Raw genomic sequence first — 72,089 nt, 5'->3', positions numbered from 1 at the left:
TTCACCTGCCTGTCACGCGACGTCACAAAACGGGAAAAACTCACCACGTCAAAGTGACGTGAAAGCGTTGAAGATGCATTAGTATGCCGAACAAAACTGAATCTTTGTCTGAATAGCCGCAGGATTTCCGGTTCCGATAGGAATAAAAGATGGCTGCCGCCGATCGCTCAGGCACTGGCGACTCGCATCTGCCGGAATGCATGGGTTTATTTGTGTAATAAAACTTTTTGCGTGGCCGTGTAACGTTTTCGAGCACTTTCAACACGTTTACGACCTCATTCTGTCAACTCTTCTTTGCTGTGGATCCGTTTCAGTGTCATTCTTAAGATTCCGTTGCATGCCACCGCGATGTTCGACCAGGCACCGCAAGCTAAGTGAGGGAAAGCGGACCAATCCCAGACGCCAGCACTACCTCTTGATCCGGTTATCGATTCTCAATGCAGTGGCTCGGCCCCATAGAATTCCTCTCCACATGAGCGTGCTCCTCGCCTCTTGTCAGCCAATTAGATAAGACAAGTGGCTCAGTTTAGGCAATGTTATTCGTTTTTAAAGCAAACAAAAGTGACCTCCTATGAACGAGGACAGCGTTTGATTGGTCTGTTCAGACAACCCTGCGCGTGATTGCCCGATGCTTGCGTCGGCGGTTGCGCAAATTTGACGTCAGGAGATTGGAATAAAAACATATTGGAATAGTTTTAAGTTTTAGGGCCCCACCTTCAGCTATAAATGCACACAAATGTCAACGAATTTCATTCATCCTTCTCCATCTCAGCAGCTGGCGTAACTCGGCTACGAAATCATACAATCCTAAAGTGTCAATACATAGGCCAACGCGATGGCTATGACGTTTTGCCCCTGAAAACGATCGAGGTGGCGGGCTCGATTCGCGGGCGCAACATCCGCGGGGAGCGGAACGCAACACGGAGCGGTTTGTCTATGTGCCGAGACGCCTAACACTGAATGCTGAATTGGCGCACTGATTGCCAGATTCCATAACGAACGCCTCAAAACGAAAGCGCTTCAGAAGACTCGACCAAACTGCAGTTGTCATCGAATGTCATTGTCTTCTAGTTTCTCATATAAACATATATTATTGCGAAATCAGGAAAGTTTATTCACATTTGATACTTTCATGTAATGCCGTTCGGAACTGGGAGTCGCATCAACTGAAAGGTTTGTAAATGACAAGCAACTGCTTTCAGCTATCTGGTGCATCATCGCACTGCAGTGGTAGGAAAGAACAGCAAGTCATCGGATAGAGTGTGCGCTCGTTCAAGGGGATTAGAGTTGGTGCTTGCTGAACGATATGGCATTGTAGCGCAAAAAAGAAAAAAAAAACGGAAAAGAAAGAATCTAAGTGACAGACAGAAAGAGAAAGAAAGACGGCGCTACACTCACAACTGTTTACTAGGCACAAAGTTTCCTGCATATATACCGCGCATACTCTCGACATCAGGGGGCAGCAAAGAGCAAGCGACAGGTCATCTTGTTTGCGTCAAAGCTAACGATTTCATTTTCGCATAATATAATGAAACAGATGTTCGACTAACACACGCTTGACCATTGATATGAATGTGATATGACTCACGCATTTTCCTCGCGGTCTTATCTCTACTCCTACTTTGCGCCACAATACCATGTCGTTCAGCGTCATAATCATGTTGCAGAAATGATGCCCATACGTAGCGCCCGGATATTGCAAACGTACTACAGATATCTCGCGTAGAGCAGACACGTCAGATTTACATTGCATAGGTGCGTGGCAAGCTGCTTCTGTCGCGGACATGCATGACTGCTCAGAATATCCGGGGCTTTTACAGAGCGTTTGCTGTAATGAATATTACGTTCGCAGCAGACACGGTGCGACAGATGGAACGGGCAGGACGTCCACACAACAAGAACTGATACATTGCGTGCACACCTATGCGCGCATGCGCGCGTACGCGTAAGTTCTGCGTACTCCTTCTAGACCTCCCCCAGGCACAAGTTGCATGTTGAATTAACCAATTTTTAAATGTAAACTATATCACAAGATACGCAGTCATGTGAGCTGAAGACATTATTGTTTCGAATTATAATTTGAACAAATCAGAAAACATAATTCTGTCATAGGAAAATAAGAAAATAAAGCCACTGGAAGGACAAGTATTCATGCGTGAACTGAAAAATGTATATATATATACCCAGTTGTTACAAGATACATTAGAGGTCATGCGATAAAATCTTTAGGCCGTCTCTTTCTTAAACCAAAACAACGCTCTCTAGACGTCCTGGATTACTTCGGCACAAACGTAGTTGCCTGTGACGTCTAGCAGGTGTCTGTCTCGGACGCAGACATTATATAGACATAATTTGTACACAGCACAGACATTTGTGGTTTTCTCGGAGGTCGCGAAAAATAAATCGAGGCCGAAGTAGAACGTCATTTCTTCTGATATATCTATCCTCTCCACGCACCACGCTCAAACAGGGTCGCAATCGGCTCCGATCTATGAATTAACGCATATTGAGGGCGCCGGTTGGCACAACCACGAAGCAATTGCGTCGCCGTGCACGGGGCAAGCGGCGAATTTCAGAGTCGTCATATTTTACCAGTTGTATAAGGTCACCCTCAACCTTCGATCGATATGCACCATATGATGACGATGATTTATTGACATACCTCCTTTGAAAAGGGGCGGTGACGAATAGTCGCCACCCTACTTGCCTGAATCGGGTATACTGAACACGTTTTTAATTCTAGCATTGCGATAGCAAATACATGAACACTCCAGGCGCATTTTGCCTTCGGTGTCGCCGTCTCCGTGATGTTCCATATAAAGTCCAGGGGCGATAACACCATCGTCGCGTGCTTTTTGCGCTAGTGAAAGCACGCGAGGGGAGCCGATGATCGCGGCTCAGTCTGGCGCATGCGAGGGAGGAAAGCGCAGAGCAAACGCGCCGTCTTCCGTCGCGTGGAAGGCAGTAGAGGAATTGGAGGGAGAGAGGCAGGGAGCGGGTGAGGTAGCGTCGGACTCGGGCAGCAACTGCGTATTTCGCGACCGGGGCGCAAGGGGAACTGGCGTTCGCGGCTCAATCTCGCGCGCGCGAAAGAGAGGGAAGTGAGAGGTGGCGCGGGAAGGAGGGAGGAGCGGCACCTACTCCACTAGCAACTGCGTACTTTGCGCGGCGGCGCGCGCCGTATCTTGACGCCCTGCAGACCGCTCATACCTTTGTGCGTGCTGGTTACTCGCCGCTGTTTGCGCTGAACAGATAGACAGCCCGAAGGTCACTTCGCTTGCCGCTGCTGCCGCGTTTGCTCGTGCGAGCGTTTTGATAGCGAGTGTCCGCGGTCATCGAGTGTGAACATGTTTGCCTGTGAGTGCTAACACCATGCTTGTTAATTCAATTAGTAATCGAGTCTTTCCAAGTTTATACGGCCGATAAAACTACTATCCTTACTTCGTATTGCTGTTTACTAATTTGCTACCGCAATCGATGCTTCGCCTTTCGGCCGAAACTGCGACTTTTTTGTATACACCTCCATCATAATTTTTTTATACTTCAAAAATTGTCTGTCTACCTTGTACCGCTACCTGGGTCTGTAATGGATCCAGTCTTATCAATCTCTTCCCTGCTTTTTTTTTCACCAACATTCTAAACGTCTCTTGCTTGTCTCGACGGCTGACCGGTTGATGCTTCAGTTCACTTTAAATCTAAGCGCTTTTGGAAGGTTTATGTTGCCTACGGGTCTCACTGGGCGAATGCCTTTGCATTCTCCTGATTAGGACGTGTTGAGTGGTCCCCGGATTTTAGCTCAAGCATACACATGCCGCATCGTCCATCTTAACGAAAATACTGCGCGAAAAGGACGTAGACGAAAAAGAAAGGAACATAGATGATTTAGACGGATATACTGATTACAATGGTTCTCTAGTGCTGGATCTCTGCGAACAGAACCTTACAGCAGTTAACAGGGAGAAAAAGTGTCATGGACAGGTAACGTGGCAATTCGGAAACAGGCAGTCATGTATAGACTACGTCTAATTCTCAGGAATGGTCTACGAACAACTAGACCAATTGATGATCTACGAACATGGATAAAATAGCCTTGGTAGTGATCATAGACGTTCTATATTGAAGTTTGAGAGAGGTACTAACGCAAAACACGAACCAATAGCAACAGAATTTCTAAAAATGAAAAAAAGAGAGCAAATAACAGAGATCGCAAAAAACATAGTGAAGAAAATGGAGGCTTTTCCTACAGCAGTTTGGGAATATAAGAAACTGCTAGACGTTATGCAGCAGAAAATAAGACAGAGACGGCGGAAAAATTGTTGGGCTTGAAAGTGGAAACCATGTAAGTTGTGGAACAAGGAAATAAAGCAAGCTACCAAAGAGTGTAAGCAGGCGTATATAGGGACCATCGAGAAGCCAATAAGTTCCGCAAAATTCCCGAAGAAGAGGTGCTCCTTAGATGGGACGTACACGGAGAAAAGAAAAGGGTAGCGAGTGAGCCCGTGCAAAAAAATATATATATATTATATGCTCAAGTGAACGTTGGGCACATAACATTCGCAAAATAGACACAGGTGCCCCAAAAAGAATGTGGAACCATATAAGAGCACCAGGAGCTCCAACTAAAAATTCACAAACGGCTATAAGGGATGAAGACGGTAACATCTACGAAGGAGACGATGCGCTGCGGTACATTACAGACGTTATTACGGATAATTTCGGCATGAAAGAAAGAAAGCGTAGTTCAGACTCAAACAGGTCCAACAACAACAAAGAAGCCTGAGAGATCAAAATGTTGCATAGGAAGGTTTTATTGGGAAAAAGAAGAAGAAAATATCCGTAATAACACGGCTGCAAGACCCGTTAAGATCCCTATACAATTAATCAGAAACCTCGGTCCAAAGAGCAAGGCACTGCAGACTAATGCCATAGAGCGAATGATTAGAACGAAGAAAATTCCGGTTGGATGGCGTGAAAGCAAGATGAATATCATATACAAAGGCAAAGGCGATAAAGATAAGACGAGCTCGTACAGGCCAGTTACAGTAACGTCGGTGATATATAGAATGGCAATGCAAGCCATAAAATTGGAACTATCGAAGTGGGTGGGGAAAAATTATGTACTGGGGGAACTTCAGAATGGGTTCAGGCCAGGCAGACGCTTAGAGGATAATATGTTTGTACTAACTCAGTGCATAGAGATTTCAGTAGCTCAGAATGGACCTTTATGGACAGAATTTCTAGATATTACAGGAGCCTACGACAACGTATACACAGGGAATCGTTATGGGATATTCTCAAGCACGAAGGCATAAATGACGATTTCGTAGAGCTGTTGAGGGAAGTTTATAGAAACAACCGAGTAAACATACTATGGGAAGGCCGAAATTGTAATGAACTGGTGGAAATTCCCCAAGCACTGAAGCAAGGATGCCCTCTGTCTCCATTGTTGTTCACGCTTTATGTTAAGGGCACAGAAAGACAACTGGAAAACAGTCAATTAGGATTTGATTCATCCTACATGCGTAATGGACAAATGGTGCAACAGAAGCTCCTTGGATTGATGATGTATGCGGACGACATAGTGCTACTAGCGGACAATAAAAGATACAAACACTGGCCAAGGTGTGTGGCAAGGCAACGAAAAATCTAGGCCTCTAGTTTAGCACAGATAAATCGAGAACTATGATCTTTAATGAAGAGACGAGTAATTACGTGTTGTCAATTCAACAGCAAGTCATACCCATAGCCAAGCATTATAAATACTTCGGCGAATACGTAAACGAAGGAAACACTCGAACACCCACCAAGAGAATCTGAAAATAAAGGGGAAGCGGAATGCTGCAACAATGAAACACAGAGCACTGTGGGGCCACAATGAGTATGAGGAGGTGCGTGGAATCTGGAAAGGAGTAATGGTGCTAGCGCTAACATTCGCAAATGCCATTCTATGCTTAAAATTGGACATCTTGTCGGGGTTGCAAGTTAACTAAAAATCGGTAGGCCGGTTGGCTTTGGGAGCCCACGATAGAACCACAAATGAGGCGGTCAGGGTGAAATGGGTTGGGCCTCTTTTGAAGTCAGAGAAGAACAAAGCAAAATTAGTTTTGAAGAAAGATTCAGGAACATGGATGAAAATAAATGGGCAGCAAAAGTTCACAAGTATCTGTACTTGGAAAGTGTGCACACTGAATGGAGGAAGTCAAGAAAGTTGGCAACCAAGTACAGGGCAACTGAAACTTTAAATGAAACAAATTATGGGGTTTTACGTGCCAAAACCACTTTCTGATTATGAAGCACGCCGTAGTGGAGGACTCCGGCAATTTTGACCATCTGGGGTTCTTTAAAGTGCACCTAAATCTAAGTGCGCAGATGTTTTGGCATTTCGCCCCCGTCGAAAAAACTTTAAATAGAGAACCAGGAATCATCAGAAAGAAAGTGAGAGGAACAGAGACAGTTAATTGGATGCAAAGAATGGAAACAAAAAGGAACATGGAGATTTACAAAAATGAAGAGAAATAAATTAGAAGGGAAAACCTGTACGATAACACGAAGGGAAGTGCCTTGCTATTTGAAGCTCGAGACGGTTACCTAAGGACCAAATCATACAGGAGCAAATAACTAGATGAGACATTTGTATGCTGCAGCGAAAATCCGGAGGCCACTGAGCACATTCTAATGGAATACGAAGGGATTCACCCAGTGCGATCCGTAGGTAAGGTACACCTTCCAGAAGCGCTCGGGTTTAAAGTGGACGGAAGCGTCAACCGGTCAGCAGTCAAGGCAAGCAAGAGACGTTTCACGTATTGTGTAGAAATGTCAGGGAAGTGATTGATACGAACGGGGGGATCTCTCAAGTCATAGCTAGCGGTACAAGGTAGATATTGAAGGGGAAAAAGTTATTAAGGAGATGTATACAAAAATGATAGACAAAAATATGCATAGCATACCTGGTTAAATCAAGCAGGCTAGGTGACTATTTGTCACCGCCCCGCTTCAAACAGGATGACACTAAATAATAATCATCATCATTACCATCGTCTGGGAAGTCTGTCATTCAGTCTACGCAGTGAATGACCGTTCCAATTCGACTACTTTTTATCTCATCTCTAGAGTATCAGCTGCACTTGCTTTCCGACCCGTCTTTCTATTTTTCAACGTTACGCCTTTTTTTTTTAGTTAGGGACATTAAGCTCCCACTGTTAATAATATATCAAGCAATGCCACACTTAATTAATCACTGCCCCGTATTTCTGGTTCACGCTCTACGTGTATGGTTTCCAGTACCGCACGTGCCACTGGTTACATCGTCATTTGTTCCGCAGGACAAGGTATGTGAGGATAGAAACGCGGTTACAAAGCTGTGGCAGATCCGCCCGATTAGTATTGTGATCGCGTTTTGTTGAGGCCCGATACGAAGTATAGCGCTCCTTCGACTTGGCTTCGCGTAACATGAAACGGTTCACCAACCTCGAGTTTCATCTGCCACAGTGGTGCAACAGCTGTCGTGTTCGCCTGCACAACACGAGGTTACGCTAAGGGTGTGCGAATATTCGAAATGTCAAAGTCGAATCGGATAGCCAAGGCTATTCGATTCGAGCATTCACATTTCGAAATTGTCCAATATTCGTTTCTGTCCGAATATAGGCGATAACGCAAGTTAGAAGCCTCAGGGGAGGAAGGCTGGTGCAAGTTGCGACTGCTACGGATGATTCTGTTGCAGGAGAGGCCACGGCTGCTGCGCAGAGGTGCGAGTTGCTGAGCGAACGCATGAGGCAGAAAACTCCCGGTGAATAATTTCCAGTCGTTCAGTAAGAATGTTTGACTTTTAGGCTGCTTGCGAATTTGTTGCGTCTATCTATGCAATGCAAATTATTCTCTTACAGTTTCGACATGCTTGCATCCATTTAAAACAATATACGGTGCTGAATTATTACACTAACCTTCCTGAACGAACGCACACGCTATCCGATGAGGTGCTGTTCTTTCCTTTTTCTATCACTGTAATGCGATGATGCACCAGATAGCTGAAAGCAGTTGCTTGTCATTTACAAACTCTTCAGTTGACGCGACTCCCAGATCAGAAATACGCTATACGAAAGTATCAAATGTGAATAAACGTTCCTAATTTCGCAATAATATGTGCTTATATGAGAAACTAGAAGACAATGGCATTCGAAGACAACTCCATTTTGGTCAATTCTTCTGAAGCGCTTTTGTTTTGAGGTGTTCGTTATGGAATCTGGCACTCAGTGCGCCAGTTCAGCATTCAGAGCCAGGCGTCTCCGCAAAAACACAAACCCCTCCGTTTTGCGCTCTGCTCCCCGTTGTAATCCGACCGTGGCGCCTGCGAATTGGTTGCCCGCCACCTCGGTCATGCTCAGGGGCAAAACGTCACAGCCATCACGACGGCTGATACATATTGACACTTTAGGGATCACGTGATTTCGTAGCCAGGTTATGTCAGCCGCAGAGATGGAGAAGGAGGAATGAGATCCGTTGACATTTATATATGCATTTATAGCGAAAGCTGCTTTCGAAACCGTGGTTGGACCGAGTTCCAGTGCCACGCACCTGATGAAATGCCAACAGCAAGATCCACATCTAAGCAATCAAAGCCGTTGTCCTTCGTGCTTTCGACAAAAACAGTCAAAGGCGCGTGTCGAAACACGTGTCACTGAAAGATATATAATGTTATAAATGTCAAAGGCACAGTCACACAACTTTCGCGACCAATACGTACTGTCGCTTGTCGTGCTCTCTAGCAGTATTTGTTCAAAAAAAAAAAAAAAACCTGTGAACGTTTTCGTTCTTTTTTTCCATGCCGAGAGTGAATTTACTTATAAATCGGGAACATGCTAATACCGTGTTTCTCACGGTATGAATGGAGGCTTTCTCAGTCTATTGCTATTTCATTTGAAATTTTTGAATACTTGTTGATGTTAGCACTCTAAAGAAAGGAAAAAAGAACTGTACAGTTACTTGTATTGTCACGGAATGGTGACGGATACTGGTAGGCCCGCAGACAGGCAGGCAGGCAGGCAGGCAGGCAAATCAAGGAAACAGTTTTTTGGGCAAACTTTTGTTTGCAAATGTGGCTATATAAGTGTCCATATAATTGGTATCGCAATAAAAAAAAATATGCTACACAGTTGGAGCAGGTTGAACTTACAAATTAAACTGGTATCTTCAGTTTCACAAACACTATGTGGTGTTACAAATTTCACTGTACCTTTTCAATGTTTGCAGGAACAAACCTTGGCTGCAATATGTTCTCCAATAAATCTCACATCTAATTAAGCAAAAAAAAAAAAGAAACAACGAATCGACTCGGTGTCACACCTTAAGCCCAAATCACAAAAAACCTAGATGCTAAATGTACTCCTCTCCCTTTTTTCAGGGTGTCTGCCAAGTTGATATTTCCAAATTCCCCGAGTTTTCCCTGAGCACCATTGCAAAATTCCCCGAATGAGCCAGAACTTTGTTTTATGACGAGACAGGCTGACACCATGTTGCCCTATGCTGTCACTCTCTACAGGTTTTCCCGCTCAATTTAATCTAAGCGCCAGTCAATTTAATCCAAGTGCCAGTGATTTTAATCCGAGCGCCACTCAATTTAACCCAAACGCCATTCAATTTAATCCAAACGCCAGCCGAAATAATCCAAGCGCCAGTGAATTTAATCCAGACACAACGGAATTCAAGAACCTTTGGATTTCAAGACTTCTGAAAATTTGTGAACATATTATGAGTTTACAGCTTGAAAATGAAAGAGCGGGGTGGTAGACCAGTAGCTATCCTGCCACGGGACTAAGGACCACTTTTGGAGGTTTTGAAGCGAAAAGCTTCACTACGCTAGCCGGCGTATGTCGGAATTGGCTCCGTGAGCGTGTTCGGAGTCCGATTGGCTCCATGAGCGTGTGAGGAGTCGAATTGGCTCCATTAGCGTTTCGGAGTCGGCGCAGGTGGCCACTGCCGCGCGCTATGCGTTATCGTTTGACGTTGCCCGCAAGCGCGTGTTTATCGCGGAGGCCGACTATATAACCGCTTGCCAGAGTATAGGCGTGCGCATTGAACATGGAAGCAGAAGAGAGATACTACCGATAGAAAGAGCTGTGTTTATGGCTGTACAGAGATCGCAGGACACTGTGCCCAACAATGATGAATAAAGAAGTGTAATAATCCTGCATTACTTATGGTATATATCATTGATAAGCAATTTGCATAACTACACAAGGCACACGTATAGCATTAGGACAATTATAAAATGAGAAGTTTGAGTTAGTAGTAAATATCAATAATTTTTACCATTACAGCGTCTACTTGTACGCGCTGCAATTGAGTAAAGTTTCAATAAACCAGCAACAATTTGAAGAATATAAAGAACATCAGCGAGTCATTAGCAATAAGTAGTGATTTTGCACAGTTGTGTTTGCCGGGTATATACAATTCTTCACCGTAAGGGTATCTCATGAAAAGTCGTTAGCAGCGTAATTAGATTATGCTGTGTGGGATCTCATATAGTTTGGTCCCTGTAGATGACAGATCACATCACATTTCCCGTACGTCGCACATATGTAAACTGCGGTAATACGCTATGAAGTGAGCAGGACGTTCACGGTGCTTTACAATGCATATGGTGGCTGTGATGCGTACAAAACGTTCTCGCAGGTCTGATACGTTCAGAGAAAGGCGGCCCATTTGACGGTTTGCTGTTCTAACAAATTTTTTGAAAAGGCGAATGATGTGAATGAGTAAAAAGGGCGGCGACAAACGACGAAACGCCCAAAAGGACTGGAATGGACACATAATTGCTCAAGATGCAATCGGCAAGAAGGGCTTTACAATAATTTAAAAAAAGCATCACGCCTCTTGAGAAGGAAGCATACCTGCGTGCACTACAATTTGTGTTTTGTTTTCCTTCACTTAAAGAGGGCCGTACTAATAACAGGGTAAATGATAAATGCCGAGAACGGTTGCATTTGTTTTGCTTTGACGTGTTTCTGCGTACATTATTCCTATCAGGGAGAGCTTAATTTGTATATATGGCCTTGCTTATCGTCATCTCTCTGTCATTGCTTGTGGACATTAGTCAGGTCCATTGTATGGGATGCTCTCTTGTCGATATTCCTGTATAATTCTGTTCACTGTGTGCGTCCGCTGGATGCGCGCTTGTGAAGCAAAGGCCAGGCGTTCCTTAGCTTTATCAATGGCTGACAGAAGTGGCGAATCTTGAACTGCGGGAAAGCCTACTCTCGCGACCGCAATGAGCCTGCCACTTTCGTGTTTCGACTTTAAGAAGCCCTTCGAACAGCCACAATGAATTTTCCCGTTTGAGTATCACTGTTTAGCTTCCGGTCTTTGCCATATGCTACTGGCTAGGCAAAAGTAAGACCATCCCTATATAGTATGGGCTCGCAAGAAGCTAGATGGGTTTTGGAATAGCTAGACTACCGAGCATCAAAGTGCTTTGATGTCGTAGAGAAAAAGTTCAAAGTAATTTTTATTCATCAGCCTAATAATTTGTGCTAACGCGTCAACTTACACCAGTGAAGGCAAGGAGGCGAACCGAAGCTTGCCTGATATTTATCGAATGTTTCTCGCTCAAATTTCGCAGAAGGTTCAAGATAGTGAAAGCCATTTCTTGCAGGGCGCGAGCAGACGATCAATGAAATTGCATTGGTCTGTGGGGTGTTACCACGATTGTCTGGATATTGTAAATGAGGCATTTCATTATATCGGGTAATAAAGACCGTAAGAGCTTGTGTCTGTGAATTATGGCAGCGTTTTACAAAACATAAATTCTTTAACTAATGTTCGAGAGGAAAGACTACCATTCTAACTAAAGCAGACGACATGCGGCTGATTCTATCAGGGGTGCCGCACTTCCGTGCAGACGACAGGCAGATGACCAGCGTCAGTCGTTGTGCGATCATCGTGAGAGGCCTGCCGCAGCTTTAATGTAGAGTGAATATTTTGAAAATTTGTGCCATGGAAGCGGGCAAGATGCGAGCTGCTGGACGACCAAGAAAGATGCCTGATGAAGAAAAGACCAAGTACGCTCGCGTTTCTGCCGTGGATCGTTCCCACATCATCGATGCGTACCGACGAGGTGGGGACTTGAAGCAATTGGCCCAAACACTGGGAATAAATATAAAGACTGTGCGCTCAATCACGCAACAGATCGTGAAACAGCCAAGAAACGTGGTGGTTCGTCAAAAAAGTTTGGCCAAGATGTGGTCAATACCCTGCGTGAAATCCTAGAAAAGAACCCATCCTTCACGCTTATGCAAATCCGGATGTCGTTGACAGAGAAGTTTCCTGGTACCGAAATCAGCAAGTCTACCATCGATCGGCTTCTGGATGGCCATGGTTATACACTTAAGTTAATTACTCAGAGGCCGGTTGACCGTAACCGGGCTGATGTCAAGGAAGAGCGCCGCAAGTTCGCTCAATGGCTCCAAAACGAGGGTACCACAGTCACGCGGTACTACATCGACGAAACGAATTTCAACGTGTGGTGCGCAAGAAGTTTTGGCAGAGCGAAACGAGGCGCCCCAGCTATTCGTCTTACAACCAGCACAAAGGGCGCGAATATAAATGTTTTGGCTTGCATGTCGGCAAATGGCCTTCTGCATTGGACTTTAGTGGACAAGATCCACTGGGTTGTATTCAACGAATTTCTCGATGATCTGTCCAAGAAGGTTCATCATCAGGAACCTGGCACTGAAGCTGTGTTCTTGTTTGACAACGCTCCAGCGCACCGCCGTGCTGAGGGGGTTGTCTTGGCCTCTAGTGAACACTCAGTGAAGCGGCTTCCACCCTACAGCCCATTCTTCAATCCAATCGAAGAAGTTTTTTCAAAGTTCAAGGCTGGTGTAAAGGCTTTTCTTGCTGAACGGCGCGACCGTCTTTTCATGACACCACCAGGTATATCCAAGAAACAGCATCGCCGGGCACTGTTGGTTGAGGCCGCGGGAGAGTCAATGAAGCACATCCTGCGGTTTGAATGCGCTGCCTACGACAGGCACAACTACACTTTTGTGCAAGCTGCCCTAGCGTGCCACGACATGTGAAAACTGCTCAGTGCTGCATTCAAAGAAAAGTCGACAATCTTGCAACAAAGTGCTTTTGGTTGGTATTAATAAAGTTTCCTCTCGCAGATCTACACGTAACTGTTATGGTCATTGTTTACATAAACGATTCACAGGCGTCGCCTTTGCAACGCAATCAATTGCTTCATAAGAGTTTAAAGGGATTTAACATTCTAACCTTTCCTGCTAAATTTCGAATTAGCGCTTTTGCACATCAGTTTACTATAAGCCATTTGATGAAGCGTTGCTGCTGCTACGTTAACATTTCTGTTTCCATTTATTTCTTCAAGTCAATTGGTGCCTGTCGCGCCGTTCTAGTGAAACAAGCCTTAAGAATTCAGAGAGTTAGCAACTATAACCTCACCTCAGCTTCTTTGCGTCAATTGGCTCACACATGTCTGTTCCTAGTGGTCATAATCGTATCACCTTTTGAGCGACCATTCATTTTATGTCCATGAAGCTGTGATTTGTGAGTAGTCAAGAAAATTGAAGTGAACATAGTCACCATTGACCACCAGTATTTCGACCACATCTGCAATCTCAGAGGAAAAATATTCACCAATAGCAAAATGAACGAATGATAGCTACCATTGTCAAAGTGACTCGTGATTACTAAGTGACTAATTTTTAGCAACCCAAGGTTATAAAATTTGAATCATCCATCGAATTATCATTTGACATCCATGACACTATAAACTCTCATTGTAACAGAACGCTGAACTGAGTTTATCACTAGTGATCACTAATAACTCATTACTATCAGGTAGCAACGGTAGTAGAGAAAATACTAATTCAATAACATTTTGATATATATCCATGACTATTAGATATCAGTTGGCAGTGGTAACGCAAAAGTGCTCATCGTGCTACAGCTTCATTGATACTACTGACGGCACTCACGAGGGAAAGCTGCCTCAGGGATAGTAAAATAGGTAAATAATATTCATCAGTGACATAACTATACGAGTATACGAGTATTTGATACCGACCGAAGCCTCCCGGCGAGAGCCTAGTGATTATCATCGAATCAACCTTTATTGTTTCGTATGATAGCCATGTGTACCATTAACTCGACGTACTCATGCTGACGTTTCCTCTCAATTAATTTCGACAATTGTCATCTGCTGTGTCGCTCTCATAACTAAGTAGAAAATACACAAAAAATTGGCTGGGGCTTAGCTAAGGTTAAGCCTGGATAACTCGAAGGGAAAAGGTTCGCTGATGCTTACGGTTCAGCTTATGGTTATGCTTTATGATTTAGCCTACGGTTATGCTTACGGTTTCACTTACGGATATGCTTTGGTTAGATTATGTTTATGCTATACGTGTGCCTTGTGTAGTTATGCAAATTGCTTATCAATGATATATACCATAAGTAATGCAGGATTATTACACTTCTTTATTCATCATTGTTGGGCACAGTGTCCTGCGATCTCTGTACAGCCATAAACACAGCTCTTTCTATCGGTAGTATCTCTCTTCTGCTTCCATGTTCAATGCGCACGCCTATACTCTGGCAAGCGGTTATATAGTCGGCCTCCGCGATAAACACGCGCTTGCGGGCAACGTCAAACGATAACGCATAGCGCGCGGCAGTGGCCACCTGCGCCGACTCCGAAACGCTTATGGAGCCAATTCGACTCCTCACACGCTCATGGAGCCAATCGGACTCCGAACACGCTCACGGAGCCAATTCCGACATACGCCGGCTAGCGTAGTGAAGCTTTTCGCTTCAAAACCTCCAAAAGTGGTCCTTAGTCCCGTGGCAGGATAGCTACTGGTCTACCACCCCGCTCTTTAATTTTCAAGCTGTTAACTCATAATATGTTCACAAATTTTCAGAAGTCTTGAAATCCAAAGGTTCTTGAATTCCGTTGTGTCTGGATTAAATTCACTGGCGCTTGGATTATTTCGGCTGGCGTTTGGATTAAATTGAATGGCGTTTGGATTAAATTGAGTGGCGCTCGGATTAAAATCACTGGCACTTGGATTAAATTGACTGGCGCTTAGATTAAATTGGCTGGCGCTCGGATTACATTGACTGGCGCTTGGATTAAATTGAGCGGGAAAACCTGTAGTAAGCATGTTGGAAAAAAAATGACTTAATCCAGTTTGAATAGTAAGAAGTAATATCTATTTGATTTAAAACGAAAAAGGGAAGAAGGTGTTAGTAAAATGCACAGCGAAAGAAATGGTAAAACCTATTCCAAATTGAGTCGAACATTTTCAAATACGAATGAAAAGGAGATCCATACGTAAGTAAATATTTTTGAATATGACCTATTTCTATAAACTGATAGCAAGCTCATCGGTATGAGGCGTGAACTTTGTCACAACTAAGATTCTCTCTCAGCAGCTGGGAAGTCAACCTCAACTGTTCTGCCATACTTTCAGACCGTACACAACATCTCACTGTTGGGTTTCACTGCTTTAAAGAGTTTATTTTGGTTTGGATGAGGGACACCTGCATCTCGGCGTCAGCCAACACTTTGTTTTTTGAGCTCAATCTCCTTCAAAGAGGCGGCGGCACGCTTCCTTTCCCGTTAATTGCTCAGTGCGTTGGTCCTTTCTGCTCTCATCCTCCTTCAGTCACGCGTTCACCCCATGGCTCATTTGAAGCATCCTCTTGGTCATTTGTACAGTCAACTACCGATTTTTCAACTCCCTAGGTGCCGCAATAACATCCGAAAAATCAGGCAGTCCGATTTTCGTGCCTGTGGCTAAAATTGTCACAGGCACGTCTGAAAAAGCTCTTAAGGCCCGTCAGTACACTTATTAAGCATATCGGTGCTCGTACTATGACAGGAGACGGGGGTGCACGCGTGTATAATTAAGAAACACATACTGTGTCCCTTGACAATTGCCCCTTTCCACGCTTGTTATGCTTCACCGCGTAACACTGGTGTACTGAGGCGAAGCTAATTTTCAGACTGGCATTACGCAACACGCTGTGCTCTGCGAGCTTCGAAGCCAATCGCGAGGATTACAAAGGCGGAGTCGGTCCCATTGCTGACAGCGGCGAATTCTTTCAATGAAAAACACGGCACCGTATGACAAGAAGCTTAATGGCGAACGTAGAAGCAGCTAGGACTAACGTTGCCGCGGTGCTGGCTACGGCTGCCAGCGGATCTGCGTGCGCAAGTGCCAGTTCGAGACGGCGAGATAATCAAAATGGTGACGGTGGTGGCGTTGATTAATGCCATTTTAGACCTGCAGTCAGGGCAATATACACCGACTATATGGAGTACGTGGTGGTGCCGTACAGACTGTCCGAATTATCGGGCATGTCCGAAAAATCGGGCGCCTGGAAAATCGGTCGTTAACTACTCTGGCAATACCTCGTGCCGAGGAAACAGCGTCAATGACGATTCGTTGCGATTCCTGTTACTGGAGCCAGCATTAACACGACTTTCGTTCCCTTTCAATAAAGTTACAGCAAATTTTCCCTGATAGAAGACCGAATTCCCCGAGTTTTCCCCGAGTATTTTCAGACTATTCAAATTCCCTGAGAATTCCCAGTTTTTTCGGTTTTCCACGTTGGTAGACACCCTGCTTTTTTTCCTTGCAAGATCACCCCAGAAACTGCCTTTCCTGCAGCGACATTCGCGGTTCTGATCAACTGACAAATAACAGGGTCTACACAAGGGTAGTGGCCCAATACTTTGCATGTAAACAACCAGGACATTACAGCAAAGTTTTTAAGCTGGTAATGAAAGATCACCTTAAACTCCGACCAAAGTTCAAGCTGCCACGAAAGTACAAAGCACAATGCAGTGAAACCAATGCATAGCGGGCAAGGTGTGAACAAAGTAAAATGAACATAAATTATGAAATTAGGAAAGCAACTTTCGCACAAGACATTGAAGGTGTGTGACGATTACTAATAAAGTCACAAAAACACTTCAGTGATACGAGTGGTGGAACAAGCAAACTAAACCTGATGTCCCAAATACATGGGTATGCAACAGCAAAGGTGACACCACTTTTTCATTAGATCCTCGCACAGCAACCGACAATTGCTCCTGCAACCATGACCAGCACGTGTCCAGTTTTTTCCCTGCGCACACTAGATGCAATCATCATGCTAACTTGCGTGTAATGTATCAACTTATGTCCATTGCAGAACGAACGAGTCTCCCAGTGATTTCTAATTGCCCACCTTGCACCAGCTGACCCCACCTTATGCCTACAAATTTCTAGATTTAATCACACCACTTATTTCTCAGGCATCCTCAACTGCATTTCAGTTCTCTTGGCACCTATTTGGTAACCCTAGTAGACCACTGGTTATATGCCCTACACATTACATGAACTATCCAACTTGATTTCTTCGACTTCATGTCAATTAGAACCTCAGCTACCCCCATCTGCTCTATAATCTGCCACTACTGTCTTCCTGTCTCTTAATGTTATGGCTAAAATTTTTTTGTTCCATTGCTTGTTGCATAGTACTTCACTTCTTTGCAAGCTTCGCTGTTAACCTCCAAGTTCCTGCCTCATATGGTATTACAAAGAAAATGCCATCATTGCACAATTTTTTTTCAAGCCATGTGCTATGTAGAGTAGTACTTATGCCAAATTCAGAAGTTGCAGTATATTGTGCACAAGTAAAAGTGCAGAGCACATTAATGGTTGCTACATTTGGGCCGCTAAAATACGCATCAAAACAACTGCTCAATGAGCCCCCAACAAACATTTATTATCGAAGTTTTCTTTATCTTACAAAGTGACGGTGTGCCCAGCAAGCACAAAACCACATTCATTCAAGACAGGAGAGGTAACAGTGTATCTGGTCAGAGAACCACAAATTACAAGCCTCTCAAATTATTCAAGCTACAAAGGTGGTCAACATAGCCATCTGGCCACATGTACAAAATAGACACACAGTCTGAAATGATGTGAAGGTGATCAACCAAGTGTCAAGTCAAACTCCTAAACAGTGACTGGCCGTTCTGTGAAAGTGCAGACCAAGAGTAAGCTATGCTTGTATATCTACCACTTCAGAACCTTAGCCGACGCAGTTTTAATTTGCAGCAGTTGAGACTAGGGTGACCACCTCCAGATCATTTGAGACAGTGCAATTCCTATCTTTATATTATCTCAAATTAGCACTAGTTGGCATAAAAAAACTCAGTTGAACTAGCACAGTTTCCCCTGTTCATCTGTACATTACACAAAACCATGGAGAAAATGTGACAATAGATCCCCAATCGTAGCAGCAAAGCAACTACTGAGCAACAGGAACCACCTTCCAGAGTTCACTTCACAGCTGTTTCACAGGTTACCAGTACATTTGGCAGATAAAAATTCTGCAGTAGCAACTGGCTTTGTTTATGCTTGCCAGCACAAGGTCAATGTGACCCCAATTAAATGTAAAAATTGAAAAAAAAAATGATATAATGCTGCTGGAAATTTAAACTGTACCCATAAAACAAGTAGGTGGGGAGGGGGGGGGGCGAAGTTATAGAAAGCACTGCTTATAATCGTACTCTTTACACTGAAAAACAGACTCAGCGTATAAGCAAAATTAATTTTGGCAAGCCAAAAAAACATCCTGTGCCAATGGTTTGAAGAGGAGGGGCACTTTCAAGACAGAGCCATCCAAGAAAAACCTATGCTGCAGGATGAAATGTTACCAAGCTACAATGATGCACTGTTACAGACCTTTAGGATCAGACATAACAAAGCACAAAAACTGATATGTTTGTCTGTTACTGCAAATAGGTGGTGGTGCTTTCCTACAAAGGAATACTGAATGGAAGCAAGGCAGCTCTGGTAGGCTAAATGACCTCTGCCCTATGCACGTGAGCACCTGATCTTTTATCACAAGTAAAAACAAAAAAAGAAACTACAGAGGATGGATAGCCATAAATAACACTTCTCATTATTCAACATTCCAGTGTTACTGAACCGCCCAGCACCAAATCAAAACATTCATTAGTACTTTGTGCGTGCAAACTGCAAAAGCACACTACTTGGTTCCTTACCACTGCATCACATTCAGTAATTTTATCAATCGATGTGTCAGAATGTTAAAAAGGTGCCGTAAAGAGCACAACAAATCACGTATGCTGCGCCGCCATTTAAAGTCACCTAAATCAGTGTACCAGTAATATTACTCTCGACAATCTGTACAAAAACAAGTACAACCTTTCACGCTCCTTCATTCTTTTGCAATGCTATGCAGAGTCGAGTTTTTACATGCGTGCATGTGATGACAGGTTTGCTAACAACAAAGGGAGAAAAATAGGTAAAATGGTGTGACTGACATTCACATCAGTGACTTGAAAAAAACTCGTGAACCCAATACGGTTCCTGTATTAAAGAATAAAAACCAAACACCATAAGAAAACAAAAGTGCCAAATTCTGCACTCTGAGCAATAGCCACGTTTCTCAATAATTATGCAACAAATATTGCACAACATAGACACAAGTGGCCAATTAAACAACTTCAAAACAGATGTGCTCTACAAAACTCTTTAAAAATGAGCATGAGCCAATGGAATCAAGGAATGAAGAAGAGACATGTATTCCATGTGTACGTTGCCAAAATCACACCATTTGCATCACAGCACCTGTCGGCAGTAGTAAACATACAATATAACTGAAAACAAACTATAAAACATAATTTTCTATTTCTTTTTCCAAAACATTTTGTGCTCAATACAACAGGTCTGTAACTAGATCTTTTAAAAGAGAGAAAAAAAATTATACAGAGCACAAAGAAATGTTTACGTAGCGATTTCCACATTCTTTACTTCTCATGGCCCTAGAAAAATGCAGTGACCACTAGTCGGACTGTACAGTTTCTCTCTGATAGCTCTACTACAGTTCATCCTTCAGTATAGTGTATCGTTGCCGCGATGGAGCCAAGTTCTTGAATGTTGACTCGGGTGGATCAGTAGCCTGCAAAACAAATGTTACTTTGTTAGACAGCGCAATGCAAAATCTCACATGATTTACGTATGCATGTTTCCTTGCACACTTTTTGGGAGTTTACATCTTGACAACAGTTTTGTAAGTGCACACGCACACAACAAGCACACACCCAAAACTAGTTTGCAGACTGTATTATGTCTCTTAGTGTCCACACACCCAGAACTAGTTTGCAGACTGTATTATGTCTCTAAGTGTCCTTTTACCTTTGTCTGTGCTTAGAACTGTGCAAACGTTAGTAGAGTCAACTTTTGTTAATTCGACCCTGATGGGACGACGAAAATGGTGGAATTATCCGGCGGGTCGAATTAAACTACAGAAAATAACTTGTTTTTAGCAATTATTTTTTTTATAAATCTTTTGAAGGGGCAGCACTGCCCCTTCAAGATGTTAAACCTGTACCAACTCCCCCAAATGTCGATCCTTATACAGAAAAGAACACTGACATGCGGTTGATTCACTTGGCAGAATTTGAGTTTTATGTTAACTTCGCCACAATACAGCTGTGTTATGCAGTGAAGCATAGCAAACAGGAGAAACGTGTCTCTCTTACAGGACATTGCACGTGTTCTTTAATTTATACACACACACGCACCGTATCTTGTCATGGTATCACAGTACGAACACTGTGACAGGTAACAAGATTACTGGCAAATCTTCAGAGTTTTAGACAGACCCCCACACTTTTGTTGACCCTAACGTCCTCTCGACTTTCAGAGTTTTTTTCCCTTACCGCCTTCATTTTCGCTAGCTTTCCCAAAACACAGATGGTTTTCCTCCGCTTCTCGGTACCCGCAGACGGCGGGTTTGCACATAATATGTCCTGTTATAGTGGCCCCTACACAAGAATATCCTATAGTGTCCCCTATCCATTCTTCACGTTTCACCGCTGCGTTGCGGCGAAGCTGACTAGTCATGTTCGAATTATCCAGTGAAAGTCAATTTTGAGATCGAATTAATGGAAGTTAGGGCCCCCAGAAATTTATGGCCATGTTGGAACCTCCGGTCAGAATCGAATTTAGCAAAATTCGGATTAACCCGAGTCAAATCCGCCTTCTGCGACGCCGAACTGGGCATGCGCAGTGCCTTCCCTAGTGGCTGACGACCGAAGCGATTTGGCAGGCGCACGGCCAGACTCGACTCTCTCCTCTGAGCGAGTCAAGTCCGGCCGTGGCAGGCGCTGCACTTGTCAATTGAATAGGGCGCAAGCTGTTTCTCTTAAGACTCTTACAGACCGGCACATATATGTGTCTGGCCGTGCTACATGAAGTTTACCCTGACGTATATCGCGACGACGCCTGCCTGTCCTGCGGGTAGACCTCCACTCTAGCGCACATGCTTTGGGAATGCAGGTCGCGATACCCTAAATTCAGCAAGGAGGAGTGGGACTTGCTTCTGCGTAGCCTCGTTCTAAACAAGCAAATCCTGACTATCCAGCATGCCCGCGACCGAGCCAGTGGGCTAGACCTGCCGATCCCGACGTGGGACTAGCCGGGTGCCCGACGAGTTCGCATCCTCGCCGGCCCTCCAATAAAGTTCCTTCACTCACTCGTCAGCCTCACCATTCTCGCTGCCGCGTGCACGGAATGCCTTTCAAACATTAGTGCCATCGAAATTTGTTGCGATGCCAATGTCGTGTGTTGCTTATGGCTGTACCTCCCGTGATCATCCCAGCAGAACAGTGCCGTTTTTCTTATTTCCGTGGGTAAAACACAATTGACAGCGCCGTGAAGCCTGGATTAGGACTGTGAAGCGGCAAGATACGCAAGGGCGTCTATGGCAGCCGTCAGCAGCATCTCGACTGTGTGGGAAGTACTTTGTGACAGGTATGACAGGTAGGACAGGCATACGTAGTTTATCTCTGTTTTTGTGGTTACTGACTCATACGAATAATCGCGACAAGGACACCTATATGTTTGAGCTAGCGAAACAAACGATCTTTGAGATCACGCGAGCCAGCTGAGTGAAACACAAAGGTTTTTTTATAGTCTCTGTGCAGCCGCTACAACGCTTCTTTTTGCAACTTCACATCGTGAACACTTACAGCTTTATAAATGCTCACCGAACACTCGTGATGTCGATGTAGTTATCTGTCAGAGCCAAGCGTGCCTGCACTGCCGGGCTGACGTGGGAAACAGCATGCACTGTGGAAGTAGCTTGATGGTGCTAGTTAGCAATCGTTGTTAGTTGTCGTTCTGTCATTCTTGTCGGCACTAATTAAAGCAATATTTACTTGCAGAAGGCTTAGGTTCATTTAGCGAATTGTGATGTAGTACGGTATGTACCAAGGCTCATTTTCCCGTGCATCGTCTTGTGAAGTCGAGTGGCGTGTCTTATTGTGTGTTTGACATTTCAGGGGCGCCTTCGCTGTTACCCAGACATCTGGACTTCATACTGACGCTGTTTGTGAACACGAACCAGTTAAAATAAAGGATGCCGTCGACTGCTATGTTCGTATTTCAGCGCGTTCTAAGGGGAAGACAGGCGCCCCCACAAACAGGAGGTATCACCAATTTTGGGGATTCTAACCATTCTTTGGCATTTTTGTAGATGCACACATACTTTATGCGGGTAAAAAACGTATGCAAATTGGCATTCCCTTGGCCTCCCCACTGCCTGTGTATGTACGCCACACTATGGCACACCATAAAGCAAGACATGCAGTGGTGAAATGTGATATTTGCCCCAAGAACTACACCTCATGCCCTATTCAAGTTATACATTTGTGTACAAACTCTTACTGTTTTATTACTTATTTCTTTTACCACAGGTGTAGCGGTTTCAGGTCAAGAAGGAGCTTGTAAAGTGTTGCCGAAGTGCTTTTTCCAGCCGTTTGTCACGCTGAAGAAACCTCTGGGTACAAACAATTCACCAATGGCTAGCTGACGATGACGTACAGATTGTTTCGGTCTTGTCACACATGATGCTTGTTTGGTCATGAGTCTCGCGTGGAAAGGCTGTCGCAGCACACAGTGGTGCCTGCCAAATTGTTTCCCGTGGCCACCGCATGATGGTGCCATCATGCATCGCAAAAGGGGGATTAACGGAAGTCTACAGTACTATTTTGTTGTTGCCAGCACATATCACCTTCTTACACTTTTGTTTTGCTTGCCCTGCAAAAGTAGCTGACGCCAACATCTCCTTTCAGTTCATATTAACCCTTTAAGGCGCCTTGTACACAATTGTGTACATTGCACTTCTGGTGTTTTTTTCACGTTTAGGGCGCGCAATTTTCTATTAGGTTGGCTTTAGCGCATTCCCAAACGTTAAACTGAGAACCATCTGCATTTTGGGCACCATCTGTCGCATTTCGGTGCAGATGTTCATATCAAAACGAGAAATGGCGGACGCCGGAGCAGCAAAGAGTGGTGAGTCAAGTTCTTATTTTTTTAGAGCCACTTTTTTTTTTATTGTGGCAAGCCAAAAAAATTAGATGCGCTTGTGCATCATATGAGTACCGAGGAATGATAATTTTATCCATTCTGAGGAGATGACTGAACGCTAACGCTCGCATGCGCATGTGTACACGATTGTGTACAAAGTGCCGTGGTCGCTGCAGAAATGAAGAACGCTGAGAGTTGCTTTGATTTTCTTTCCAGGTTTTTTGGCCATTCGTCGTTCTTCTTTCTACAGCGCAAACAAGCATAAGAAAACCCAAAAGACAACTGAAAGGCTTTTGGAGCTCATTGCTGATAAATGTTTCAGACGTCAGGGAAAGTGACGAAGAAGAAGCCACGTGTGAAGCGACTGACGCCTGCATTGCAGCTGCATTCACCAACCACACAGAAGAGGAAGATGCTGCTGCAGGGGAAACGCAAGCTGAAGATGTGGACACTGAGCGTGCTTTTTCCTTTTTGTGAACCTGAGTATCTGCAATTCTTTGCTGGACTACCACCGCGACAATCAAACGCTGCCTAGAGCTAAACTCCTATATTTGATGAATTTTCGCTTGCAAGCTGCCAAAGCATTAATTAAGTCAGTACTACCCGAGAAAAAGCGTGGAAGGCCTTCTCTTGCAGAGATTCAAGCACCACAACCAAAGATAGGGCAAAAAAGCAAGAATATTGCTTCCTTGCACAGACGCGCACTACGACTCCTTTGACCATTGGCCCGAATCCAGCGACCACAAGGTGCTAATTAGGTGCAAGCTCGAGAAGTGCACATGAGGCACCCGGATATTCTGCATGAAATGCGCCGTGCCACTGTGCCTGACGAAAGAGAGAAATTACTTCCTCGCATTCCACAAGTGAATTTTGTGACCACCGAGGCGCTGTGTACACAATTGTGTACAATGTTGCAAATAATAAAGTTCCATGATAACTTTCAAGAATAAGATGGTTTTGTGTTTCTTACGTCCCAAAAAGAATGTTTATATATAAAAAGATTTTTTTCTATGCATAATTGCAAGTGGCGCCTGAAAGGGTTAAAAAAAGAAAGGAAACGGCCAGATACACATGGAAATACCATACAAAAAACTTGCATTGAATAGGAGCAGCATCTTATCATTTTGGCTTTCAGATAGCAGTGCTACATGAACCAGGTCAATCAGAATATGCCAGGCAATGCTCATTTGATAAAAAGATGTTGCAAGAATTTCATAAGGGAGCCAAAGATTCCATGGTGGTACATTTTTCCAATTTCTTCTGTCATGATGCTAACTTCTAACATTCCGACCTTCTCAAAAAAAACTTAACAGTCAGAAAAGTATTCGGAACGCGGCAAATATAAACACACCAATCAACAAATCATACAGTGAAGATCACCTCTGATGCATAACACAAATCTTTTATGTCACTCAAATGTCTTTTAAGCATCCCTCTCCCCCCTTTTTTTGCTGTTCTTAACTGTCTCCTTTCACGACTGACATCACAGGTTAAAAATAGTTGCTAGTGACATCTTAATATCATGAACAGCTGAAGCCAAAAAGTACAGAGCAAGAGAAGAACAACAAATAACAGTAACATAAGCAAGCACCACCTAGCAGAACTATGAAGAGTAGAATTTTGAAGTGAGCAAGCCAAGTGAGTTAAGGAAGTTGTGCACTTAGACCTGGAAACAACCAGTTTGAAAAACATAAAAGGAGAGATGCAGTAAAATGTGCCACTGGCTTGTGCATCCATTGTGCCAATAGGGTCACACTGGTTCTAGCAGACTAGGAATGATTAATCAAGAAGGGGAAAATGATACATCCACCCAATTGTGGCAAGTGCTACAAAGGAAACCCGTACGGTTCCTCGAAAGAAAAGCCTCGTAGTTGAAGAAAAATTCGTGCTGGCTTGGGAGTCGAACCCAGGACCACCGTCTTTCCAGGGCAGCTGCTTTACCATCTGAGCTAACCAAGCGGCTAGCAGAGGGCAGGGCGAAGTCGAATTTGTCATCAACTCGAAGCAAAGGCAAGAGTTTTGATGTAATTATTCTGTGGAAACTCGCAAGGTGGAAAGAAGTAATTAAGCGAAATATGATACATCCACCCGATTATAGCGATTGCTAAAAAGGAAACCCGTATGGGTTCCTCGAAAGAAAAGCCTTGTAGTTGAAGAAAAATTGGTCCTAGTCCGGGATTCAAACCCGGGACCACCGCCTTTTCGAGACAGACGCTCTACCATCTGAGCTAACCAGGCGGCTAGCAGATGGCAGGGCGAAGTCGAATTTGTCAACAACTCGAAGCAGACAAGAGTTTTGACATAATTATTCTGTAGCAATCTTAATACATAATGCTTTGCAGGCATAATGCTTTGCAGTAATCGCTACAATTGGGTGGAAGTATCATTTTCCCCTTAATTACTTACTTCTCTCCAACTTGCAGGTTTCCGCAGAATAATTACTAGGAATGATGTAACAAAAAAAGGGTAAGAGTCATAGGTAACTTTTAGTGGTTGCTAACTCTGCTGGAACAAAACATTTTCAAGAAATTTCTAGCATAAGATTTTTAGTCATGCTCTTTCGTACCCAAGGTATTTTTAGACGAAAGCTGTTTCTAGGCACTTTTCATTAAATTCAAAACATTATGCTTCCTTGCGCTAAACTGAGGTGGGACTGCTCAAAGTCATTTTAGAGCAATTTTTGGAGCAAGTAAACTTGCGTTTTGGAGGAGTTTGGAGAAGACAAAATTGCAGTTTGGAGTAGCTTAGAGCAGACTAAATTTCATATTGGAGCAACTTAAAAAGATAAAAAGAAATTTTGAAGCAGTTTGGAGCAGACCAGTCTGAATTCTGGTCGAATAAGGAATATGGCAGCACACTTCGAAACCATGATGGAACACAGAATAAACCAACACGAGCGCTGTACTGCAACTGTCTTAAGCAATGTCTTAAGCTGAATTTTGAAGCAGATTACCCTGACACTCAAACTGTTTAGTGCATGCAAATTTTGGCAATAGCACTTGTAAATTTTTAATTAGTGGTAGCAAAAAACATAAAAAATATAAGATGCATTCTGCAATAGTGAATCTGAAATTTCGGAAAGTAGCCCAAGATGTTTTTTATAAATATATATATTTTTTTGATGTCTCAAAAGTATGGGTGAAGTGCCTAGAAATGCGCTTCACCAGCAGATCGTACAGAGAAGCCAAAGTTATGAACTATTGTGATTTAATGAAAGCCATTTTTATATAACAGAAACAGTTTCGCCTTGCCGCAAGTCAATCAGAAAGCGGGGCGGTAGAAGCGCTTTTTGTAGCTATAGCACACTAGAAAAAAGTTGCAGTTTCGCCCGAAGGGCGAAGCATCGATTGCTATAGCAAATTAGTAGACAGCTATACGAAGTATGGATAGTCGTTTTATCGGCAGTATGAACTTGTAAAACATTTGCCTACTAATAAAGTTAAAAGCATGGTGTCACATGCGCACAAGCAAACGTGAACATGTATCACTTGACCGCAGAAACTTGCTGTCAAAAGGCTGGAGTGGGAAAGTGTGGCAAGTGAATTGACCTTCGTGCTGCCTCTCGCTTCAACGCTAACTAAGCGTCAAATGCATACCTCACATGAAGGTACCAGCACTAGGCGCACTTTGTTAAGGTGCTAAGGTGCAAGTTAAGATGCCCGCGCGCCGTACGCAGCCGCCGCCGCAGTAACACGCCACCCCCCTTCCCTCCTCCAGGCTTCTTGCACGTGACGGAAGATGGCACGCTTCCTCTCCGCTTTCCTCCCTTGTGTGCCCCAGATTGAGCCGCGATGGTCGGGTGACCCTCACAAGTTCTACCTGCACAAACAGCGTACGGCTCCAGGCGACGATGTTATTGTGGTTGGACTTTCTATGGAACATGACGGCGACGGAAGAAATGCGCCTTGTCCATTTAATGCTCTCACAATAACACGGAAAAGTGAGCCAAGTGGCGGCTCAGCGCATACTTTCCCCTAAAGTCGAAAACATCGGTGGCCCTACGACAGAACTATATACTCCTGCACCGACGCTCATGATGATAGCGGAAAATGTTCTCAAATTATGCGGTCCAATAGACGCGGTAACATATAATTCTGGGTCACCATATCTCACAGCAGACCAAGAGAGCCACAATTGACTCTGGGCTGGTATAACAGAAAACTATTCCAATATGTTTTCATATCAATAGCAATTATATGAACACTCCAGGTGCATTTCTACTGTCAGTGGCAGCGGCGCCGAGATGTCCAAGCACGATACTGCCCTCGCTGCGCGCCGTATGCTGTATGTGCAAGTGAAAGCTTGCGAGGGTGAGCTGACAATCAAGGCTCAATCTCGTGCGCGCAAGGGAGAAAAGTGGAGAGGAAGCGCGCAGTCTTCCGTCCCGCAAGGCCACTGGGGTCAGAAGAGGGAAAAAGGGAGGGGGGGGGGAGGGGGCGTTCTGCTGCGGTGGCTATTGCAGTGGCTACTGCGTATGGCGCGGCAGTGTGGGCGCCTAGATTGCAAGTGATCCGCGAAGTGGACAAAGTGCGCGGTCGCGCAGGCCTTACCTTCAAAGCGATCTGCAATGTGTACAATGTGCGCCGAGTGCTGGTAGCTTTATGCACTATGCTTTCAACATTTAGTTCACGCTGAAGAGAGACGCAGCACGAAGGTCAATTCACTCACTGCTGCTGCTACGTTTTCTAACTCTAGCGTTTTGACAGAGAGTTTCCGCGGTCATCGAGAGGGATGTGTTCATGTTTACCTGTGCACGCATGACACCGCACTTGTTAGGTTAGTAAGCGAATGTTTACATGTTTATACGGCCGATAAAACTACTATCCTTACTTCGTATAGTTGTCTACACATTTGCTATCACAATCAACGCATCGCCTGTCGGGCGAAGCTTTTCGCTGCGACGTTTTATTTTAAATCTGACATAAGCCCTTCATGATAGGTCAAAATGGCTCTGGTGTCGCCCATTTGGGCACAAAAACAGATTGGAATATATTTACGTTATGCCAGCCCGGGGGACAACGACGCCCACCCGCTGAATCCACTGCAGCATGCGCCTCCCTATTATCTAGTTCGCCCACAGTGCCCTCAGCCTTCTTTTTGTTGTTTTGCACCTCAGCCAGGGAATGCCACACCGCTCGGCCCACTCAAATGTATTCTAGTACGCTCTAAATACAGCAGCCCCGGCCGCTCCAACAGCTGAGAGTGGCCATGTGCGGGCCAGCCACTTGGCAGAGCCACGGGAAATTCAGTGTTATAAGCGCAAAAATTAAGAGAATCTGTGCAGGAGGTGCCGCCGCGCGTTATGCGGAATCTGAACAGGTGCACCTTTTCTTGAGGAACTGATCCGCTCGCTGTTCGTGGCGACTGCTGGAGCGCACATGCCGAGGCCATTCTGGCGCAGCGTGGCACAATTTCGGTCAATTTTCTGTAGTTGGCGCATTTTGGAGCAGGAATTTGCATTTGTATGAAAATGGTGCAATTGGTGCAAGAGTCCAACCCCTGACTAAAGCAACTACTGTCAAAACCTGCGATAACAAAATCTCGAGGCAACGAAGTTCTCTCAGCAAAGAAATACAGTGGAAACCCATTCATATGTTTTTCACTGGACCGGGAAGAAAAAAACGTAATAGCCGGGAAAGCACAACAGCGAGGAAAGCTCCGAAATGAATGAAAACAGTGCAGCTTTGACTTGAAACAATTTATTTCCGCAAGGTGAGCTCAGGACTTAAAAAATAAAAAATGGTGGATTATCATTTCTTTCACTTGCTGGGAAGCACCACACATTTCTCAATAGCCTGAACAGCCACACTGCCGCCAGTGTCATTTTGAGGTGCGATGTATATACCTCCGGAGAAAGTCCAGAGCCGCGATGGCTTTTCCAAAGCTTGTATCTGCCAACTCCCTGGAATCTCATGGCTGGTCATCATCATCGCATTCAGCGGCTTCACTCGCGACCGAGTTTGCAACGATCTTGGCGATGCTTTGGCACTCCTACGTCCTGACGGCAACATCCACGGCGACATAGTCGTCGTATGCAATAGTGTGGCCTTCCAATCATCAACTGTTCCCAAGTTCACACTTGCTGCTTCTCAATGTACTGTCTTATAAGCGATGCTGTGCCTCTTCCAGAAACGGTCGATCCAGCCATTTGATGCCGCAAAGTCTGATGCCCAGTCTGTCGGCTATCTCCATCACCTTCTCGCATAAAATGCTGCCGTCGAAGTTAACACTGTCAGCATTTGCTTGTTTAAACCAGAGCCTCGTCAAGTTTCCCATACTTGGCTCCACGAGCCTGCTTAACTTTCAGGCCGAAGAGTGCGGCATTCCCTTCTACCTCGACACGCTTTGAGGCGATGCTGTTGAGCGTTGAGGGTGGCAGTCTTTGGAAATGTCAACCATTTTCCGCACTGGCTATTGTCGACTGCATTTAGTACGTCCAGCTTTTCCTCAAGGGAAAGCGCCTTCCGCTAGCACGACGCCATCATGAAGATTGCGGTTGGCGCGATGCAGGCACCCCAAACAACCGCCAGTCAAAACCATTATATTATGTGAAGGGTGCAAACAACTTTGGTCGTCTGCTGCTGCTACTCTGGCAATGCTGTGCCATGATCGCCTAGTGCCTGGTGAGGGTTGTCGCTACCCTCAGTATGCTGACTCTCACCCTACGTAAGTGGCACCTCCATAGACGACCATTTTGTGGTCATCCGGTGAGCATAGAAGTTACCTAGGAGGCTATGCCCGAGCCTGTCCGGGCAATGTGGCCGCGTTGGCCCACATTGCTCGGGTGGGTTCGGGGTACAAGGTTGCGACGGATCATGCGGGAACGTTTTCACGGCTACACTGTAACAGCGGGGATATTAATACATGAGATTCTATGCAAGTTGTGCCGGGACTAGGCAAAAACGACGTGGCAGCCCGGAAAATGCTGCACCGAGGAACGTAAGAGCGGGGTTCTACTGTATTTTCGCATCTCGAGGGAACATCTATAGGAGTTAACACATTCCATACATCACTACAATTAAACTTTTTTGACAGCAAGTCCGCATTAATGAAATTTCTTGAAATTGCAGTCCTCATATTATCTACTCGCGTAACACTAACAGTGTCGAAAAACTGCTCAAATAGATTGATTGTGCCCTTAAATTGCTTTAAACTGTCACCACAACACGCTTGCATGGCTGCTGCCATTTTTGTTTACAAAAAACAGCAGTAGAGCAATTGTAGCTGGCAACAGGCAACAGTGGTGGTGACGATGATTGTGGTTTATTCTTTGTAATGGGCAAGTACTGCGCAGTGTCTTCATGGGATATGTAATATACATTAAAACAAAAACGAAAAGACAAACTAAAGTGGAGGCAACCTTGCAGTGGGTACATTTACATTTAAATCTTGTGTGCCATCACAGCATGGGCTAATGCAGAGTGGAATGCTAGCGTAGCATGCTGATCCATAATCGCTGTCTAGCTAAATCCACATTCACACGTGCAGACTCCAATTACGCTTTATGCTTTGTGTACCGTGCACATGATTGTATGTGCGCAGTGTGGTCGGTGTGTGCGGTTGGTGCTAGGGTGCATCAGCTGAGTGTGTGGAGATTGGGTCATTTCATTTGCCAGCCTCCCAAGATGCCGCCTCCGGCCAAAAAGGTGAAATTTTTGACCCTACAGGATAAGGCTGCAATTACTGTCCAGGGCAGGAAGATAGAGATCATTGACAAATTTGGAGTTGCATGCAGCTTGCTGTCTACAATTTTGAAAAACAAGGCCTTGATTTTCGGCATGGTCGGAAATGGTGCAAATGCAAAAACAAAACGGTGATAGCTATAGTGTTTCCAGACACCAACAAGGCGGTGTTTGCTTGGTTTTGTGAACACTGTGCCAACAAAGTGCCACTGTCTGGCAGAGTACTTCAACAGACAGCACTCGACTTCTCGTGCATGCTCAGGCATGATAATTTTAAGGCAAAACCTGGCTGGTTGGGCTGTTTCAAAGCCTGCCACGACATAGTAGCCAGAGTCATTTCAGGGTGAGCAGCTGTGGACCCAATGGCAATGTCACCATGGCTGCTGACCAGCAAAGTACTGGACCAGTACAAGCCCTCCAACATCTACAACGCAGATGAGATTAGCTTATTCAACGAGATGCTTCCATCAAGGACCCTGGATTTAAAGGGCCAGATATGCCACAGGGGAAAACATGGCAAGTGGCGTGTGACAATTTTGTTGTGTACAAACATGGATGGCATAGACAAGCGGCCACTGGTTGTCATCGCCAGAAGCAAGAAGCCCCACTGCTTCAAGGGTAATCGCAGGCTGCCAATTCACTACAGCGTGAACCTTAAATCATGGATGCAAACCTGAAGTCATGGATGACCCAGGTCATATTTGAGAGCTGACTTAAGGCCTCCAATGCTAACATGCGGAAGGCAGGAAGGTCGGTGTGCCGAGTTTTCTTTTTTTCTTTTGATAATTGCAGCACCCAGCATGTTGATCAGATGGAGTTCACAAAAGAATGCTTGTTTTTTTCCCCCCACCAAATTGCACTTCTGTGCTGCAACCACTCAACCAAGGCATCATTCCTAACGTCAAAAGTGCCTATAGAGAGAGACTAATTCAGCATCTGCTGCGGAACGTCCAGCTCAAGTGTCCCACCGATGTGCCCTTATTCATTGCACTTGAAGTGTTGGCCACTGCATAGGTTGCACTAAGTCTGGTCGCGATTGCAAATTGGTTTAAGCATGCAGGCGTCACTGCCACTCAGCAGGCATCATGAGCTGATCCAGCGGCACCAGAGGAAGATTTGCCCAAAGGCGCACTTGATGACAGTGCTGCTGGTACAGTGCATTCAAAGCTGACTAACGCATAGGGTGAACTTTTTGCCATGGAAAACAAAGTTCCAGATGGCCTCAGCGTCGATGAGTTCGTTCGCACAAATGAAGACGTTGTGCACGAGGAGATGACCAACAAGACAATCATAAGTAATTTGTGCGAATCTGACAACACTGAGGACCACCAAGGGCAAAAATACCAAGACTAACCCGCAGGACGTGTTAGACACCTTTGACACAATTCGTTCGCTTTTTAACATTGTAGCTGATCACAATATCCGTGCATTAGTACACCTAATGCACGCTCTCTTTTGCCGGAAAATCACAACACAGCATGTGCAGTGAGCATTCTAGTGTCAAAGTGATCAAAGCACATCGAAGTGGTGTTGAATGAATATAATACAATCTCGTTAACTTGAACTAAAAGGGGGCAGGAAATTTATTCGAAGGAAACCGAGTCCGGACTAAGAGGAAACTCTGAATATAGCGATTGATTGTTGTGACACAGCAGACTAAACCAAGACCATCACGGGACTCGCATGAAAAAAAGCCAGAAGAAGCCTAGGTCCTGCACAAAGTTCAAGCGCAATAGGATTGCATACCGTTTGCTGTAATTGAGGAAAAATGTTCGAGGGTGAGCTGACAAGGGTCATGGCTTGATGCATGCAGTACTCTCACATGCCCAATGTAAGAGATGATGTGATCGAATGCAGCCTGTGCGCCTTTCTTGCATTGCATGCATTGAGCCTTTGGATTTGGCTTGTGTTTGTCTAAAATACAGTGCATGGGAGTGACATTTTGTTCCAAATAACTGTTGCGTGGTTTTTGAAGTTCGAATTTGCAGAAGTCCCTCTTTACTCAAATACAAAGGGCATTGCTGGGACCAACGGAGCAGGTTCAGTTATCCGTCAATTCGAATGAAGAGATTTCAAATTATTGAGGTTTGAATGAATGATTCAAATATGAATGAACAGCAAAAGAAAACAAGACGGCGACTCAATCAGTGATGGCTTCAAGTGGTCTAAACCAAGAGTCAACAACGCGTGTGGTCGGTTGATGCCTTATTTTACAGTAACGCTGTTAGCCTCTAGTACAGCATTTTTCGTGCCCACATAAGTCAGCAAAAAATGTGGGCCAATCCTGGCAGCAGCACAGAGCCAGGAGCAGTGGCTTGTACCCCCGTAAGGCAGAGGGATCAAGCAGTCAGCAAAGTGAAGCGAATAGTGCGTACATTATTTGGAATCACGCTTACAACATACAGAACAGCATACATTTCAATGAAGAACAAGGACAAAACAATTATCCAAACCACGTAATTGATGATAGAGCACTCTTGATAACAATGCAAAGCACGTAGCGCTCTCTTCCCCACATACATTTCCCGGTATGGGTGGGTGGGTCGATATCTTAGCTGTGCTACAAGCGTCGGCATATGAATAGTGTACACTTTTAACGTATCAGTGTAAATGTGGCTACTATTGTTGCCGCTCGCGATTTGTTGCTTGCCCACGAGTGCAGATGAGAAGAATCGAAAGGCGCCTTTTTTGTTGTTGTTGACCACAATCATTATAAAGCCAACACATAATAAAGGCAAGTTTGGTAGCAGCTTTTTTTTAGTCATGGAAGTGCGGAAAATGATGAAAGCAATGAAATGAGGCATCTACTTAAGAATGTTTGGTGCGTGCAGACCACTTGGTTTGTCTTGAAGAGTCGTTCGCGTAGCATTTGACAGATGGTAAACGTGATCAATATTAGCTAGACTTGGCACACGACATATCGCTGCGGCAAGTTCGGGGTGCGATCATTACGCGAGTGCGATCATTATGCGAGTAAATACAGTACGAGAAAACATAATTTTGTTACGCAGAAACTCAAACACAAACGTCTTTTAAAGCTGCTATTTGAGGTTTGGCGCAGCTGTGCACTACGTCCGGGATCGGCCCAAGCAAGAAGCTGCATTTCCACCAGAAAGCTCGTCTTCGTGCATAGCATTCACCGCCAGTGTTTCGCGGTAAACATTACGGTTACATTAGCTGCAGCTGCCAGGAAGCGTGAAAAGCAGTCAGGGGTCTTTGAATGCTATCATGTCCCACTCTTAAAGGTGCAGCTTAAACGTTCTCCGATTATGCTTTTAAATATGTGCATATATGAATGTACAACCCCTAAAATTCAAAAGAAACCTGGACTCGGAACTCCTTGGTGCAAATGCACTCAAACTTATAGATGCAAATACATGAAGTATAAGATGACCATATTATGTAGTGTCTGTCCTTTTAACAGTGACTGTAAGTCACTTTTGTGCTACGTGCAAAAACTTGGGGTTTTTTTGTTCTCTTTCAGTTTGAACCACGATGAAGCAAGAAGACATAGGCTGCTCTAACGCATACCGAATGCTGAAGAAATCGGGAAAGAATGAGGTACATTATGCAGGAACTACCTGCTAATTACGTGATTTTTAGTTTTTATGTATCACTTTATTGTGCTCCAAAATCTAGGTTTCTTTTTTTGCTTTTCTAACACTTAGTATGTGTATATACTGAAGCTGAACTTATATTTCAGGCAACCCTCGTCAGATGTAATCACTGCACTGTCCATAGTTTGTTTTCTGTTCAATTAAACATTTTTGCAACAACTGCAGAAACAAGAAAGCATGTTATATAAGCTACAAGAAATACATGAATGGGAGAAACATGTTCATAATTTCCATGCCAAAAGTGTGCTTTGGAGCATGCAGCAGAGGGAGAATGCCAACTTCAAACTGGAGATGGCAGACTGAAAATTATGCTAGCATATTAAATCAGCATGTTACTTAACATGCACATATTTATCGAAGACACTAGAAACACCAATGATTCCTTCAGCTTTTAAAGCTTGATGTTTAAAGGTCCTGGTTTGTTTTATGGGAGCAAAATAGCTCACTGACATGTTTAGGTAAGAAGGTTAAGCCATTAGCATCATTGTTATGCTATCCTTATTTAACAGAGCTCCTGAATGCCAACTCTGAAGAAGTATTTGGAAGCATACCTGAGCTTCAGTTTCGGCCCCTCCTACCGTGGGATCTGGGCCATAATGGAATTCTCTATGAAGTTTCCCAGAATACAGATCATCTACAAATGCCTTGAGCTTTCCAGGAATTCTGAAAGTATCCAACATACACATGAAAAGTGTAAATACACTGCACTAAGTTAAAAGCATGCACTTCTAGCCATCTACAATGCAAAAAACAAGCAAGCATAGCAAGCCCTTTTTTTAGCAGATGTGCCACAATTAAACTTTTATGTTACTTTCAACACCACATTTCCAAATGAAGAACACCACTTGCAAACCAATAAGAGCAAGCATGTCAAGCCTCCAGTAAAGTGCATATGTACAATAAACAGAGGCAGGATGCAACAAAAATATGTTTGCTACCTGCATCAACTGTACATTACCATGGCAGCTACATGACCAGGGGCACATATGTGTGATATACAAGGTTAACTTATAAACCACATAAAAGTCGTGCGTCATGAAAGATTGTCTATGATTTACACTTTTTGTCATACTTGTAAATGCTACAAAAACAAATGACTACGTAGAACGAAATGAAACTACAGAATATGTTAACACCAGGGGTGTAGCTGGGGGGGGGCTTACGGGGCTTCAGCCCCTTCCCCCCGAAATGAAATTTTTTCGTGCCGTCATGCACCGCCGACGAAAACAACCCCCGGCGCCGGAAATCATTCTGGATTTTGTCTAGAAAGTTTTTGTCACTCTCAAAGAGACATTTCAGCGCAAACATTGCAAACTCGAGCTGGATTTCGCGGCAACACCCGTGCACCAGGAGTCGCATAACTCAACGAGCCCCATTCGAGCCGAAGTTTCAAGAGCATTTTTATAGCAAGTGGGCTCGTTGCAGCATATCACAAAGGCCACGGAATCGGGCTGCTGAGCAAGAGGTCGAGGGATCAAATCCTGGCCACGGCAGCCACATTTCGATGGAGCCGAAATGCGAAAGCACCTGTGTACTTAGATTTAGGTGCATATAAAAAAACCCCAGGTGGTCAAAATTTCCTGAGTCCTTCACTATGGCGTGCCTCCTAATCAGAAAGTGGTTTTGGTACGTAAAACCCCATAATTTAGGCCGCAGAATCTACGGAGCGCATGGATTTCAATTTTGAAACTTCATGGGTATAAAGTTCTCGTAAACTTTTCATGCAAAAAGTACCTTGACATTTCCAAAGTTGTGCTTTAGATTTTAAATTCCACAACTTTGTGGGCTTAATGTTGTTATAAACATTTGACGCCAAAGTAGCACCAAGTTTTCTAAAGTCTTAGATCAGACCATACAACAAGACAAGCCAAATCAACACACTATGAGACAAACTGACAAAGCATGCAGCAAGGTGCGATGAGACGAAGTGTTGTGGTGGTTCATTTGTGCCGTCATGTCACAGAAAAGAATATCAACATTTCACCTGTGCCAACGCATCCATGTTAAGACACTAAAGTCAATAAAGGTAACTATGTTCTTTTTTATTTTTCTACTTTGACTTTTATTCGCGAGGACACATTGAGCCTCTTCAATTTTCTTGTTCTCGCTATGTGCGGGCTGCCAGAGCCAGCCAGTGCCAGCCAGAGCGCATGTGTTTATCTCGTGTTGCCCCGACCACCGCGCTGCGCCCTTCCGTGCGCGTTTGTTTTTGTCTGGCCGAGTGGATTTTGACCTGGCAGAGTTTTGGACACTCTCTTGCTAGCAGACGAGAAAAAGAAACAATGGTTGCTCGCTGCCATTACTGTGGGCACTCGACAGATTGCAACGCGTTCGCTTGAGCGCAACCTCTCCGGAAAGTCTTGTCTCGCCGGTGTAGGATACCGAGCAGTATGAGTATGGTTCTGTGTGGACCAAGCATCTCATGGTTTCTTCAATATTCTTTCGGTAGCCGCATTAGGTGCCCAAAGTAGGCATTTGATTGTGGCCAACGTGCTTTCCTTTGCATATATTTTTAGTTCGGTGCTTCAGCCCCACAAAAGAAACAAAAAGACATTGTTGCGGCGCAACGAATTGCCATATGGTGAAAGTTCGATTCTGTTACTTCTTCTTTTGCGGAAAGTAATGGGCCATGGGACGCTTCAATTGCTGGATACTCTTATTATATTACTGCGATAGCAATTACATGGACATTCCAGGCGCATTCCTGCCGTCACCACTGCCCTCAAGTTCCGTATAAAGTCCAAGGACGATACCATCGTGACCGCGCGCTGCATGCTGCATGTGAGAGTGAAAGCTAGAGGAGGTGGAAGGGGTGAGCCGACGATGGCGGCTCAGTCTTGTGTGCGCAAGGGAGAAGAACGGGGAGGAAGCATACCGCCTTCCGTCCCGCGATACATCCGGGGGAGTGGAAGAAGGAGGGGGGGAGGGGAGCTTAGGATTCCATGATCTGTGAATCTGTGATTGCCTACCATGTTTATTTGTCTTGTTTGACACATTATATACACTGACTTTTCCTTAGATATGTAGATTTATTGGAGATTTATATATATATATATCTAAATATCTTGTTGCAAGGTTTTTTGTATACGTGCATAGAACTTTGTTTCCAGAGAGACTTCTCAGCCCTTTATAAAGCTGTTTCTTCGCATTTGTATATTCCATTAGATCGTCTCATTTCTAATGTACGAGGGCGAGTCAAATGAAAGTGAGCCAACCCAGCCCGCGCAATAATGGTTCGGTTCATTATCTGCGAGGCATGCACGTAGCATTCAGGCATTCCTCATTTACAAAAGTGACATGCAGGTGTCAGGATAAATGTTCTTTAATGCTCTCATACACTGGATTGAACATGGTTGCGTGACATAATGGACACCCCACAAGTTGAACAGCATGGTGTCATGAAGTTTTTGAGAGCTGAAGGTGTATTCAAAAAAGAAATTAGTCGCCGTATGGCTGCCGTGTACACTGAACATTGCATTTCATTGGCCACTGTGAAGCATTGGAGCAAACAGTTCAAAGAAACACGTGAAAGTTGCAAAGACAATCCAAGAGCGGGCCATAGCCACCATGCAGTCACCTCCACACAATCGCAAAGGTTTATGAGCTGATTAGACAAGAACGGAGGATACGCATCGGTGAACTGCCAGAGCGTGTGAACATCAGTCATGGTTCAGTTCACACCGTAATTCATGAACATCTCAGTTATCGACTCTTGTGTGCGCAATGGATGCTCAAGATTTTGAACCACCACCAGAAGACAGAGGTTCCGTGCTGCCTTGACTCATCTGATCCGGTATCACAATGAGGGAGACAACTTCTTGTCTGCAGTTGTCCCCGTGTACGAATCATGGTGCCACTACTATGAGTCTGAAACACGACAGCGAAGCTTACAGTGGAAACATTTGAATTCACCACCCCTAAGGAAAGCAAAGGCTGTCATTTCTGCCAGGAAGGTGTTGTTGACTTATCGATCGAATTCGCTAAACTTATTATTGATCGAATTTGCTAAACCTGGAGAGACTATCAATTGTTTCCGATATTGTGAAACGCCGGATCGGCTGCGTGTCGCAATCAAGAACAAACGACGTGGAAAATTGACGAATGGAGTCATCTTGCTGAATGACAATGTCCGTCCCCATGTTGCTGGTTTGGCTAACACAAAACTGGCAAAGTTCAAGGGGGAAACGCTGCAACATCCGCCATGCAGCCCAGAACTGTCGCCTTGTGACTTCAACATTTTGGGGCAATTGAAAAAACAGCTCAAGTCAACCAGACTCGTGTTGGGCAATGACGTGAAAGAGTCGGTTACAGACTTTTTGAAGCAGCAACCCAAGGATCTTTACGAGACTGGAATCACGCGACTCATTAGTCAGCGGGACAAATGTCTAAATGCTCATGGAGACTACTTTTAAATAAAGTACCCCGTTTGTCATATATTCGCACTAGCTCACTTTCATTTGACTCGCTCTCGTATATTTTGCAGAACTCATGCTTTTTATATGTGCTCTCTGTTGCAACTATAATTTCGGTGCAATTATTCACAATACACGACCGGTGACAGCTGCTCATGTGCAATACATTGGAACAAAGGACAGCGTCACTGAAATTTTTTCCTGGCTGTTGCATATGTACAAAAATGTAAACAAGGTTCTTGAATGACACAGTTTCATTAAAATATTTATCCTTAACTTGTTCTCACGGCCTTTACATTTTTCTTATTAGCGGCATGCACTACTTTGCTGGTTTCGAACTGACATAGTTCTAAAGTTCGTGTGATATTTTCTTTACTTCTAAACTGTTATGATTTTCTGGGAGGCGAGGAAGTACGTAGTTGCTTTTAAAAGGACATTATAGTGAAACAATAAACCACTCAAGACACAAATTTTTATTCTTTCAAAACGATATTATCGTTGACTTATTATTGACTTTTATAGACTTAATATTTTATCATTCATTTCACAGCAATACTATGTTGATTATTAGAGGAAAAAAATTTAAGTAAAATTTCAATTTTTTTTTAATTTCACGCTGAAACCCAACACCATACGTCAGTGTTAGACCACAAATTTCGAACTATATCTAATCATATTTGGCTCCATAAAAGTTTACAGAACTCATTAAGTTTATTCTTTGGCCCCTTCAGAATATGATGCAGCAAATCTTTACCATTAGAAAATTAAGAAGGCCTGAGCAGACAGCAGCAAAATTCATGTCACAATGAACTGATGCAGGAACTTAAAGGCTGTGTTGCCACCAGCCTTTCATTTTAGCCTCTTTTCTGGCTTACAGGGCCGCCTCTCAGGGCAAAAATGGCTTTTTTGGCGTAGCAAAAGGATAATTTACTAAAGGCCATTTCTAAAGGTTCAGCCCCTGCTGAGAAGAACCAATGAGTTCATGGGAAAGTAAACATTGCAGTAATTAAAGCTCTACTATATTAGGTCCCTTTCAAAATTTTCTTCTCGGATTATATTCCTTGACAGGCGCTGCACTCGTTGCTCAGAAAAAAATGCTTTATCAGTTTGTGTAAACCAGCGTTTCTGATGAACTTCTGATCTTTTTTGCGGCAACCATTTATTTAATATTTTGGAAAGCTAGTCATACAGCAGTCATTCATTCTTGAAAGGTTTGTTTACAACCTTGCTCTAAAGTTGTTGAGAGGCTATTTGTGCCGTCTTTATAACAATTATCTTGTGTCTGCAACTGATCGTTTCTCCATGATAGTTACTGCCAATAGATATAGCCAATACAAATGTGGTACCTAGTTAGACTAAAATAGGTTTTGCTTATTTAAATATACATGTCTACGTACGACTATTCAGTATTCCGTTCCATATTCAATACTTACAATTCCTATTCGATTCATATTTGAAAAAGTTGATATTTGCCCACCTCTAATTACAGTATACTTAACATAAATAAATAGGCTCTTTTTAGATGCACATTTAGCTCCTTTGAAAAGGTGGAGGCACTGAGAATACGAAGCAGCAACTCACTTCAGGTGAGCGAAGTCTGGAAAGCGATACATGTGCCTGAAGCTGTCAATGGCAATGAGCGGTAGGTCCTTAACTGTTTTGCCCAAATGCTGCAAAGGGTGAGCAAACTTGACTCCATCCGCAATGAGGGGGTTGATAGCATCTGCAATTGCAATACAAGCTGCACTGAAGCAAGCAAACATCAGAACAGCACAAAATGACACGGGCCTGTGTAGAAGAAGCAAGGGTAAGGGCCTTTTTTTCATGGCACCAGAGTCACCTGCTGCCTTCAGCTTGTCACTGCACAAACAGCAAGCGTCTGCTAGTCTCGTCTCAAACACGATGACATTCATTAAGCTTTTTTTTTTTTTTTCAAAAGATGTGCATATGTATAATACCAACCATTGCAGTTGATACTGCGGTTCTTTCACTATCACTGCTGTCACAGACATTTAGCCTGCTTAAAATGAACCATAACAGTAGCAATGGACATAATTTGTCCCTGCAAAGCTCACACAGCTAAACTACTAATATAAGATGCTGTTTAATGACTGCAACTTTGACTATCACAGCCGTTTACACAGTAACTATACCTTTTTTTTTCTTTTTGCAAAGTAGACCATAATAAATTTTTTATACACGATTGACTTTGGTATGTCTATATATTTTTACTACACATAGCTTGGGATGAAAGGATTCCTTTTAAAGTTTATACACTTGCAGGAAAAGAATGACAGTGCAACCCTCTTTATAAATTTACAAATACCAGTTACGAAAATGTCTTATATATTGAGTGAGCAATTACAGCACTGCCACAACGAAATTTTCAAAACAAAATAAATTGATTAGTCTGGTGATGCCACGCCTAAAAGAATAGAATCTGACTTGTTGAAAAGGACACTATATCAAGTCAAGCAAGAGTGATAGATTAATGCTTCAAGACATCTAAGGTGTCACAGTATCACGCAGGACCAAGCAAGAAAATGAGGTCAACAAGGTGTTACCAAAGACTGAGTAAGCAAAAAAAAAAAAAAAAAGACAGAAGTGTAAAATAGAATTTTAGACTCAGAAGGAATGTTCCAACACTAGCCCGATGATGTCACACTGCCTCGTTACAATTTTGTCACTATAGTAGTCAACTACAAGTAAAAAGACTACATTGCACTTTAACACATAAAAAAATGCTACTTGTCCACTTGTATTCAATTCAAAAAATTCAAGATTTCAAAAAAAGAGTACTGATTGACGTTGCCCTTGATGACGGTGCAAGTGGTTTAAAAGTTTTGATTTCACTCAACCCCATGCTGCCTGTGCACTCATGCTTTGGTAGATTCAGTTACGCATAGTGCTGTGCTGGTTCTGCCACCTCACGAAGCTCATTCTAACTGCAGGCAGCAGAAAAAGCTGTGTCCATGTCAGGAACCTGAATCACTGGAGTCCAGCCCCACAAGACAAAGGATTGTTATTAGGGTGATCAACAAGGTCCAAGGCGACGAGCCTACGAAGATGATCGGGAGGTCGTGTTCACAAGAGGCGCATGCTTTCTTTTGGTCTTGTTAATGGAGCCAACCACACTGTCTTGGCTCAGTTCCCAGCTTCCCTTCTGTGTTTTATGGAAAAGCCATAGTGCCATTTCATGGCCACAGTTTTACCCACTGATGGCAGCTAACAGTGGTGGTGACCTATGCTACGTCACACTGCCTTGCTCATCAAAGGTGATTCGAATACACCTCTTTGGAAAGTAGCGCACACCACCAAGTGGCTGCAGTGATGCATTATGGGGAATCTTTAGGGACAGTGCTCCATCATCTGCTTATTGCATGGTCCGCTGCATAGGTGCAGGAGCAAGACCACATTTTCACTCGTTTTAATTGCTTGGTCAGTAGTAACGGCATACGCAGTGACACATGCATAAAGCTTGGATGTGTGCTGTCGGAACATGAGCAAAGATTTGCAGTTTTTCTTTTTGTCTTCAATTAAAAGTTGCATCATGGTGCAGCCGCTAGCTTGCAGGTGCATGTAAACAAAGAGAGTGTCTTTGCACCATCTCACAGTGGTACGTGCATTTCCACTGCATGTAGTTATAAGACGAGTTTTCTGTTTTACCAGCTGCGGTAGTGGCCATGTAACTTTTGTTTTGACGACGGTTCTTCCAAAGCACTCTACATAAATGTTTTTATCTGACGCCAGCCCGTATTATAATGAACCAGTTGCTTTTTCCCACAATGTTTGGACTGCAGTTCTCTGGTCAACTAAACTGTGACTCAAAGCCATTTTTTGTTACGCCGACAAGTTGTTTCCAAACCCCTTTCAGGCCTTCAACTTCGGTGCAACGGGTTGCACCACATCGTTAAACTTCAGCATCAATCTTGTTGTAGGTTATTGGGTGAAACAGTACCTTACGAACTTAAAGCCTTGGCCTTGCACATAACTAGCTCGTGCCGTTAAGAAGGCATTGCAGGCATAAAATTAGGAGACACACGGTGTGATCTGTCATCCACTTTGTACTCACAGCCGCACACCAGCAATTCCTAACCACTCCTGACAGAATGGGACATCATATTCTATGGTATACAGACTGTCTGAATATTGTTGTTGAAGCTGGAGCAATCGGATGGTCGCAGTCAATCACAGCATGGATTGTGTGTGACGATGCCTACCACAGAGGCGGTGACGCTGACCAATCATTCCAGTCAAGCCGTTATTGTATTCGATGGTATACGAACTGTCTGAATATTGTTGTATGACAGCTGGAGCAATCGGACGGTCGCAGTCAAGCACAGGATAGATTGTGTGTGACGATGCCTACCACAGAGATGGTGATGCTGACCAATCATTCCAGTCAAGGCATTTGCCTCTATAGCCTGTTAGGTACATTAACAGAACATTAACTAGCACCAGTCAAGGTCCCCGAACGCCACTCGCCGTTGTATTTCAATTACGGTGCACAGGCATGCGTTGACCATGCTACCAGACCCGTCAGGCAGGATGGCTATCCCGTCGTCGTATGCCATTTGCGGAGCTTCTGTCTCCCCCCTGTCTCCCCACGTCCTGTGCTACCGGGGCTTAGCGGAGAGACGAGAACTAGGAGTCGGATTCCTGATTAATAAGAATATAGCTGGTAACATACAGGAATTCTATAGCATTAACAAGAGGGTGGCAGGTCTTGCTGTGAAGCTTAAGAGGTACAAAATGAAGGTTGTACAGGTCTACGCCCCTACATCCAGTCATGATGACCAGGAAGTCGAAAGCTTCTATGAAGACATGGAATCGGCGATGGGTAGAGTGAAAACAAAATACACTATACAGATCATCATCATCATCATCAGCCTGGTTACGCCCACTGCAGGGCAAAGGCCTCTCCCATATTTCTCCAACAACCCCGGTCATGTACTAATTGTGGCCATGCCGTCCCTGCAAATTTCTTAATCTCATCCGCCCACCTAACTTTCTGCCGTCCCCTGCTACGCTTCCCTTCCCTTGGAATCCAGTCCGTAACCCTTAACGACCATCGGTTATCTTCCCCCCTCATTACATGTCCTGCCCATGCCCATTTCTTTTTCTTGATTTCAACTAAGATGTCATTAACTCGCGTTTGTTCCCTCACCCAATCTGCTCTTTTCTTATCCCTTAACGTTACACCTATCATTCTTCTTTCCATAGCTCGTTGCGTCGTCCTCAATTTGAGTAGAACCCTTTTCGTAAGCCTCCAGGTTTCTGCCCCGTAGGTGAGTACTGGTAAGACACAGCTAATTATACACTTTTCTCTTGAGGGATAATGGCAACCTGCTGTTCATGATCTGAGAATGCCTGCCAAACGCACCACAGCCCATTCTTATTCTTCTGATTATTTCTGTCTCATGATCCGGATCCGCAGTCACTACCTGTCCTAAGTATATGTATTCCCTTACGACTTCCAGTGCCTCGCTGCCTATTGTAAACTGCTGTTCTCTTCCGAGACTGTTGAACATTACTTTAGTTTTCTGCAGATTAATTTTTAGACCCACTCTTCTGCTTTGCCTCTCCAGGTCAGTGATCATGCATTGCAGCTGGTCCCCTGAGTTACTAAGCAAGGCAATATCGTCAGCGAATCGCAAGTTACTAAGGTATTCTCCATTAACTTTTATCCCCATTTCTTCCCAATCCAGGTCTCTGAATACCTCCTGTAAACACGCTGTGAATAGCATTGGAGAGATCGTATCTCCCTGCCTGACGCCTTTCTTTATTGGGATTTTGTTGCTTTCTTTATGAAGGACTACGGTGGCTGTGGAGCCGCTATAGCTATTTTTCAGTATTTTTACATATGGCTCGTCTACACCCTGATTCCGTAATGCCTCCATGACTGCTGAGGTTTCGACAGAATCAAATGCTTTCTCGTAATCAATGAAAGCTATATATAAGGGTTGGTTATATTCCGCACATTTTTCTATCACCTGATTGATAGTGTGAATATGATCTATTGTTGAATAGCCTTTACGGAATCCTGCCTGGTCCTTTGCTTGACAGAAGTCTAAGGTGTTCCTGATTCTATTTGCGATTACCTTAGTAAATAGTTTGTAGGCAACGGACAGTAAGCTGATCGGTCTATAATTTTTCAAGTCTTTGGCGTACCACTATACTGATGGGCGACTTCGATGCCAAGGTAGGCAAGAAGCAGGCTGGAGACAAGGGAGTGGGGGAATATGGCATAGGCACTAGGAATAGCAGAGGAGAGTTATCAGTAGAGTTTGCGGAACAGAATAATATTCGGATAATGAATACCTTCTTCCGCAAGCAGGACAGCCGAAAGTGGACGTGGAGGAGCCCGAGCGACGAGACTAGAAATGAGATAGACTTCATACTCTGCGCTAACCCTGGCACCATACAATATGTGGATGTGCTTGGCAAAGTACGCTGCAGTGAGCATAGGATGGTAAGATCTCGAATTAGCCTAGACCTGAGGAGGGAACGGAAGAAACTGGTACATAAGAAGCCGATCAATGAGTTAGCGCGCTAAGAGGAATTCCAGATCAAGCTATAGAACAGGTATTTGGCTTTAACTCAGGATGAGGACTTTAGTGTTGAAGCAATGAACGACAACCTTGTGGGCATCATTAAGGAGTGTGCAATAGAAGTCGGTGGTAACTCCTTTAGACAGGATACCAGTAAGCTATCGCAGGAGACGAAAGATCTGATCAAGAAACGCCAACGTATGAAAGCCTCTAACCCTACAGCTAGAATAGAACTGGCAGAACTTTCGAAGTTAATCAACAAGCGTAAGACAGCTGACATAAGGAAGTATAATATGGATAGAATTGAACATGCTCTCAGGAACGGAGGAAGCCTAACAGCAGAGAAGAAGAAACCAGGAATTGGCAAGAATCAGATGTATGCGTTAAGAGACAAAGCCGTCAATATCATTGCTAATATGGATGAGATAGTTCAAGTGGCTGAGGAGTTCTATATATATTTATACAGTACCAGTGGCACCCACGACGATAACGGAAGAGAGAATAGTCCAGAGGAATTCGAAATCCCACAGGCAACGGCGGAAGAAGTAAAGAAAGCCTTGGGAGCTATGCAAAGGGGGAAGGCAGCTGGGGAGGATCGGGTAACAGCAGATTTGCTGAAGGATGGTGGGCAGATTGTTCTAGAGAAACTGGCCATCGTGTATACGCAATGCCTCATGACCTCGAGCGTACCGGAATCTTGGAAGAACGCTGGCATAATCCTAATCCATAAGAAAAGGGACGCCAAAGACTTGAAAAATTATAAACCGATCAGCTTACTGTCAGTTGCCTACAAACTATTTACTGAAATAGAATCAAGAACATCCTAGACTTCTGTCAAGCAAAGGACCAGGCAGGATTCCGTAAAGGCTACTCAATAATAGACCATATTCACACTATCAATCAAGTGACACAGAAATGTGCGGAATATAACCGACCCTTATATATAGCTTTCATTAATTACGAGAAAGCGTTTGATTCTGCCGAAACCTCAGCAGTCATGGAGGCATTACGGAATCAGGGTGTAGACGAGTCGTATGTAAAAATACTGAAAGATATCTATAGCAGCTCCACAGCCACCATAGTCCTCCATAAAGAAACCAACAAAATCCCAATAAAGAAAGGCGTCAGGCAGGGAGATACAATCTCTCCAATGCTATTCACAGCGTGTTTACAGGAGGTATTCAGAGACCTGGATTGGGAAGAATTGGGGATAAAAGTTAATGGAGAATACCTTAGTAACTTGCGATTCGCTGATGATATTGCCTTGCTTAGCAACTCAGGGGACCAATTGCAATGCATGCTCACTGACCTGGAGAGGCAAAGCCGGAGGGTGGGTCTAAAAATTAATCTGCAGAAAACTAAAGTAATGTTTATCAGTCTCGGAAGAGAACAGCAGTTTACGATAGGTAGTGAGGCACTGGAAGTGGTAAGGGAACACATCTACTTAGGGCAGGTAGTGACGGCGGATCCGGATCATGATATGGAAATAATCAGAAGAATAAGAATGGGCTGGGGTGCATTTGGCAGGCATTCTCAGATCATGAACAGCAGGTTGCCATTATCCCTCAAGAGAAAAGTGTATAATAGCTGTGTCTTAGCAGTACTCACCTACGGGGCAGAAACCTGGAGGCTTACGAAAAGGGTTCTACTTAAATTGAGGACAATGCAACGAGCTATGGAAAGAAGAATGATGGGTGTAACATTAAGGGATAAGAAAAGAGCAGATTGGGTGAGGGAACAAACGCGAGTGAATGACATCTTAGTTGAAATCAAGAAAACGAAATGGGCATGGGCAGGACATGTAATGAAGAGGGAAGATAACCGATGGTCATTAAGGGTTACGGACTGGATTCCAAGGGAAGGGAAGCATAACAGGGGGCGGCAGAAAGATAGGTGGGCGAGTGAGATTAAGGAGTTTGCAGGGACGACATGGCCACAATTAGTACATGACCGGGGTTGTTGGAGAAGTATGGGAGAGGCCTTTGCCCAGCAGTGGGCGTAACCAGGCTGCTGCTGCTGCTGCTGCTGCTGATGATGATGATGATGATGTCTCCCCCCTGCATGACATTTCCTGAAGGTGCAATTGGAAGTGAGCCCGGTTCGATGTAGTTGACCCTAGTCCCGGAAAATGCTGCTTGCAGCATTGGAATGTCATTCAAGATGACCTGTCCCCTCCAGCTGAGCGCATTCTAAGGCAAGGAGGCAATGCCAGACGGAGGCAGCCATCAGAGAATAGAGGCCAGGGAGTGTCATTGGCCAAATAGATGCCACTTGCATGGGCCCAACTACTGGATGAAAATGACTGCACGTGCACGGGCTCGACGACTGGCTGAAAATGTGTCCCTGACAGACTGAAGGGGTTAAAAGCCAGAGAACCACCAGGAAGAGGCGGACGTTCCTCTTGCCGTGGGCCGTATCATTCGATTTGCTGCCGGCCGTAACAATGACTTTTTACCATTATTCTGCTTTGTTCTATTCCTGTACATAATGTAAATAAACCTTTATTTCTCAAAGCCCCCCTCAACTTCGGCCAACTCCCACTATGCAGTGGCAAGATCAAATAAGCCACTTACAGATGCATAAAAATCTACAATTTGTTTCCGACACGAGATAGCAACTAACAGAGCAAACTTATGTCAAAAGCGCCTATTCTGTAAAGCAGCTTTCAATGTTATATTGTTAGAGATTGGGCTAGTTGGTATTCCATGATGCAACTTCGTAGCGTAGAAACAATACTAAAACAACACCACTACTGATATAACCACTTGCACGATCAGGAACCACAATGCGAGGGCATTTCGCAGGCACGCAGCATCACACAGACCGTCTCAGTGAGCCGGCTCGCTTGGCTTGTACGTTTGCTTTTTGCACTGACGGTGTCAAAAACCTAGTTCTATTTATTTACGAGCTACAAAATTGTACTAACATTAATTGTGTTGGCAAAAATAAGCCGTCTATCACGACCCAGATAGTGAGCGTTGTCAGCCGCGGCTGCAGCGTCCAGCGAGCTAGGCCTACCGGCACTATCGACAGCAGTCAGTGGACGGCGCATCATTGTGAAGTGTTTGTTGCTCGCGTACGTTTGCATGTATTGACAATGTTTGTGTAAAGCAAGCTAGCATCGTGTAAAGATGTTTGTTTTGTACTCTTTGAGTAGGATACGAATTCTTCAAAATGCACTTACAATGGGGCTTTGGATTTGGGTGGAGCGAATGCACTGCTTGCTCGTTCACACACTCATTCTATGTGTCCCGAGTTGCCATCTGCCACAAGCCTGCCCTCAGCTGAATACAGAGCTGATAGAGCTGATACAGACATGATACAGAGCTGCTTGCAGGAACAGAAGTCTGATCATAGCGAGTGCTTCCTGTTTATTTTTTATATTTTTCCCCTACCAGCGCAGTACCCCAGGATGTATCTTAGTGGCTATGGCGTTGCTCAAGGTCACGGGTTCAATCCCGACCTTGGCAATCAAATTGCGTGCCTCCTAATCAGATCGTCGTTTTGGCATATAAAGCAACATAATTAAAGTTTAACACTTCTGCCACGATGCGATATGCTGTGGGAAGCAATCACAGTGCTAACAATGACCCACAACAATGCCTCAAGCAAGCATGTGTCCCTGTGCGTTTTGTATACTAAGTGGAGAAAAACAAGTGTTGCGTGCGAAGGGAAGATCACCTCATTACTCTTATACTGCACCAAACGTTCAATAACTTAAACATTCGCCATCCCCACCAATTACTGTCAATTAATGCTAACACTACAAAAAGCTTCGTTTACATAGATTCCCACAGTGTGTGGGATCTGCATGCTTTTTAAAATTCTAGTTTCAATGAAGTCATAAATTTTGATATTTGTTTGAGTATCAACACTGTTGTAAGTGGATTTGGCTGCATAAATCAACAGGGCATTTTGAGCCTACGCCAACTGAACAATGAACTCTAAGAATGACATAAAAATGACATTGAGAAGTCTTCATACGTTTCTCGTTTTGCAGTTGTTCGTGGACAACCTTTGTGAATTCTTCGACACTCTCCTTGTCATCAGGGTGGTGGAACAAGATGAGGAATGGCAGGCCTTCTTCTGTCAGCTCCTGCACACCATCCGAAGGAAAGACACATGCACACAATCTGGTACTGCTACCAAACACACACTGAAGCCAAATGCCTTCCAACTTACCTCGGCATTCTCAAAGGTGATTTCACGCACTAATGGAATGCACTTTTCCCCAGCCCACTTTTTCAGTTCATCAAACAGGTGGGGCAGTGATGGATAGGTTTCATGCTTTTCGCCAAACTGCACACAAGATCAAGAGACAAAAACATGAACAATAACGTTTTACTAGTTAACCACATTTACAGTTGATAAGCACTCAATGTTGTAAGGCACTGTATATGACGACGCTGACACGAGTTACTGCACTAAGAAAAACAAATTGTCAGTTTCACCCAAAGGTGAAGCGCTGACAGTGCTAACAAGTTTTAGCACTGTGCTTGAACTCTTAGGACGGTGTTCTAAATATATGGGGGTCGGACTAATGGGGATGCAACATACCCGGGCACACAAAAATTTCTGGCACCCTTAAAAGCCATGTACAGCCTGTAAAGGCACCACACAGGCACCACTACACCGCCCCTAAAGAGCCGTGCCAGTAAAATGACAACGCTTTCAGGTTTGACCAAAAGCAGGAGGTACTGATATGGTTTTGCACTTTTAATATTTGACAGTCAGAGCACATATAAGATATATGCCATGCGCTGTGAATTTTCGTTTCCCGACATTTGCTTGCAGGCTGCCATTCTCAAAAATGTGAAGAAATAATACAGTTAAGACCATAAAACCGGGTCTGATCAACTTTATTTGTTGAATAGTACAGCATCTACCTTGCATATACATGCAATGCCTAAGCATATAGCAAACATATACCCAAATATACGTGGAACCAATTTGCCTTCCGTGTCCATGTAATTCTTATCGCAATTAAAAAAAGAAAAGAACGGCTTAGTCTTAGCCTGAATGTTATGTCCGGATGAGAAGAAAGCAAGTAGCACTTGGCAAAAGCAGCAACCTTATTGCAACACAGGAATTTCAAAGGACTGAAGCAAATGTCATTAACACTCAATTACAACTAGTGTACTGCTACAAAGTTCTTCAAGCAATGCACAACCCACTTGAATTTGACATATGCTTTTAAAATGCATACATGCACTCCTCACAATGCATTTGCAACATTGTAACTGAAACAACCAGAACAGGCTGAATGAATTAATTATTATTCACAGTTTCTGCATTAAAATTAATTAAAAAGCAACAATGGGTGACTAGGAGTAAGTTCTTTTAGTCTACCAGCCCTGACAACAGGCCTCCCACAACAGTGTGCGTTTTCTGTGATATGCATGTTGTCATCTCAAGGGCCAAGTGGCAAGTATGAGATTATGCAATTAACAAGTAATTGGCAAAATACAATCCCAGAATCAAGGGCCTGCTAAGGAAATGGGACATAAGGCCAAGTATTGGGTCAAGCATTAGATCAAGCAATAGCACAAGATTGTACTGCAACGGCACCTCCAAACATTTTGAAGATAAACTAACAAAATCCATGTTAGTTACATAGCAGTCAGTCTACACTAACACTGGCCATAAGATGAGCCCGCAGTTGTTCTGTTTCATTTTGGAGCAGCACAGGCGTAATTTGAGGGAATTTCCTGGTCTTCTGCTACACCCATCAATCCTAATAGAATGACTGTTATTTAAATTATCATAAACCTCATATAAACCCATAACACTTTGCGAAATTGCTTTTGGAACCACAGCCTCTTGTTTCCACGGCAGTGCTTCAACTTTCAAAACCCTGACGGCACCAACACTAACAGGAGCTAGCAGTGCACGTGGAGCATACAGTTCGTAACGACTACAAAGACAAGACAAATGCAAAGACTGCAAAAAGGACAGAGTCAAAAACAATGGTGTCGAATGACTCTCACACCTCTGAATTTTACTCCATGTACAAATGCTTCCATGTATTACATTTGCAACAAGATAGTCCGCCAAAATCTTTAGTAAGCTGCACCATGGCGGACTGCAGACCTTGCACTATCTCTAAGTGCTATCTCTGAGACAGTTTGAGAGAGGTCAAGGTGACACACATTAAAACTTATTAAGCAAAAGCAAACAAAGTGGGGAAAGAAAAAAAAGCAGCCAACCACTTTAAAGTTGTGTTGCCAACCGTACACCAATTACTCTACATGTAGAGCTTTTTCGGCTGCTTGGTAAAGCCACAGGGGTCACCCGATAATTCTTAGGTGAAATCTAGGCAAAAGACCTCAGAACTAAGGCATGGAAACCTTTAGACAATGTACAAAATTTGGCCAGTGGTACCCACTGAACCTAAGGATGCAATATAGCTAAAACAATGTTCTTGCTTAATATATCTATCAATTTGCACGGTAATAGGAGCACATGGTCATCTTACAGAACTTTGTCCAAACAATTGCCCTGGAAATTAGCGACATTGATTATGTGGACACAATTTTCTTGTTATTAAATAAAAGGTGTTAACATGGGGGTCTGCAAGCCCTGTATAGCACTCGCATGCTGAAGCTGGCAAACGAACTGAAGTGTACAACTTCCGAATCCCAACTATCAGACATGTCGCATCAAAATTAAGGAAAGCCAGCAGGCCTCTGAATCCCCCTTTCTTCCTTTCCTCCATGAAACAATGGTTATAGCACCAGCAACTGCCCCTATATAGCTTGAACGTCAAAATGGAGCTACTAGTACTGCCCCCACTTCTAAAGCACTACTCACTTGTTGCCTAATCCAGGAAGGGTAGATCGAAACTGAATGACGCTGCCTTCTTACGTTAGAAGCGACGAGAAACCCATGTTGAAAACAAAGTCAACTGCGTCATTATGACCGGAAACAAGAGAGAAACGTGATCTTTTGCTGTGAATGGTTGGAACTGAATCAGCATGAGCACTGGAAGTATTTCTGCTTTCATGATTTGTTCATCACAGCATGCAAGATTATGATTTGATTATGAGAGTATGATTTTAGAAATGAACAACTAATAATAATTTATCCAGCCTTGTGGTTTGTTACCATATGTAGAAAATAATCATGTGCATTTCCGATTTCTGCCACTATAACGCTTACAATGTAACCTCAGATGCCATATTTACTTGAATCTAACACGCATTTTTCCAATATAATGAGTATTAAAAAAATATGCGCACGTTAGAATGAAGTACTACCCTACATCTACATTACCATAACCACATGATCATTTCAAAATGACTGCCTCATATGCACTTCGAGCCTCGCTACTATAGCTTCTGCCATGTTCTGTAGTATGTGTGCTTAGGTTAGTCTACTGTCAGCCTTCCCATATTCTAAGTTTGCTCTATAAGCAAGGAAGTGCCCACTGTGAAGACACACCAAGTTCATCATGATGCCGGATTTAAAAAGAAAGTTATCATGTGTGCGGTGACAGATGGAAATCGGGCTGCATCACGAGAATTCAGAGCTCCTGAAACTTGCATGCGGAACTGGCGCAAACAGAAGGAGAGGCGTTCTACTCTGGCAGGTGTTGCGTATGGCGTGGCCGCGTGGGCCCTATCTTGAAACCGATGGGGACAGAGTCTGCGCATCTAGGTGCACAAAGGGCCAATAGCTTCGTTCACACTGTGTTCTTGTCACTCAGTTCGCAATGAAGCGAGAGGCAACTCGCAGGTCAAATCGCTCGCTCCTGCTACTGCACTTCCTCATTCAGTGTTCTGACAACGAGCTTCTGTGGTCATCGAGTGAGACATGTTCATGTTTGCTTGTACACGCCCGACACCATGCTGGTTAATTTAGTTAGTAAGCAAAGGTTTACAAGTTTATATGGCCAATAAAACTGGTATCCTTACCTCGTATATCTGTCTACTAATTTACTATTGCAATCGATGCTTCGCCTTTCAGGCAAAACAGACTTATTTTAGTAATTGCAAGTCTAGTGCATTGGCAGCAAATCTCTGTTTTTCCAAATCAGAGAAAGCTGTATTTCTGTACGAAAGCATGAGGTGCGCGGTATTGTAAAGAATTTTTTTTCTGGTCCCTCAAATCAGGTGCGCGCTACAAGAGATTTTTTTTTGTGTGTGTCACAGAAAATGGGTGCGCATTACAATTGAGGGCATGTCAGCATCGAGTAAATATGGTAATATAGCAGTTTCTGAAGTTATAAATTTCTTCAATGGCACATGCAAAAGCTAACGCAGCTTCCGCAATTTGCAAATCTTGTGATGAAAGGTTGTGGAAACCTTGATTATATAAAATGTTGATTCTTTCAAATATTTTATGGTTTCAGTTGTTTAAGTTGTTATTTGTTAGCCTTACTTTATACTTTAAATTGCATAGTTAAGTATTTTAACAAAAAATTGGTGTGTAGGGTCAAATGTAGGGCCAAGGAGAAGGCCAAGTAGGGTGATGCAGAAATTTTCAAGGCAACATGTGGAGTCTTTTTGAGCAAACGGTTAGCAACACTGTTCTAAAGCAAAGCGTAAAATAGCTTCATATGCCGAAATAATAAACAGTTTGATGCTGAAGTTGGATGTCCATGCAGTCCCAGAAGAACGCTCATCCACCAATTTTTAACACAAGTTGGACCAGTATTCAATGGACTTTTCTTTCAGACTAGTCATTCTTTTATCGGCCTGCATTCACCTTCCAGACACTCATAACAATTGGTATGATAAAAAGTCTATTGTAGAGGAAATGGCGAAACAGATCAAACTTATGCAAAAAAAGTTTTCTGCATATGGGCCCTGGTCTTTCGAGGCACATAGGACAGCACCACAAACCAACTTAGGCTGCTAGCTGCTGTTTCTTCCTGCTACTAGCCTCACAGAAGCCCTTCCCTAAAGCATAAATTTTGCACTTAAGGCCATGTGAAGTCAAGTACACCAGATTTCTGGTAATTCAATCACAACAGAAGGTCCAGGCCAGTAGCCATATGGCTCAAGATTTTGATTATTTAGGATCGTGGAATGCGCCCCTGCCACCTAATTCAAATTTCACTAGTCAGTATGCACACACTGGACTCAAGTGGTGGCCCCTCCCCAAAGGAGTCATGCCTTGGTGGTGCTGGGGAACAATGAATATAAGGAAGACACTTTACCTACTGCCAAAAGCACCAATAATTAGCCTGCCCTCAGCTGAATTTCAGGTAAAAACGGCAGCTCACCAATGAATAATTACCACATTTATTCAAATCTATACCGTACCATATTTTACCATACCTTACCATATTTGTCCAAAAGGAGTTCAAAAATTGCCTGCACGTTAGAATCATAACAAAGCAAAACCACATTCATGGCATTCGCAACAGCCTACTGTTACGAATCAATGTTGCCCCTACTGTCATCACAGATGGCAACAGAAGGAGTTTTGACACAAGTCAGCATTGACGATGTACCTCTTTCGTAACTTATCAAAAGAGAAGTTATTTTAAGGGTTAAGCTAGCAACAACAGAGCTGTGTCATGCATTTTTGAAGAGTTGGAGCCTTGCAGCAGATGATGAACTGGTGGAGTGCCTACTCTAGGAGTGGACCACCACCTAGTTCAAAATGGTTGTGGAGTCATTGAAGAAATGTGGAATATCAGAAAGTGGACCACACGGATTACATGTTGTGGCCCATAATGATAAACAGCTATCCAAAAGTGACGACAATGAATGTCAAGCATAAATAAATTTTAATTCTGTGATGGTAAACTCTTCAGGTCTCACCTTTATCAGATTGCAAAAATCGCAAGCATAATACATTTTGTTATAAAATCGAGTGTGCATTAGGCTTGGGTGAACATTTTACTTTGCTACGAACTCATAAAAACTGGTTGCACATAACATACAGGGGCTCATTAGACTGTCTCTGATAAAGGCACAAATTGAATCAATACTTAAATTTTTACTTTTTACTTAAACTTAAATACTTTTTACTTAAATGCACTGCAAATTTTCCTTTTCTTCTTAAATTTGCTTTTACTTTAAAGCAACAGATAAAGCTATATTCCAGGTCAACCTATACCTTATTTATACAGTAATAATGCAATATCAAGTAAAAGTAATCAACATTACTTGTGCAACTTACAGACGTTTTTCGTACAGTGAGTGAAACCAACAAGTTTTCAGCAAAGAAAGTGCAAGCTGTGAGCACACTGATGTTGTGCTGGGGTAATGATGAAAAGCACTACTGCTATTCTTTGAATAAATGGTCAGTGTTGACAGTGGTGCAAAAATAGCTTTATTCTGTCCATGCATATAGGTTTTGGCTATACAGTTATTCTTTAAAATAAAATAATCTGTTATGATCTACAGTAAAATAAACCAAAAATAATTATTCATGTGCTTGTATGTTTCCTCAAGTTATAGCCCTGTTATTATTGTAATTCAGAAGTAACTGCTCTTAATGAGAGACACTCTGTAATATAAGGTTTGCTTAGTAAGTGAATCCTGTAATTACCAAACTACACAGAGTTACATTTCTCAACAACTTTACAGAGCAAGCCATAAGATGCACTGCTCCCAACCCACCTTTTAACGAAAAATTTGGACTTTCCAAATCAATTGGCAGCCATGTTCTCACCTTTGTACGAGGCGGTTTGAAATGAATAGCATCCACTGCTGCTGTACCATTTTCTCCTGCAGGTCTGCAAAATAACATTGCATGATAAAATGGTAACATGCTTCACAAGTTACTTCATGCTTTTATGAGCACACACATAAAGATACCCTGACAAGGTAAATTGGTGTGGTATCAGTTTGAGCAGCAAGTGCCCCCATACAACCAATGCAGTGGTCAAACATGTTGATACGCAATGGGTAACTACATATGCAAGCAAGAACAGCAGGAGAAGACAATGCATGTTTCAAATACACTGCCTGTAGTATTTTGCAGTCAAATGTGAATGACACAAGTGCCAAATAGCCCAGCCAGAAACTTTAGTATGGCACTGTTACTTATCAGAACAAAGAGTAACGTAAAAAAGAAAGTGCTTAAAATAATCCAATCATTCTAATAATGGTTCAGAAAAGCTACGTGTATAATAATCTCCACTCTAGTAAATGATCCTGACATATGCCTTGCACTTTGGAAAAACAAATTGTACAACTATTTTATGACAATGTTTTAAATTTATACCTTAGGTATTCTTTCCAAAGTCCGGAGAAAAATTGCCATCAAGGATGGTACCAACAAAAAACAAACTTAAGCCCCGAGACAATGAATGACAAGTGAAAAAGCAGCTTTTAAAAGGATACAAGTAGGCAGAAAAAAGAAGGTAAGAGTGCAAATTGTAGCCAATAACAAGTGAATCTGAGAAATGTATTGCGTTGCTGCACAATTCTGTAAACCAGCTGCCATTTCACTAACTTTCTTGAGCAATTGAAATTGCAACATAAAACAGACATAGGCTGATGATGAACAACTAAATGGTTTAAAAAACCCTGGCCCTATACTATTATGAACACCACCTGTTAGGCTAATCTCGATATACTGACCTGGACCATGTCGCAAAATTTCTAGATTACAGTAGCACAATAGACAGCAGCTGCTTTGACAAGTTGTCACTCCACATTTTTGCTCCAACAATAAAATTTGTATCACAACAATTTTCAGTTCTAACTCATTTCTTTTGATATTAGTTCTAAATGTTTCAAACAAGTGCAAACTGTGCCTGTTGGTAGTGAGCTACGCTGGTGGCATGAATGATGAATGTTAAGAAGAGACAGAGTTGTTCCACTTTAATTTACAAATGGCTCTTTGAGCTGTCGTCATTGGTAATGCTGAGAAAGGGTACAGAGCCTCGGCACATTTCTCAAAAGTGTTCTCACAGTAGTTTCCTTGCTTAACAATAGGAATGATGTATTCCAGAGCATACTTAAGGGGAGATGCTCCTACAAGGAAATTTTTTTTTGTTATTTGTACTGGAGGTCTCAAAATTCAGCCAATTATATTTTTTTATGCAGATTTCAAATATGTCATTAGTTCTTGTGTATCTGTTATAATTTTTCAGTTATGTGATGCACAATGGCAAATTATATTAAACTTTGTGGGCACTTTTTATGTACTAAATTTTCATAAAAAGCATCATGCTGTAGCTTGTTTAGCTCTTCGTAGATCGAAAATGCTTATATCTAGCCGAACAGCATGTACAATTTCTGGAACTATGCAAAAAAAAATTAGAACATTTCAACTTTTTTTTCTCAGTTGCCTGAAATATAACCTTGTACTTTTGCATATACTACTGGGAGATATTGCAACCTCAAGTAGATATCAGCACTGTACATATCTTCAAGAGTATGTATGCCAAATTTCTTTAGTATAGGACAATTATAAGTGTTTGTACAAGGTTATTTTCATGGGACTTTGAAAAAAATTCATTGGTGTCCTAGTTTCCTTTTCATAGTTCCAGTAACGGTACACACTGTTTGGGTTAAATATCAGCACTTTGTGGTCTACAAATAGCTAAATAAGCTACTGCACAATGCTTCTTGCGAATATTTTATACATAATAAAGTGCCCGCCAAATCACTATATTTTGCCATTGTATAGGACATGACTCTAAGAGTAACACAAAACTAATGGCATATTTGAACTCTGTTTGAAAACTCTACAATTGGGTGAATTTTCAAATCTCTAGTACAAATACAGTATTTTTTTAAAAAGTTTCTTCGAGGAGCACATCCCCTTAAATCAGCAGTTCACTTTAAATTGATATACATAAAAGGAAAGGGTCAAATTAGAACTCAGAGCCAACCAACCTGGCCACAAAGTAAAAATTGCAGTCGTCTCTCAAGTCAGAAGCCACCCGGCGGAATGTTACATACGCCTCACTCTCCTTGGCAGCAAAGTAGCCAAGCAATGCTGGCTTCTTTTCCTGAAGCAAACAAGACACACACCAGTGAATGTGGGAACACTAAGAGTTGTCTTTAAAGGTACCATCTTGAGCAAATGTATACCATGGGTGCTGCGATGCAACAATTTTTTTCACAATCTAAGATAAACATCCAAAATAGAATTTTGAAGCACAAACATCTGTGCAAACAACAGAGTGCACCCCTCATAGTTGCATGCTTCAGCTGCAAAAAGCAAGAAAGTTCAGACTTTTCAGTATTCCTGTTGTACCCAGACTAGTAATGCTCTTCAGGGTGCACTGGGCTTGTCTTAACAAATTTGATTCAGCCGAAGTTCCCCAAGCTCTGTAACCCCATTTCCAATATTACCCTGTTAGACTAACCCCTAAAAACGCATATAACAAAGAGCACAAATGCAACAGTCTAGATTCAACATGCACAAGCTATCAACCATATGGTTGCACAAACCTCATCATACAGAAAATGAAATGTACCTAGCAGTCCAGGTTTGTTACACAGAAAATAAAACTAAAATCAAACTGAGACCAGCAATCAGTGAGTACACACTTAGTCGCATTTTAGAAGTGCAAAGTTTGAAACGGGTGCTACGTATGCATACGAGTGGCATACAGAACTAGAGATGTAAATTTCATGAAGTTTTGAGGGGTGTGAAAAAAACTGGTTTCTTTCATTTTTTCAGAAAAATACGAAAAATTGAAAGAAAGACAATTGCGCAAAGAGCAATAAAAACTCAACACATTTATTTCTCTAACACTGAAAAGAACATAATTGTTACATTATTGCATCACAAAAGTCCCAGCAGATCTTCTGGGTTCAAAATCTAGGCACGATTTCACATCAAAGCATCAATTACAACATTTGTATCAATCTGTGTCCAATTCATTTCCGCTTGACATGTCAACGCTTCGAATTTGTCAACAACTCGAAGCAAAGGCAAGGTTTTGACGTAATAGCTTTGCGGAAACCCGCAAGGTGGTAAGAAGTAATTAAGGGAAAATGAGACATCCACCCAATTGTAGCAATTGCTACAAAGGCTTCAACTGTGAGGCTTTTCTTTCGAAGAACCCGTATGGGTTTTCTTTGTAGCAATTGCTACGATTGGGTGGATGTCTCATTTTCCTTTAATTACTTCTCTCCACCTTGCGGGTTTCCGAAGAACTATTACGTCAAAACCTTGCCTTTGCTTCAAGTTGACAAATTCAACGTCGCCCTGCTATCTGCTAGCCACCTGGTTAGCTCAGATGGTAGGGCGGCTGGCCCGGAAAGGTGGTGGTCCTAGGTACGAGCCCCGGATCAGGACAAATTTTTCTTCAACTGCAAGGCTTTTCTTTCGAGGAACCCATATGGGTTTCCTTTGTAGCAATTGCTACGATTAGGTGGATGTCTCATTTTCCCTTAACAAACTGCAAAATGTATTGGTTGATATAGAAGTAACAAAAAAAGTAAGAATTCGGTAATTAGAAGAGTAGAGAGAGTGGCATGATGCAGTTTGCTGACATTTGTTGAACAAGAAATAAATAGTGTCTTTCTGTGTATATCCGCCAAAACTGAAATGTACCACTGCCTATATATGTCTCTAATTATTGTAGAAAAGCTTGAACTCTTTCTCAACATTAGTGTTACTTCCCGACAAGGTTAGAAAACCTGAGGTGGCAATGTATTGATTTACAAAGAGGATGCTATGTATGTCCTTACTGTAGCCATACTTAAGTGTAACTGTTAGGACTGCACCAGTCCACCAGAGACTTTCACCCACAATGGGCAACATGCAGTGACCAAACAGGTCACTGAATATTGCTCCAAAAGTGCAGATCAGTGATTGGAACCCTTAACTAGTCCTCAATCCCTCACACTACGAGGTAGCCTTCCTTACCTCCACGTGCTGGGCCTCTGCTTCGTGTGGTATCGCCTTCACCTGATCCTTCAGCATTTCGAGGATGTAGTTTTTCATGGCATCTGCAGAGCGCTGTCCACGATACTCTCGTTTCATAACCACACCATTGCGCACTAGTTTTAATGTGGGGTATTTTGTAATGCGGTGCTTAGCTGCAATAGATGCTGCAAGACAAAAAGCACAAAACGTCTCAGCCTTGTACAACTACTAACACAAATAAAAGTGTGCCATTCCAGTACAGAGCACAAATGTACAGCATACATAATTTCCAAAACCACATGAAACCAACAGACAATGAAGTCGGGAAAACCATAGCGGAAGCTAACTGTGGTTTTAATTACGCTGAAACCACAGTTAACTTGCACTATGCTTTCCTTGGCTTTATTGGCTGTTGACTTCATGTGTTGACTTCACATTAAAAAGAACAAAAAAATGTGGTTGCTGCAAAAACTCGCTACTGAGCAAAAACACTGCTTGAAACAGTAATATCAGCATTATTCCCTGGACTCATTTCTCAGGAAAAGCCTGGATCCACCATTGATTAGTCTTGCATGACATAGCCCATGCTGAAATGCTGGAGCACAAAGAAAAATGAAATGGTGCATACTAATGATTAGCATCTGAAAAGCTTGAACAGTATCATACAGAGAAAATTTTGTAATTACTGGTGAAAAGGCCGGTGAAATAACCATGCATGTTCCAAGAACTCCAGGCATATGTGCATACATGCGTGCAAACACACACACATACACAGAGAGAGATACACAGACAGTCTGCATCGCTGCTGCATCAAAACACCTTAATTCATTGACACACACACTGCTGAACAAGTACTTGTCTATAGTCAGCTCCAGGAACACTTCAATGACAACAAAGCAGCCAACTATAACCTTGATGACATGACACTACTAATGGAAATACAAAAAAGTGGCCTACTGAAAAGGTTTAACAATAAAAACATACTAAAAAACGAAGTTTACATACTTTCTCTGTCACAGTCCACTTTTCCGAACAGCACTTTGTTAGTCTCCTCCTAGAAAAAAAAGAGAGAACACTGTGATATGCATACTGAGTAACATGGCACTTGTCCACAAAATATTTCAGAATGAAAAAAAACTGAAAATGCTCAAATTTGCCACCTAAGCATGCAGCCAGTAGCTAAAAGGTGCACTGTGTAGGCCTCGCACTCAAGTACAGTGCGCACCCCTCAACTGCAGGTGGCCTTTTAATAGCCTCTGAATTCAGAACACTTTTTCAGGCCATTGTGCTAAGACAGTAGGAATGATATAAAAGTCCCTACCATAAATGTCATAAGAGCCAATTTAAGTTAACACTTAAGAAGGCAACTATGCAGTTGAGTCCATAACAAAAAACTCCAAAAACTAGCACATTGCAGACTAAATTTTCCCAATAGTTATCTTCACCAAACATTTATCCCTGGATAACCTCTATGATGGCACTGTTCTGGATGCGCAGACATTTACTACAAAATAACAATTGCACTGTTGTGTGGCAGGAGTGTTCTGTAGCAGTTTGGAATCTCTTTCATCTACATCTATGTTCCTCAATATGTATATTCAAGGCCCACACTGCAGCACAATATGTTATGGCAATGTCTATGACTGAATTAGTTGCATAGATATTGGTGTAAAATATAAAGTTACCAAAAGAGCAAACATTGTATGAACAGAAAACAACATGGATAAGCAAACGCAAGACACATGCTTGACGTTTAACTGGCGAGTCTTAATCTACATCTAACAAACACATACCTAGGCAAGAGAGTTAAAATGTTTTAACAATTTATTAACGATTTGGCATTAGATGCAGCACACAAGCTGTAGCACAAGGTGATGAGTAACGCATTATTTTTAGGTCACAATGACTTCTAGAGCAACTTTGCTGTTGCTGATTTCGCCTTGCTGCAGGAAACGACTGCAAGAGACTTCCAAGTGCATGGTCAGATACCAACAAGCGAAACTTTTTCATGAACAGCATTTTTTCATAAAGCTCAACGAAACATTTGCAATAGTGCAGTCAGCTCAAATTCATAAATTTTATGGAAAATTCAGGAGAATTGGCAGGTATGCCTCAGTAATTCCATGCCTGTAATGCCCTGAATGCTCCTTTGTGACACTTCTACTCTCTGAAACCAAATTTTTGTAGGCCCAGCAAAAATGAAAGTGAGTAAAAGAACTTTCTCCCATAAAAACTCTTGCTTAATACTTTTCATACCTCACTTGAACATCATCACACAGTCTTACTCTGCCTTCAGTAAGCCCCTCTTCCCTATCCCCATGAATCAGACCACTGCCCATTCAACTGTGACCCTCGTGCACTGGTGCTGACATTGACAGCGCCTTTTCTTTACTCTGTTCTTTCAATCCAAAGCTATTCTGCTTAGTCACTGCCCTTGTCTTGATGCAATAATGGGGCCAGAGGAATTCTATATTTCTGTTGCCATCAGTCACGTGGCAAAAAAGAAACACATAAGTAATTCAAACATGTACCAACCTTTGTATGCTCATGAACATTTTTTGCTGCTTCTTCAAAAACTGGGGCCAATATCTGGCTGAATCGGCACCAGTCAGCATAGAAATTAAGAAAGACTAGTTCATGCTTTCCTGCAAAATAATGGTAATGCCAAAATGAAAAATGCTTGTGGAATACAGCATAAAATACATAACTTGAAAAAATGTGTGCTTGAAAAACATACCAATATGCTCATCAAAATTTGAAGATGTTAACGCTACCACACTTTCGGCAGAGACTTGTCTCGCACTTAACAGCAACTGCAACAAGAATGGAAACACATTACCATGCTGAGATGTGCAATAGGTTCAAGAGGGCTTTTGAAACTACAAGGGAACTTGAATAAAACATGCACATTTTAGCACAACTTGAATGTACAAGAACTTATAAAGCTCACCTGCTATTGACAGCCACATTAAAGGAACAAGGACTAACTTAAATGGCTTCAGAAGCTACAGCATCTGCTTTTCATAACTGCCAGGATTGCTCTCTTCAGCATGACCAATAAGAAACAAATTATTTTCATAGACACCCATTAAACCAAGCTGGGTCAAGCACCCAAAGTAGTAGAAATTGCTGTTTTTTTTTTTAGAACAGGTCAAAATTAGTCGTTATGTTGACCAGCATGACTGTTGGCCTACATACATACAACTCGACATCGCACGCACATGCTATGTTTTTACTGGTTGGGTGCCTAAAGTGTGATGGCACTTGTAAGCTCCTTATCCCTAGACATGAAGACCAGAACTTCAGAGCATAACTTTTTTTTTTTTTGTCAAATGGGGGCATTTGATATTCCTCACTGTAGTTACACTGACAGCACAGCCTCTGCTGAATGTGACTGTCAAATGGCCCAAAATTATTCAAGTGGGGGACTCTGTATGCCCCACTGATGTCAGTGCTGGTGGAAACGATTGACAGTGACGGCACAAGCAAACAAAAGTTGTCACGGCTCCTCCCATCATTCGGTTTATGCTTGTCTGCACAAGGCACACTTGCCACCGACTACAAACACAACGTTCTTGGTGCACTGCCCAGACACTACCTGCACCACTTTGTTCAAGTGAATAGCTATAAATTAGGTGCCTGTTAAGACAAACACGGTTAAACCAAATTCTGGATACGAGGAATAATGCGTGAAAAGTTGGCTGGCTTCCCATAGGCCCAATGGAAAAGAAATTAAAAAAATAAAAAAGAACATTCTAACAAAAAACACTAAACTCTGTTAAGCCTAACTTCCTCAATCCCATTGACGCCTTGCTACTTGGCTCACCAAGAGGCCTGGATCGGCGCACCTGGAGCAGGTGACTCTGCCAACTACACAAGAAGCAAATGGTGTTTCAGTGGAGATAAACAGCCATCAATGATGACATGGAAGGTCTGATACCTTAGGAACAATAATTGAGGAAGCCCTTGATGTGCCTATGCATGGTGATAACATGTGAGGGCACTGTTCAAGAGTCGCAAGAACTAGTGATTTTAACACATGATGCAAATGATAATGCCCTGAGCACTTTGGCATATTTTTATGTGACAGTACTGAAGAATTTTTGGGCAAACCTAAGTAAAATGTAAACTTTTGTGACAGTGCACAGGTTTTCACGACATGCTGGCTGGTAACATTACGCTTAAGAGTGCATAACACAATTTTATCGTGTAAATCTAATAAATGTCTATTTTTATGTATGCTTTTTGCTTTTAATGCTGTTTCAGCTATTGCTTTGCATCATGGGTATTTGGATGTACGAGGAATGGCAGACATTGAGTTTTATGAATCATTTCTGTTAATTCAAAATTCTGATAAAATCAAATTTTCCCGATCCCTTCGAGTGTCTCAATGGGAGTCCACTGTATGTCTATATGGAAGTCTACTTGCAGCACATAATGCAAAGCAAACAGCATGCTGCTGTGAACCAGATGGTACAGAAAAGTTGATGTCAAAAAGAGAATTAGCTCTTGGGCAAGCACAGGCTGCAGTAGTAGTACTGTGTCCCCAACAGCAAATTACATGTAAAACAAACTATGCATGGTTTTTAATTTCATGCAATTGCTAGTGACCTTCATTGCCTGGAGGACTGCCTGGATGTCACGGCAGAAGGTGCGCAGTTTATACAGTGCGAACCAACAGCAAAAGGGTGTAGAAGATCAAGATGCAGGACAGGTTGTCTTACTTATGTACTCAGAAGACCATCCCATTCTGATCAGAATTTAGAAATAAAATTACAATAAGATGTTCATGTCTTTTGCAACCTAAAACTGTTAACGTGAAGGCAATGCTTGGTAACTATAATGCACATTGCTATTATCTCTAGGACCCCAGGCATATGCTCCGACTACCCACAGCACCTCCAGTGTACTTCAGTGCCAGTGGATGACAGATGCAGTATAATGGAGGCTATGTTAAGCATATACACAATAATAATTATTTAAAAAAACATACCAGAAAATTTATTTTCTTTTTTACTTCACTGTGTGCCCACTCATTACCCCGACCACATTTTCCAAGCTTTTTCCTGTAACACTGTGTGTACACTCACAGCAACCTGCCCTCTAATCAATACAGGAGCAAGCTGCAGAGAAGCCCAAACTAGCTATGCTCTCAGAGTATGAATATCTGCTGTGGTGAGGCACATATGTAACAAGATGAGTGATCACATGCATGCTCAGAGTTTTCAGCTGTGACAAGGTGCTGTTGATTCTTCATTTTCTAATAGCAGCACCTCAGTTTATTTTTTATTTTTTTAAAATTAGGTAACTGGAAGCAAAGCCAGTGGCTAGTAGCGTGCTCCCATCCTTGTTAAAGGCAAATTGTAATAAAATTGCACTTTGGCTAAATTGGTTATGAATGAGTTGTGTATACCACTGAAGCAATCTTGGCAAAGCTGCAGGGCTGGTAATTGCATAACTTTTTTTATTAGAAGCCTCTAAACATCACCTAAGCAGACGATGTGTGTACCTGGTGGTTAGCAGCTATGACACACGTTCCAGCACACTGCCTCAAATTTTTCAGCATGCCACCAATGCCACCTAATCTTGGAGGTCATGATGGCTGGGAGCCATGTGTTCTGGATTATTACGTCAGAGGCAATGACAGCGTTTTCATCCAGTTTTGGTATGTAAAAGGTTATCTTTATGAGCCTATTGTTATGGTTCCACTAGTATTTAAAACGTAAAATTTTACACGGAGGCTATCTACGCTATCTTAAACTGGCTTTCTATGCGGTCTAGAATTTTGTAGCAGATGGCTTTTAACTCTTTTACACAGAAGCAATTAGTTGCTGAAAACACACAAGACGGACTTCCATGCCAAAGCTTCCACTAGTGATACAGCCATGAAGACAATTTGAGCTTACCCATTGCTCTGCACTTCTGCGTAACAAAACCAAATGGCATAAGGAGCCTGCTGAAGGGAAATTTCTTAAAAGCCTTCCGTACAATACTGCGTTTCTAGACACGATACTTCTGGGGACAGAAGAGCTGCAGTTATGCTGCTTCTGTCAGAAAATCTTTCCATGTCTCTGCTATACAAACTTATGGATACATTTTGTTTCGTAGAAAGAAACGCTTGGCTTTATAAATTAATTTAAGTCATTCAAAGAAAAACACAAAATTTTGGGAAGTTAAGATTTTCAATCTGTCAAAGGGGTGATCTAATTCCTTTTTAGTTTTCTCTCTTAAAATAGAGTGGAGGATGCCAGCTTCAATACTGCAGGAACATGTACTTTAGACTGCCTTAAAAAAAATAATACAGAAAATGTTTATTTCTCAGTTTTCAAGTCCTTGAAATCAATTATATAAAGTGCAAGTTATACTGCTTGAAACACAGTGATCCCAAGTAGGCAGCGCTTGCTTATACAATCTGAAAAAATTTTCACCAACGGTAGTTCCATTATCATATTGTCTTTCACAATATGTCTCTCAGTTCACTTTGCTTAGCCCATGCGCATATCCCTCAGTAAGTTCACTTTTGTTTTTTGCATACACAAAAATACTGGACCAGAGGAAAGGAGAACTGCATAGGACACCTTGACCGTCGCACTATCACCAAAGTAAGCAAATGTTACAATAAAGGCTAATGTCTGTTCTGAATCCAATTATGTCATAGTAACATAAATCAAAGCAGCAGATCTTTTAAATACTCCGAGCACTAGCTCTACCATTATGTAAAGGCCTTTCACAAATAACTTTGAACAGGTTACTACAACAAAGCCTTGGCCACTGCAATGGCATGCTCACAAGCCTCAAGCAAAGAGCACGAGTGGAATTGAACATGAAACTACAAAGTGCCCTAATTTGATGTGCCTTTTAATTTCACTTCACAGGATAACTACACTGAAGGCACTTTATCAAAACAACTGATATATGCAAATAATGATTATATATATATATATATATATATATATATATATATATATATATATATATATATATATATATATATATATATATATATATATATATACACACGCAGTGTGCCACATTTCAAAACCACAACACTTTACTTCTGTAGAACCTTATTATAGATGGTGAGTGAAAAGAAGTGAATCAACTGATGCTTATAAGGAAATTAACAAGATGAAGGGGAACCGAGGGGCCCGATTTTGCTTAGTCGCAATCATATGAAGCCAACAGACAATGAACCTAAAAATAGCATAGGGCAAATTAACTTTCTGTAATTTAAATGTAGACATACTAAAATAAGGTAGAAATGAAAGCAACTTGATGTAGTTGGGACCCGAACCCAGGTCTTCGAAGAGACGTGCGTTTATCAACATCAATGATATAAACACTGCAGTAGTCAGTGATGAACTGCCGAGGTTTTCACACGGATTGCATTAAGCTCAAACAGAAATACAACACAGGTTTAAGGTCATTTAAAAACATTACTTTTAAGATATGAGGAGTTGAAATTCTACGACTTTTGCATATTTCACTACCACAACAAACTAAGTGGCTGTGTACATCCAAAATGAGAGCTCCATGTAAAGAGCAGTTGCAACGTATACTATTTTTCAGGCCGGCTCTCGCACAAGAGGGAGTAAATTTCTTATCTATGATGGCTTCCTTTTCTGAAAAGCTGAGGTCACTTTCAGTAAAAACTGAAAAATCAAGAAAAAAAAATTTATATGTACGAGTTACGCAACTCATGCCAGCAAAATACACATGGGACATTTGCAACGTCAGCAGACGCGTACGTCTTGCATTGGTGGGTGCTCTATCAACACCTGTGCACACGCTGCTTGCAGCTGTGCTACAAGGAGCCCTTGTGTGGTATTTTTTATGCCGCTGCCACCCAGCTACGGCTTGTCAGCTCAAATTAAAAAGAGTGAGCATAGCACACCGTCGGCGTGAACGCCAAACACGAGCATATCTTATTCGCAATACAGACATCGACAACTAAACCATGTTTTCTTTTTTGCTTATAACGTCAGAAACCTTGGATTTCCGTTGCGTCTATATCAAGGTCAGCCTCCATACGAGCACGCTACACGCACGTTTTCAATGGTATCTAAGGGGTTAATAAGCGCAACAGAAGAACAGCGCAAAATTTTGCATACTGAAATTTCAGCGAAGGCTTCATCAAGTCAGCATTACTAATAGAATGACTGAATTGTTAACGGCTTCATTCTCTTGTTGGCACTGAACCGCTTACTAAATCAAGCAGTTTCTCCGAACGCGAAAGTTGTCGAACCGCTTTCGCAGACTCGAAGTGAATTAGGAAAAAAATAGAAAGAGTTCCCGCAGAAAGACTTTCGATAACAATAAAACGAATCTCTCTCATCACGTTGGTCACAGCAACCGATACAGATTAAACCATTCACCTCTGATATGCCCGAATAATCAATGACCTCTGCTAGTTTTTGTTCGAATTGGCGTATACACGAAATGTTGACATGATGGGAAGTGCAACCAAGCAAGCTAGCGCAGGATGTGTTTTGAGACCGACATCCCAGATCGGAATCTTTTTATGTGTGCACTACGCAAGCAAATAAGGTGGGGATATTATAGCAGCCAGACTGTTGGCCAGAGAATATCGACGAACACAGCTACTGGTGAACAGTTCGTTAGCCGGAGAAATGAAAGAGGCCAACAACACGTCCGCGATCGTCGTGTACACACACAGGTGCAACGTGTACCGGCTTTTGCACTCGTCTGACTTGAATGGGCTTCGAGAAAATCACGAAAGGGCGCAAACAGACATACAAATGCTGGTACCACGTGTACATACATATGCAAGACTCAAAAAAGGAAGTTGCAATGCTGCCCACAATAAACCAGAATATTACACCCGGATTACTCAACCAGAAAATACCCCCGGAAAGCACACCTGTTTGATGGAATGGTACTCACCAGAACCAAAACAACGCCTATTAGTTTGTTAAATATTTTCACGACGTTACAATTCATTTTTCATGACAGAGATACTACGTACGAATCCAATAAATTAAAGGCGGAGCAAGACAGACACTGTTACATTGCCATGAAACGAAGAACGTCGGTAGGTACGTGTGAGAAATGAGAATATACTCTCAAACTCAATACAAAGTAAACAACAAAAATATAAAACAAAAGAGTATGGTACACTGAATAAAAGAAGTAAATAATGTTTAACAACTGAAAATATGTCACGCAAGAAAGCGTACATTTGTAAACTCCTGGTAAAAAAAATTAAGCACTATAATTTTGTAACTATTATTATTATTTTACGTTATTGTTTGTAATAAATTATAACATAAAAAATAAACTGATTGTTTTTGTTTTGTACTTGGTGATCTATTTTTACGGATTAATTGTAAGTCATTGTTAAAACGCATTGCGTTCGAGGCTATTTGACAAAATGGCGCCAAATTCAAAGTTTGTGGAATGCATGGTGGCGTGCATGGTGGTACAGTAAGTAATATGTGGTTTGTGCATCTTGTGTAGATGCGGTGATGGAGCCATGCTCACTATAGCCGCGATGTTGGTGGCACCACTTGCGTATCCGAGCTGGTCCTGCGGCTAGCGTGTTCTTGTTGAAACTTCAATTTTTGGCCTTGTGAAATAGCACTGTTCACCACAGCGCAGTTCCCATGAAGGCCGACTCTTTGCACGTATGTTTGGTTGTATTTCACTCGTTGAATTCAGTTTTTATTATTTGTCATCGCCAGCATTCCTTGACTGCTGCAGCAGGATGTGCCAGAAAGTGTGACTAGATGCTCGGCGTGACACAGCATTTTCATTTACCCTGAATGTCATTGACTTGAGCGTTTTGTAGCCGCTGTTCTCATTCTTGGTTTGGAAACATATCGTATATCGCGTTAGCTAAGGCAGCAGCCAGACAGCTGAAAGTGGCCAAGTCCGACTGGTCTTTGTCATGGTGGTGACAGTGCTCCGGCCGAGTGGTCGGCCTAGTAGTAGTAGTTCTTAAGAAAAGGGCACGGCAACTGTCCCACTCACTGTATACACATCAACCATGCCGAGGTTTGAGGGAAAATGCCACACTTTAGTTCCCTGTATGTGTTGCGACATTTTATGCTCGTTGCGTGCTTTCTTATTATGAGGCAGATCACTTTAATCCGTTACTGCGCAGTCAACATTCTTTCGAGCGCTGAGTGCTAAAAACGGCGTTTTCATACATGCTACTTGGTATGGCACTGCAGTGGAAGTTACAGCTTGTACCGGCTTCCAATCTAGTGACATGTGAATTTTCTTTTTTTTTTCTTCTTTTAAGCGATGGCCTCATGGCACTTGTAGAATTCGACGTGCAGGTCTTCTGTTGCATTGTGGGTAGTTTATTTTGCTTATTTTAAAACGTTATGTATATCTAGATCATCGCAAGCGCGAACAAACAAGAAATCAGGACTATTATGGCTTAAAAACTATTTTTTAATTTGGGCAAATGGATACTGCAGTGCACTTGTAATGGTGCTTGAGGCTACGAGGAACACGATCATTGGAGGATCTCCTTCCCGGTAACCTGTAGCCTGGACATCGGCTCACCGGCGTTGTAAATTGTATTTTTTGTTAAAGAAAAGCTAAAATTAAAGAAAGTCGCATTGGTTAAAACGTATGCTAAAGCAAACTGGGAAAACTACATAACCAAGCAGTAAGGTTTGTAATAGTTACAGCTCGTACTCTAGCATTTGAGACATGAAAGCCACTTTAGGGTGGGATCTGCTACATGTGCGTAGGCAGAAGGTATAAGGCTCAAACTATTGCACCAAATATACAACAGTCAGCGTATCAAGTATACGCCACTGGCCCCTTGCACCCGGGGCCCACGGCCCCCCGGCCCCCCCTGTTGCTACGCCACTGTAAATGCGACATTCTTTTTCTTTACACACGTGCCTTACTTCGCAATTACTCATCCAGTGCTCCTGCAGCAACTGAAGCTAAACATTTCGACAGAATTGCCTGTCTGGTTGGGAAATTGATTAGAACTTGAGACTGACTCCAACCAAATAACTGAATTTTATTAGCCCGACGTTTCGGAGCCCATTCGGCTCCTTCTTCAGGGGGTTGTTCTTCGGGGGATGGCGGGGTGCCGCTTTTAAAGCGTCTTTTTTGAAGAAAGGAGGGGGGGAACACGGGAGGTGGGGAGACACTTCACAGACGGAAAGGTGGGGGGGAACAAAAGGGAACAAAAGGAAAGGGGGGTGTGTTGTTGACCGCTTCCATGGTGCTGGAGGGAGTGCTCGCGAGGGTGCCCTTGATGGGAGGCGGGGGGGGGGGGAGGTTACAGGGTCGCGCCGACGTTCTGTGTTGGTGAAACAAGCGGGAGTCTATCTGGCTGTGCGTCCTTTTCTTCTTTTAGTCATGTCGCCAAGGCCATGGACATACACCGAGGGTAGGTTGCCCTTCACGCGGTTTATGTTATTCCCCGTATTCTGAATGTGCCATGACTCCAGTAGTAGTCTCTTTCGCCAGTTCGTTTCTGTTTGAAGGATTTCAGTTTCCTTGAAAGCAATTTTGTGGTCGGCGTCTTCAGAGTGTTCAGCGACGGCGCTGCGAATACGGTTGAATGTCCTGACGTCGTTCTCGTGTTGTCTGATCCTTTCTTTTAGATTTTTGGTTTCCCCGATGTACGATGCCG

General features: G+C 42.9%; 1 protein-coding gene across 1 annotated transcript; it reads right to left on the bottom strand.

The window, feature by feature from the left end:
- Positions 1 to 17,765: 17,765 nt before the first annotated feature.
- ERp44 (Endoplasmic reticulum protein 44) lies at positions 17,766 to 69,552 on the bottom strand. Its single transcript, XM_065430966.2, has 12 exons — positions 69,368 to 69,552; positions 63,201 to 63,276; positions 62,999 to 63,108; positions 61,469 to 61,517; positions 60,464 to 60,648; positions 58,477 to 58,592; positions 56,300 to 56,363; positions 49,856 to 49,972; positions 49,658 to 49,769; positions 40,704 to 40,845; positions 35,262 to 35,373; positions 17,766 to 19,998 (listed from the first exon to the last, which is right to left on the bottom strand). Exons 1-12 carry the CDS (start codon positions 69,422 to 69,424, stop codon positions 19,918 to 19,920), a joined length of 1,221 nt encoding a protein of 406 aa, XP_065287038.1. The 5' UTR covers positions 69,425 to 69,552; the 3' UTR covers positions 17,766 to 19,917.
- Between the last annotated feature and the right edge of the window lie 2,537 nt (positions 69,553 to 72,089).

The sequence above is a fragment of the Dermacentor albipictus genome, chromosome 1, assembly GCF_038994185.2.
Source record: "Dermacentor albipictus isolate Rhodes 1998 colony chromosome 1, USDA_Dalb.pri_finalv2, whole genome shotgun sequence".
Taxonomy (NCBI): Eukaryota; Metazoa; Arthropoda; class Arachnida; order Ixodida; family Ixodidae; genus Dermacentor; species Dermacentor albipictus.
Note: the sequence above shows the minus strand (reverse complement) of the source record. Positions and strands in the feature narration are given on the sequence as shown.

Coding starts and splice junctions, on each gene's coding strand:
- ERp44 (XM_065430966.2), bottom strand. CDS start 69,424: ATGAATTGTAACGTCGTGAAAATATTTAACAAACTAATAGGCGTTGTT. Junction 49,973..56,299: donor TCAAACCGCCTCGTACAAAG/GTGAGAACATGG, acceptor TCTTGTGTGCAG/TTTGGCGAAAAGCATGAAAC. Junction 19,999..35,261: donor GGGCCGAAACTGAAGCTCAG/GTATGCTTCCAA, acceptor TTTGTTTTGCAG/GCTACTGATCCACCCGAGTC.